The sequence below is a fragment of the Podarcis filfolensis genome (genome assembly GCF_964270895.1).
Source record: "Podarcis filfolensis genome assembly, chromosome: 4".
Classification (NCBI taxonomy): domain Eukaryota; kingdom Metazoa; phylum Chordata; class Lepidosauria; order Squamata; family Lacertidae; genus Podarcis; species Podarcis filfolensis.
The window spans coordinates 39635216-39707304 of record NC_139607.1 but is presented as its reverse complement, the minus strand read 5'-3'; the positions used below and the strand labels follow the sequence as shown (position 1 = coordinate 39707304).

At 41.3% G+C, this 72089-nt stretch overlaps 1 protein-coding gene and 1 long non-coding RNA gene across 3 annotated transcripts; one reads left to right on the top strand and one right to left on the bottom strand.

Moving 5' to 3' along the window:
- Nucleotides 1-25309: 25309 nt before the first annotated feature.
- LOC310762035 lies at nt 25310-34602 on the top strand. Its single transcript, XR_014547816.1, has 3 exons — nt 25310-27063; nt 27145-34333; nt 34536-34602. It is a non-coding gene; the product is annotated as an uncharacterized lncRNA (long non-coding RNA).
- GRPR (gastrin releasing peptide receptor) lies at nt 29926-54909 on the bottom strand. 2 transcript variants are annotated; one of them, XR_014547770.1, is made up of 4 exons: nt 53537-54909; nt 38439-38790; nt 31043-35280; nt 29926-31010 (listed from the first exon to the last, which is right to left on the bottom strand). XR_014547770.1 is itself a non-coding variant. In XM_083612410.1 (3 exons), exons 1-3 carry the CDS (start codon nt 53953-53955, stop codon nt 34894-34896), a joined length of 1158 nt encoding a protein of 385 aa, XP_083468536.1. In that variant the 5' UTR covers nt 53956-54909; the 3' UTR covers nt 29926-34893. The 2 variants fall into 2 exon arrangements, 1 of the variants encoding a protein (XP_083468536.1); XM_083612410.1 differs by having other exon boundaries at nt 29926-35280.
- Nucleotides 54910-72089: the final 17180 nt, after the last annotated feature.

Sequence of the window (72089 nt, the reverse complement as noted above, 5' to 3'; positions counted from 1 at the left end):
TTCATATTTGTGTGCTACATAAATTTAGTCTCATCTCATCCCAAGGCCTCAACTGTTCAACTGCGATAACACTTTTTAAACCCCCAAAAGTGACTCATATCTTTCATGTTTTCCATAAAGTCGAGTGTTGAGTCCACTCAAAAGTCTGCACATGATGAAAGAATATCTGAGAGCATGTTGGCATCACACAGCATCACCCTCTCCCCTGAAGTGCAATTGGGAAGGTAGTACTTCATTGTATGAGAGAGCCATTTTTAAAAAAATTAAAAAATCATGTTCAGAAAAGTTGAGGGAAGAAGACTGGAGAGTGTGAAGGTTGTCAAGTCTGTGCACATTCTACCACATCCTCTGCACCTTCTGCATCAATCATTATTTTACTATTGTCTCTCAGGTTGGGCAAACGTTAACCGAAATGATCAGCCAAGTGGGAAATTGGATTCTGAGTGTTAATAGGAAAGAGGAAGCTGCGTATCTGTTTCCTGACATACGTAAGCCCTTTAATATACCTAAGGAGTCTAAGAATGCATTGAAGTGTTTCGTTTTTGTGTCCTGGCTGAATACATTTGAACAACAAAAGTGGAAATTATTTCCTTCCTTTGTGAGCTAATGCATTACAGGAAGTGTTTGCCCTGAGAGGTCAGGAACTGCTCACAAACTTACACAGAGATGACAGACAAAGGATGGAGGCAGGAAGAGAAATATTGTCTCCATTTTTTCATAGATGCAACACTTTGTGTAGAGCAGGGATGGTGAACCTATGGTTCTCCAGATGTTGTTGGATTCCAGCTGCCACCAGTCCCAGCCAGCATGGCCCATGGTCAGTGGTGATGGGCTCAGGAATCTAACAACATTTATAAGGCTTCTTGTCTCTGAAGCAGGACTAAGATATAAAATGCCACCGATTAGCACCATATAGATGCAATCCAGCAGCGCAAACAAGTAACCATTTGCCACCCAAAGCCGAAGGCCTGCTTCATACATTTCCATTCAAAGCTTTACAACCATGGGATCAAGTAGCAACTTATATGAATGAGCTATAATATATCAAAAGCTACAGGTAGAACTTTTGCAGTGCTTTTCATTGGCATCAGTTCATTCACCAGCTGCAGGCCCTGAAGTGTTGAGTAATGTGGAGATATGTGCTCATGTGAACCAGATCTTACAGTAGAATTTTTAACTGTTAGCCTCAGACTTTGGAAATATGATTTCTTATAAATATATCTATCTGACAAGTGGAGTCTGGTGTACAATTTCACTGTTTCAGAAAGAGTAGAAAGCAGGGACATAGCATGGGAATGTTTCCGGGGTGATGGCCCTGGGCACATTTTTCTGGGGAGTGCTGGCAGGGCAGTGTGAGGATGTTACCACATCACTGCACCCCCCTCAGGCTCCCAAAACTAGCCACACGATGCTTTAGATATTGGCCATCCTTTTTGATGCTTCATTTCTACATGTCACTTTGAGCACACTTTTAGAAGTGGTTAGTTAAATGCTAAAAACAGGCAGACTGACAACAGTTACTCAGAAGTAAGCCCCACTGAGTTTAATCAGAATTACTCCCAGGGGTAGAATCAAAAGACCCCGACCCAAAAGGTCACATTAGCAGATATAATCCAAATTGAAACGGAAATCTTCCAAAGCTGTGGCTGAACCAATGGCCAGAATCAAGTTCCACTGAGATCAGTTCCAATTTATTTAGACATAGAATATTAGAGAAATATAGCAAACATCAGATTTACAGCGCAACCCTATACAGTGGTACCTCGGGTTAAGAACTTAATTTGTTCTGGACGTCCGTTCTTAACCTGAAACTGTTCTTAACCTGAGGTACCACTTTAGCTAATGGGGCCTCCCGCTGCCACCACACCACTGCTGCACGATTTCTGTTCTCATCCTGAAGTAAAATTCTTAACCCGAGGTACTACTTCCGAATTAGCGGAGTCTGTAACCTGAAGCATTTGTAATCCGAAGCGTTTGTAACCTGAGGTACCACTGTAGATGTTTTCTCTCAAGTCCCATTGTATTGAAGAGTTTAGTGTCTTTGGGACCAGGCAAAACCCTTTTTGTTCTCTCAGGCTTTTAGAACCTGCGACTTTTAAATGTTTTTAAGTCCTCTGTTTTTGCAGCCTTTATATTTGTTTTTATTCCTTGGCATTTTAAAGCTATCTCTCCTGCTTGTTGTGGTTTTAGCTTCCTTATTTTCTGCTTGGATTTTTGTGTTTTAATATTTTTCTCCTTTGGTGCAGAGTGCATTTCCTGCTGGGTATCTGAACAAGTTGAGTGAATAAAGTAATGAATAAAACACACATTTGAACACATATGATTGCATTTCCCTGCACATTTACTTGGGAGTAGGTTCTAGTTAATTCAGTGGGATTTGCCTTGAGGAAAGATGTACAGGATCAGGCTACGTAACACAGCAAGCAAAACAGTCTGTTTAGTTGGAGCTTTGTAATAAATCAACAAAAGCAATTGGAATAATTTTCCTTCTACTAACTAATCTTATCATTAAACGCTGCCTTTTCATGGGTTGTTTAATCCAGGCAAACAATTCCTTAGTTTATGTGTTTGATAAAAACTATTTTATCAACCTAGTTCATTATTAAACAGGATTTGGGGAACATGTCCTGAATTGCAGGATCACCTCACAGTTGGACCATCTAAACTCCACCCTTCTGTGTGTGTGTGTGAAGTATAAACTAATGTTTAATAATTTAAACCTATACAAATTAGCACTAATGAATACAGTGCAAACAATGTATTTTCATTGGATCATGGTGTGTGGTCAGCAAGTGGCTCATTGTGTTTTCAACATATGTCCTAATAAAGTGCCCATACACATATGAAGATTGAACACATTAGGTAGCTGTGCTTGCAGGTTAGGTTTATGTTTGTGTAATTCTTCCCATGTGGCATATGTAATCCTTTGCTTCTTTTTACCCTATTGCTAAATGTTGACTTGTCTCTCTACAAACTTAAGGGCTCCTTCCATTCATGGAAGGAACCAGGATCTAGTGGAAGTTTCCCACTGGAGGAGGAAGCTATCAAGGTGCTTCCAGGTGCATGTTTATTGTGGGATCAGTGCTTCTTAAGCATTAAAGCTTCTTGAAGCTGACATCAATGACATCCAAATGCCAGCCCACATTCCCCCCTCTAAAGATATAGAAGCCTTCTTTTTTCTTGGTCTCCCAATATCTGCTGCAGTCTCAGGTACTCTTACTTGACACATAATTCTCAAACTGTAATCAGGTGTTCTATTTCATCATACAATCATCACCTGAGAGAAGACAGTGTGGCCGAGACACTAGCTCCATCAGGGAGTGGAAGGGATATGTTCTGCAGTGGGAAGCCTTTTCTACTGATGTAGGCTCCTCATCCACTGTAGAGGCCTGATGTCCAGGGTTATAGGTGCCTACACAGGTACAAAAGCTTCTTCACTGCCGAAGTTATCCTTCGAAATCATGGAGGACAAGCAGGTGCAGATCTAATACACTTGTATTCACCCTGCCATCATGGGTTGATGTGACTCTGGAGTAGAATGCCTGAATAAGGCTATATTAACTTGGTAAGACATGAGTAATCAGATATGGCTGAACATTGTGTGTGTGTGTGTGTGTGTGTGTGTGTTGTAGATGGTGTGTTCCCTTTCTTGATCAGCTTGTAATTACATCACCTTTGGCAAGTGATTGGCAGAGAGAGGGGAGGGGGAAAAGAGTTCCGAACTTTAGTCTGCTGACCTTGGATAACATGTGATAACATTGTACTGACATTGGACACAGAATTGTGTTGATTGCAAAACTGTGATGCAGGAGTGTGATAAAGGTACCACTCACAGATTGATCTGGCCGGAATCATGAAGGGTAAGAACAAGAGTTATCTAAAAGATTTGTATTGCTTTAATCCACAGTCTATTAAGGGGTTCATTAAAATGTTTCATAGATAAACGTTCCTTCCTAATCTTTTGGCTTGTAGGCTTTCCAAATGGGGCATTCACTGCTTTGTAGTCTAGTCCTAGACCTGCTTACCTGCAGGTGAGTCTCATTAATTTCAATGGGATTTGTCTCTCCCATGAACATACATTGGACCACAGTCTTGGTCTGATGCTTATCAGTGCATGCAACGAAGGACCAAACACAATGCCTTAAGGACTTTTGAAAATAATTAAGAATGGGAAAAGAATGTACCTTAGCATCTCTTTTAAAAAGTGTAAAGTCTCGCTGAATATAGATAAGAGATCATCGTACTAACTCACCAAACAGTTTGCATTAAAAAAAAAATCATGGGAAAAGAGAAGAGAATGATTGTTTATCAAGATATCTTCCTGCCACTACCTTTTCCCAAAGTCCTAGGGCAGGTGATAAAATATACCCTTGCTTACAGAGAAGCAGTAAGAGAAGTTAAAGTGAAGAAACTCCCTTTTGGATAGAAGAGGAGGAGGAGGAGGAGGAGGAGGTAGCAATGATTGGAGGCTCTAGCGGAATATCTTTTGGTGCTATGGATTCTGGGACTAATAGATACGGTCGCCTGTGGGGAAAAAGGCAATTTTAACTTCTCTTACTGCTTCCTTGTGCTCAGTAGTGTAGTACCTGGTGAGCTTTTGTGGAGGGAGTTTTCGCAGGCATATCGAACTATGCTTCCTTGAATGCTCCTTGAGGATTCCTTGAGCAGGATCAGAGAGAACACAGTCTGGTTTTCAGACTGCTTTATGCAGGGTCACGTTCACCCTTTGGGGCAGATATGGATTTGCGTCCACTCTCAAAAGATACATCCATCTCTGCCCCTAACGTAAATTTCTTCACATTGGGCAGGAAAATGGCTAGGCGTTGACAATAGTCTATGGATCAGGGTGAGCTGAACCCTGCATAAAGTGGTCTGGAAACCAGACTCTGCTCACCCTGATGCTGGGACTGCTCAGTTGGGAGAGCATGAGACTCTTAATCTCTGGGTCGTGAGTTCAAGCCCCACATTGAGCAGAAGACTCCTTCATTGCAGGGGGTTGGACTAGATGATCTCTGTGGTCTCTTCCAACTCGACAGTTCTATGAACCTGCTCATAAGCATTCAAAGAAGCATGTTTGGATATGCCTGGGTTCCTTTGGAAGGAAGAAAAGACTACAAATACAATGAATAAATAAATGCTAATATGCTTTCCAATAGTACTGGGCATTGTAATGTGCTTTATATATTCTTACAGCACAATTGTTTACATGTTTACTAAGAAGTAAGTCCTATTGTGTTCAGTGGGGCATTCTCCCAGGCAACTTTGCATAAGATTGCAGCAATTTTATCTTGCAAATGAAAAACAAGGGTTTTTGCCTACTCAGGCTCTAAGTAGGAGGAAGGTTAAAAGCTAAAATAAAGAACTACATAAAGTAAACTAAAATTGGTTGCATGACAGGAGTTATTGTCTTCAATTGTTAACCTTTGGAAGTTAATATTTATTTATTTTATAAAAAATATTTGTATACCACGATTCTCTCTCTCTCTCTCTCTCTCTCTCTCTCTCTCTCTCACACACACACACACACCAGAGCAGTGTACATCAATTATACATACACCATAAAAGCCACATAAGAATTTAAAATAGATCACAAACTATTATAAAAAAGTGTTTATCTTAATAATAATATTGTCTGCATAAACTTGTGTGACCCCTGTGGCTGTCAACTTGAATTTGAATCAGAGCACCAAACTAATGATGTCAGCATGCCAAACATCTGGGAAAACTGTAAATTTACTGCAGAAATACGAATAACACCACAAGTACAGTACAGACCACCATTATTTCCAGGGCAGCCATTATATAGCTGTCAGCAAGCATGATTTCAGGCTCCATCTAATGCTATTTATCAATTTTATGATTTGGTAAAGGAAAATAATAGTACTTGCATTCATTGTAAGAAAGATACAAACAAAACAAATCGATAGCAACAGGATATTAACAGACAACAAGAAAAATGAATACAAATTTCAATAAATATGTACATGCAAGATTTATTTGGAACAACAAATGTTAAGGGTGCATAGCACAACACTCCTGGACCTATTTGTCAGTAGTTTAGCAGGTTTGTTACCCGGGGGCACGGCCCTCATGTCTGCAATTTCCAAACCAATTTCCCACAAAACACTAGGTGAGATTAAGTGGTTCCTTTTGCGTGCCCAGGCACTATTATCAAATAAGGGAGATATATAATTTGGACAAAAAAATTGGTTTCCAGGTGGAAAAATCAAAATTGGAAACAGAATTGTTAGAACCTAAAACTAAGAACCTGTCAAGAATGTATAACTTGCTGTTGAAATGGAATACACAGGATGAAACGGTTAAATCTGTTATGATTAAATGGGCACAGGATGTTGGACACAACATTATGTTTGCTGACTGGGAACAGTTATGGACCACAGGTATGAAGTTTACGGCATGTAATGCCTTAAGAGAGAATATTATGAAAATGATTTACAGGTGGTACATGACTCCAGTGAAGCTTGCAAAAATTTATCACCTGCCCGATAATAAATGTTGGAAATGTAAAGAATGTGAAGATACCTTTTTTCAGCTTTGGTGGACATGCCCAAAGATTAAGACCTTCTGGGAGATGATTTATAATGTATTTAAGGTATTTAAATATACCTTCCAGAAGAAACCAGAGGCCTTTCTCTTGGGCGTGGTCGGCCAGTTGGTGTTAAAGGAAGATAGAACTTTCTTTATGTATGCTACGACAGCAGCAAGAATACTCATCGCAAAGTACTGGAAAACACAAGATCTACCCACCCGGGAAGAATGGCAGATGAAGGTGATGGACTACATGGAACTGGCTGAGATGACTGGCAGAATCCGAGACCAAGGAGAAGAGTCGGTGGAAGAAGAGTGGAAGAAATTTAAAGTCTATCTACAGAAATATTGTAAAATTAAGGAATGTTAGAAAGATGTTGGAATTAAACTATGTGGTTTTAGCAGAAAAGATATAAAGGATTAAGTAAAGAGGAATTGATAACAGGTGAAAATGTAAAGTTACAATATATTAAGATAAAATATTAAGATAAAAGCAAAAAGGGTAAGGATTTGCTGAAACAACTACTGAACTAGAATACAAAAAAGGGAGGTGAGAGGAGGTCAGGGAAATAAGTAAATGAAAGATAAGAGATGGAAAGACTGATTTGTTTTTAACTGTTTTTATTTTTCTGTGTTTTGTAATTTTTGTTCTTTTTCTTATTTTTTCTTTTCTTTTTTCTATTTTTGTAATTTCTTTGAAACTTTAATAAATATTATTCAAAAAAAAAAAGAAAACTGCTCTATACATTGGTACCTTGGGTTAAGAACTTAATTCGTTCTGGAGGTCCGTTCTTAACCTGAAACTGTTCTTAACCTGAAGCACCACTTTAGCTAAGGGGGCCTCCCGCTGCTGCCACGCCGCCAGAGCACAATTTCTGCTCTCATCCTGAAGCAAAGTTCTTAACCCGAGGTACTATTTCTGGGTTAACAGAGTCTGTAACCTGAAACGTCTGTAACCTGAAGTGTCTGTAACCCGAGGTACCACTGAACTATGTCCATCCCAGTCAGTAATGTCTACTGTAACTGACAGTGGCTCTTGTTTGTTTTTTTTACAGGGAACAGTCCTACCTGGAGATGCTGGGAGTTCAGGCTGGGCCCAAGAACAGCCACACAACATGTTATCCTTATGCCTTTTTTCATTCCATTCCAGAAACAAAGGTGCAATCATATTAAGTGTAAAAGGAATTACGTCTTGCCAACAGAACCTATGGAAGATAGTGCTTTGCCTATCATAGAACAGTAGCAGCTGGCAAAGCAGCATGGGATGAGTTGTGTTGCTAACCTGGCCTCCCAACACTGCATGATGCAGCAGGGAGTAAGCTCATACTCTTGTTGCTGCACTGTACCAAGCCCTTGCCCCCTCACCATCTCAGCAACCTGCAGCAACACACAGCACTGGGAAGCTGCAGCACAGTCCTGCCCCACCAGCCACTACAGCAAGATAAAATACTGTTTGTGGTGCCACAGATCAGTGGCTTCCTGGAACAGGGATGCCCATCACTTTGCAAATGAGAAAATAGTCAATAACACCACCTATAATATGTAACAGATCTATTCTATAAATTAAGAGTCTGGTATAATGTTTAACTTTTTCCTAGAAGAAAATCTCTAGGCATTTTGTAAGAGCAGTTTCAATGAAATGATGACCAAGGAAGAGACTCAAGAGACATACTTAATGGCAGGACAGGAAATGGCGGGGGGATAGCAAAAGTATTGTAACTTTTGTACATTTTAAAATTTCGAATTTTCATTGATTTTATTGTTTTATCTTTCCGTAAACTGCTTTGAGAGGGTGTGTGTTTGTTTGTTTTTGTGGGTTTATTTTTATTTTTTTACAATCAAGCTGTGTTTAAATTTTATGAAATAAGTAAAATAATAGTTTGGGGATGAGAGAGGTACCAGTGAGTGAGATGGCTTTTATGTAAATGTCCTCATGGGTTATTGAGTCTGAAAAGTCTTCTGTAGCATCTTGGTTCCTTTATGATCCCTTCCAGTCACCTTGACTTAGACCTCACAATGGTACAATATTAAATATAAAACTGTTCAGGCAGCCTCTTTTGAAAACTGTACAGAGAGCAATCATGGCTATCAACTGAAACTTAAATGACAAAAATGCATAAGAACTAGAAGCTGGGCAGGCCTCAGGCTGCTACTGTTCTATGAGAGCCAAAGTACCAGGCCGGGTCTTCCTGTTATATACCTGCTGGGATTGACAAGGCATATGACCCTCACCTGAATGAATTATTCAAATTAGGCCCCAGGGTTTTTCTTATAATCCCCTTCAATTTTAATTTTAAATCAATTTTAATCTAGCATGTAACTTCTCAAAACTTTCTTATTTGTTAATTCAAGCAACTACTGCTCTCACTTCATTACAAACAGTATTTCTACCTGCAACACACTTCAGCAAACCTGCTCCTCTTCCTTTCACAGATATTTTGTTTCCATTTGCAACTGTAGCTGCCTCTGATGAGTTATCATTTAACTCTTGGGGCGGGGGAATTAGCATCAGATGTCATGTGCATGGAAGTTGCCAGATCAATTAACCAACTAGAAGGATTACTGTTAATAGCATCAGTTTTCCTATAACTTGGTATTGCCGGATAGATCTGATGAACTGCAAAAGCATTTTTAGTTTGCTTTCTGTTGCCATCCTGGAACTTTTCTTTATTAGTGCCATTTTGTTTTGTACGATTCCTTGCAAATGAAGTAAAACAACTTTTCTGCTTGTTTATGTTGATAATATGATTTTGGTTACTAAGAACAAACAAGATTGTACCAAAACAAGATTGCCTGCTGGGGAGCGGGCAGGCTGGTGAGCCCCCTAGATTTAGATGCCCTAGGCTTCTGGCTACTTAGCCTATACTTTAATCCAGCACTTTTCCTGGGTCGTGCTTGATGTGCGTGCCTGCATCATTTTGCTCTACCAGAGAAATGGCTTCCTCTGGCATTGAGGGAGTCTGCTGGCAAATTGCGCTTCTTCTCTTTTCACTTCTTGCACACGTTTTAGGCCTGCATTCAGTCAAACAGCAGACAATAATCACCAGGGCTGGCCCTACTATTAGGCAGAGAGGGGCCATCTCACCCACTCCTCAAGCAGCCTTGCAGTAACAACCTTATTGAAGCTGAGAGTCACCCTTCACCCTCAGCCATTTTGGCAGGGGATTAGCCTCTTCTTTCTTCCTCTCCCTATTCAAGTTAATGGAGAGAGCATTCTCAACATTAGCTTGAAGGTGTGGAGGTCTGCATGCATGTACCCGAGTTCATTTTAAAGATTATTATTCTAGCAGCGCCCACCTGCTTCCTGAAAGGTACAGTACTTGTGACTTAAGACACTCTGGCTTTTTATTACATTTTGTGGTAGCACGCAGCACAAAATCTCACTACAAACAAGGGAGACACAGGGCTCTACTCCATACAGCATTCCCTGTGAATTGCAATTGCTTCTGTGAAAAATATTGGCGCAGTGATGTCTAGCAAACAAACATGTGGATTCTATCTTGATAACAGACCTGGTTAGATATTGGATGTATTCATTCGGCTTCTCAATTTGCCTCTTTCCAATTAATCTAGAATCTTCCAAAATTCTGGAATAATTTCAAGCATTAGTGAGTAATACATGAGTAATAGCACTGGATAGACTGAGTGAGGCAAATGTTAGATTTGGGGAACTCTGCAACATCGCTCTGCAACAACTCTGCCACCGCTGACACGCAGCACATCTGCTACTCCTGTTCCGAGATGCCAGCTTTCAAAATGACACAGGGGCTTTATTTATTGAGATGTTTTGCAGTTTGGTTGATCTTGTGGCCTCCAATACAGGTTGAGCTAAACAGGCACAATTTAGGTGCTCATAAAATGTAAATGTATTTAAAAATTGATGCCTGCTTCATGCAGCAGCTGGGTCTGCATGTGCCTCTTTAATGAAAGAAGGCAGACACTTGGAGCTGCACATGTTCCATGGGATAATAACATTGTCTTCAGCATTGTTCCATCACTTCGTGGTTGTTGTTGAGATCAGGGCTAACAGGGAAGATTAGACCAAGGTAAGAAGAGTGGATTCTTCACCTTGAATAGCTTGACTCAAGGTTTCTCCTCCATTCACATCTTCTCTTTTATACAGTGGAACCTTGGGTTACAGATGCTTCATGTTACAGATGCTTCAGGTTACAGACTCCGCTAACCCATAAATAGTACCTCGGGTTAAGAACTTTGCTTCAGGATGAGAATAGAAATCACACAGTGGTGGCATGGTGGCAGCAGGAGGCCCCATTACCTAAAGTGGTACTTCAGGTTAAGAGCAGTTTCAGGTTAAGAACAGACCTCCAGAATGAATTAAGTTCTTAACCCGAGGTACCACTGTATTACTGAAAATTGTATTTCTCTAGCTATACTGATTCATATTTTAATTTAACTGATGGATTTAATTCATGTATGGAGAGCAACTTTGGGAAATGTACCTTGCAGGTGCTATTGCGAGAGGAGGAGTAACTGAGTACTGGGACCTTTAGAAATTTTAATAAAACTGAGCAGTATCCAATGAAGTACATCTGCTAGGGCACAAGTTTCTGCTTGTTCAGTGGAACTTCCCCTTCCTCTCCTCTCTCTGTGCCCCCTCTCCAAATCTGCTCCAGAGCATTGGGAGAAAACCCAGGCAGAAAGAAGAGGGAGGGGAAGTTTTGCTGCACAGCCAAAAGTCCTTGTACCAATGGAAGCACTTTTTTTGGACATAGCCCATTACACATTTAAACACCAAGTACCATACTTGGTGGTCCTTTAGGAACATATGAATTTAGGAAGCTGTCTTATACTAAGTCAGCCCTCCAGGATTTCAGACAGGACTCTCTCCCAACCCTACCTGGATCTGCCGGGGATTGAACCTGGGACATCCTGCTTGCAAGACAAATCACTGAGCTATGGCTATCAGTGAAAGATGCTACCTGCAGACAAGGTGATGGTCTTTGCATATTTGGGGGACTGGGGAATGCAGGAAACTGCTCATGTGAAAGTTAGAATAGAAAAAGAAACAACATAATGCCTATTGGAATCCTTACAACAATATTATAAAATAGATTATTGTTATTATTACCCCAAGATGGGCAGGGAACTGAGTTGAGAGGGTTTGCCTAGGATCACGGCAGAGGGAAGTTTCAGGGTCTTTTATCTCAGCATTGTAGCCACTATGCTATGCTGTCTCTTTGGTGTGTGCTAAATTTTAGTCCTTGGCCATAGTACCAAGAGGTATCCGCTGCATTTACCTCTTAGATACTGAAAGCCTGCATCTAAGCAGCAGCTATGAATAATTTGCTAAGGCTCAGTGAAGAGCTGCTTAGAGCTCACTGCACCCTACATGTAGCAGGCTCCAGATGGAGGCAGGGGGTAAGGTAAATGTCACACAGCTAGGAAGTACACAAGCCATTAATTTTACAAATTACATAAGCAACCCAACTGAGATATCTTTTGCTCGGTACTGGGCTTCTCTAAGCAGATTTCAAAATATCCAAAAACAAATATCTCTACATGCTTGGAATGATTTGTCCCAGGCAGCTGATCATGGCTAGTAGCCACCTATAGCCCTCTCACCCATGAATTTGTCTATCCTCTTTGAAAACCATCCAAGTTAGTGGCTGTCACTGCCTTCTGCGGGAGTGAGTGCCATAGTTTAACTGTGCACTGCATAGATAAGTCTTTTCTTTTATCTCTCCTGAATCTTCCAACATTCAGCTCCATGTGTTATAAGAGAGGGGGAAAAACTTTTCTCTGTCCGATTTCTCCATGCCATGCATAATTTTATAAACTTCTATCATGTCCCCTGGGACGCGGGTGGCGCTGTGGGTTAAACCACAGAGCCTAGGACTTGCTGATCAGAAGGTCGGCAGTTCGAATCCCTGCGACGGGGTGAGCTCCCGTTGCTCGGTCCCTGCTCCTGCCAACCTAGCAGTTCGAAAGCACGTCAAAGTGCAAGTAGATAAATAGGTACCCCTCCGGCGGGAAGGTAAACGGTGTTTCCGTGCACTGCTCTGGTTCGCCAGAAGCGGCTTAGTCATGCTGACCACATGACCTGGAAGCTGTATGCCAGCTCCCTCGGCCAATAAAGCGAGATGAGCACCGCAACCGCAGAGTCGGCCACGACTGGACCTAATGGTCAGGGGTCCCTTTACCTTTACCTATTATGTCCCCTCTTACCTTTTCTCTTAACTAAAAAGTTCCAAATGCTGCAACTCTTCGTCATAGGGAAGTCACTTCATTCCCTTGATAATTTTGATAGTCCTTTTCTGAACCTTTAACAACTCTACAATATCCTTTTCGAGGTGAGCTGATGTGACCAGAACCACACACAGTATTCCAAGTGCAGTTGAGCCATAGATACATATATACCAGTATTGTGATATCTGCAGTTTTATTTACAATTGGGAGGAATTGTTACTCCTAGATAATGAAAATGTTTGTGATATAGAGTAAAACCTTTCGCCCTGGTAGAATATTCATACTCTCCTAGATTTAGTACAATTAATTTGTGAGACAGCCACATTACCACACCTGTCTATATTATTAACTAAAGCAGGAATTGCTGTCAGGGGATCATTTGTTAATATCACAATGTCATCGGCAAATAAATTTTCTTCATGTTCCTGTTGATTTATTATGACACCCAGTGTTTTTGTATCCTTGCAAATGATTTCAGCTAAAAGTTCTAGCAAAACAATAAATAATAATACATAACAAACCAGGAGTTCATCGGAGTCTTCCCACCAACTGAACAAAGTGATGATAGATCAGATCATTTCAAATTATTTTAAAGTTGTATTGAGCTACAGCTATAATAGAATGGAGAGAGTAAAACATAGGGAACATGCAAAAGAATGAACAGTTACACGAATTCTCATGCATCTAAGGCCTGGTCATTCTTGCTTATCTCCTCTGCTTCCTTAGTTAGACTCCAGCTAGTGTACATAGCAAAGAAGTTCTTGAGTTCAGCCTCAATTCTGAGTCCATTAGCACTCTATAGTATGTTGGGGTACACATTTTAGGAAGATGGGTGGACATATGTCAATTGCAAGATCCAAGTATTGCTACAAGGTTCTACACTTCCCAGGGTTCTTTGAGGGAAGCCATGGCTTGGTATGATACTGTTTTATCTGTATTGAGCAGATGTGGCCTGAGAATACACTGCTGCTTTTTGTTTCTGAATTTTCACCAAGCAATTAAGTTTTTTAAAGGGAAAGACACTTGGGCTTGGGTTTCCTTCTCCCACAATGGAACATGGAATAGTAGAGGTAATGTAGTCCTACCTTCTGCCAGTGCAAGGAAGATTTTGCTTAATAACATCCTGATTGGCAGTTCAGTATCAGGCAATGTACAGAAAACAGCCCAGAGAAGAAGAAGCACAGACAAAGTATGAATTTTCTTATTCAGGTCTCTCCAAACATTATGAGTGCTTAGCTGTATTTCTCAAATACTTCTCAGGTTTTTTCCCACATGGAGTTAGCACTATAAATTAAAAGATCTGTTAATGAAAGTTTTGTTCTTGATGTGGTCACATCTGGGTTTCATTCTGTGTCAATATGTCTGGCAGAAAATCAAGGCTAACTCTTCAACAGGAAGGTCCAGAAACACCAGCAACAACCCGAGAAAGAACAGCAGTCTCCACAGACCATGGCTGTGCTCCCAGGAGCTACTTTAGGTGGACCCAAAACCCAGCAGAATTTTTGACATTCTCCCTCTTTTGAGAAGTGGATCCCCATATCATAGCAGAAACTGCTTATGAAAATCTCCAGTAAAGGAGTGGTGTGCAGCATGCAGTGAGGCTGTTTGAGAAAGAACTTGTCACAATAAAGAACGTGTGGAAGTTGTCGCAAAGTAGAACTTTGTGTCCAGACATATACAGTGGTACCTCGGGTTAAGTACTTAATTTGTTCCGGAGGTCCATACTTAACTTGAAACTGTTCTTAACCTGAAGCACCACTTTAGCTAATGGGGGTCTCCTGCTGCTGCTGCACCACCGGAGCACGATTTCTGTTCTCAACCTGAAGCAAAGTTCTTAACCTGAAGCACTATTTCTTGGTTAGCAGAGTATGTAACCTGAAGCATATGTAACCTGAAGTGTATGTAACCTGAGGTACCACTGTATATAAGTTCCATTTTGAACCACAAGGTCAGAGTATAAGTGAGAATCAGGTTAAGGACATATGTGCTGCAGCAAATCCAATGGCAAAGAACCCAGTATATTGCAGGATTTCTCTGGGCTCAGATCACAGGGAGAGTCAGAGCACAGGAACAAGAGCCTTATTGTTGTGCACAGGGGTTTTCAGCTCTGACAAATATGAAAGGTCAGAAAAGAGAAAGGCTTCTTTGTGTTGATGAGGAAATGAAAGTTTGTTTGTCTCAAATTAGACCTAATATAAATGAGGTTATATACTTAAGGTACATATGTAAGAGGCTTGTTTAGAATTATGTTCTGGGAATGATTCAAGTTTTTATATGGTTGCATTGTTTTATACTTTCTGGATATCTCATGATCATATTATAAAGTTCTATATTATAAATCAAGCATTGCTAGGAGTTGGTTTTTTTCTGTTTTCCAATGTATTTCTTATCAATAAAAAATTCAGTGCGGCATGAGCAAATTTTAATTTTGAAAGCGTGGGAGAAAACCGTTTTGAGAACTGCTGGTCTAGTCTGATGGAAAAAAGTCACTTCCATTCAGTCAGGACTCTGGACAGGTCACAGCCAAGGGGAGCTGTTGTCTCAGCAGAATGAGGCCTTTTGAGGCATTGTGAAGGCTGGTTGGGCTGGACCTGTTGTTAATCCAACCCCATTTGAGGAGCTGTTTCTTAAAAGGTCATTGCCCACTTCTGCAGAGACTGACTCCAGTGGCCTGGAGGTTGTAAGAACTGCACCAGACAACATCAATTCCACAGAATGAGAAACCAAAAGCAAGTGATACACAGTGCCTTTGATTGTAGCATCTAGAATAACACATGCAAGAAGCACTGTGTGATTTGCATGATCCAGGCAAAGTTAATTGATTATAATGGGAGAGTTGAACATGTTACAAACTTTCTCTCATTGAAATCCATATGACTTGGTTGGACCGAATGCAGTAGCTGGGACCCAGAAAATCTCTTACATGAGTGGAAACTCCACCCTCCCAGCTTCTGATATTTTGCCTATGCCTGCTGAAGTCCCCTGCGCTACATATCATACCATTCCAAACTGAGGAGACTTTTTGTGGTGGGATTTTAAAAAAGTTGGCTGCACTTTGGATGTAACCCACTTGAATCTTTACATTCTGAAGCTGTCTACAACAATATGTCACTCGCTAGGGGAAGGTGATATAAGGTGATAAAAGAATGGACTACTGTTTGTTTTCCTTCCTGTGAATGTAAACAACGACACAGGACCTGGTGCTATTATTCAGCCATTAGCCAGCTATGCTTATGAACCTATGCCTGCAAAGGGACAGAAGCTGATAATGAGCTAGCAGAGACAATGGATAGGCAATCAAATACTCAGACGTATCATAGAATATTAGAAACCAGATGCAACAGTGATAATTGCTGGGATACAGTTTATCCTTGGCTATAAAGTCTACAGAAAAAACCATATAGGTAGTAGCTGGAGATGGTGTTGCTGATATGTCAAAGAAGGCACTTAGTGCAATAACGGATTTGAACTCGCATTTTCAGAGAGAGCATCTTGAGGAGCTATGTCAGACAAGTGGCAAAGGGCAACATTTTGAAGCTTAACTGATAAATTACAAATTTGCAGGATGCAGAGGCCAGATGGCAGCCACCCAATATATTTTAAGAAATATGAATTTTAACAGTAATGTGCATATTACTAAAATCAGCCTTTTTCCTGGAGAATTGGAGGGTAGCCAGTTTTTAGAAGGGCACCAGAATCTTTTACATGTCAGTCTGGCTTCTTTTCCTGGAAACCTGATAGAAAGTAGGGCAATTTAATGAAATAATTTTAATCAACTAATCATCTTAGTCAATCAATTGATATGCTGGTTGAATATTCATGTTTGCATGAACAACACAATATTTTTGAAGCAAAAAGTATATTTCTTGCAGGTAGAATCTCATAAGAAGCATGGCCTGCTGGGAGAAAGAGAGAGAAACATGGGATTGAGTATTTACAAGGCATTTGAATAGTTTTAAAATAATATCTGATTTTTTTAAAAAGCTGCTGTTCAATTAGTCATAGCAACTTTTTAGTTCATTAAAAGTTGAAAAGCTTATTAAAATATTAAAATGGCAGAAATGCTTCAGAGTTAGTAGAAAATAGAAAGTTCCCTTAAACCAAGGCAGACCATCCATCTAGCTCAGTATTAGACAGTAACTCTCCAGACTTTCAGATGAAATTATTTCCTAGTCCTACTGGCAGATGCTCTACTGATAAACAACTGTCCTCACATCATAGTTAATACCTGACATACAATGGCATTGAGTATCAGTAGCTGATACACAGTGGTATTGAAAAAGGTTGTCTTCACGGAACACTGTACACCCTCATATATGCCAAAGACATTCTGGGTGCCTTTCACATAATCCCTGCACATTGCAAAGGAATCTGGGACATATTGGAGGATGCACACTTAGCTTGCACAGGGCTATCTAGACCCTAGTTGCTTGCAGGTGTTTTAAGGGAATGCAGAACAGAATGGCTTGGGGAAGAAACAGCAGCAGCAGCAACAACAACAACAACCCACCCTTCAACCTAAGGTCCCAGGGCAGCTTATAACATTAAAACATTAAAATGGGGAAGTGGACCTGAATAGGTTGTTCATTTTGTACCAAGCACAGCCTTTTCTGTTTGAGAGACCCTGTATAATCTTGCTGGGCTTTTTTTGTCTGCTTCAAACTATAAAAACATGATGGAAGCCAAGCTTGCAGCAAAGCATGATACATGATTACCGTTTTGACTTGGAGAAACAAAACTTGTGTAGGTCTGATCTGAGGGATGCCACCTTAGTGCTGTTATTTTGGATTATATGACCTTAAGTCCCAGCTAGACCTACATTTCTAGTGCGACGCACCTTCCCACAACCGCCATGAATACATAACATTGTCCAGATTCATGTGCTGTAGCAGTTGGCAGAAGTATAAACAGTGATGACTGATGAGGCTTCAAGAACTTGCAGGTGTTTAAAGGCACAGGTCCAGCTCTGACATACTCCTTAGGCATGGTGTGACTGGGCTGGAAAATCTAAACTGGAATGCGTTATGCCAAAGGCTGCCAAGAAATTTGCCACACTGTATGGTCCTGGGCTAAGGAGTGAGGAGGAGTCAGAGGACATGGGTAAAAAGCAGGAGAGATTAAGGATCTATAATAAGAATGCAGGTCGTATGACGTCGGGGAAGAGGGAACAAATGTAGGAAATAAACCACTTGAGGGTGTGTTGGCAGAAACTTATGTAGATGAGAATCATGAAGATGGAAACCCTTCACTGTTTACTTCATGGTTATAAGAGATCTAAGAATAGCACTAATGAAAATTTTCCTTGTTTGCTAGATAATTAAATTGATAAGAGCCAACATCCTAGAGGTTTTTTTTAAGGGTTGTATTAATTAATGCTTTTCATCTCATTATGCCCTAGTTTCTGTAGAGCATATTGCATCTTATTTTGCATCCTTATAAGCCCTCCTGGTTTATAAAACAGCGAGCGGTGTAGATTTACCCTACTTTATGGTTTAATGAAGCATCTCATCAGGATTAATCGAACACTGCCAAAATAATTCAATGAGCACATACTATGCACTTTTGGGAGAAAATGTCAAGGACATTTGTAAGGGCTGTTGCTTGAGAGATTCAGAGCAACATCAGCGAAGGACTCTCCAAAGGCATGAAGGGCAGATGGGCAATCTGCAACCTGTGTGTAATTCAAATATGTGCAATCAGTTAACTCCAGTACATTTGGCAAGATTAATTTATGCAGACATGATATAAGGCAGCACCCTCCGCTGGTGACAGAGCTGAATTTATTTGTCATCTCAGGAGCCCACTATGGAGATGTGACCATTCTGGTTTTATCATAGTCATTTATTTAAACCGGTGGACATGGCAAATGATTTGATTTGATTCACTGCAAGGACTTGTGCTGACTGTCATGACATATTAACCTCTGGGGTGGGGTGGGATGGGGAGATTGCCACAGTTGGCTACCACTAGGGGTGATGGATAAAACTGATTTAGTTCGCATTTAAAGGCACACTTACCAAACTCGCACTCTGCAAAGAAATGTGCAAAATGAAACACAGCCATCCTTCAAAATTTGCACTTCTCCACATTTTACAATGCAGTTCTACAGCCAAGCAATGTGTATAAAAGTGTGTATACTAGGATAAAGTGTGCATAAATGCATATACATTTGTGAAAGTAACAGACAAAAACACATGAGGGGAAATTATTTGCAAAGATGTGAACATTAGACAAAAGTGCCCTAAAAGGTGTATATCAGGAGAAATGCTGATGAGCTTTCATGAGGACTTAAAAAAAATAAAATAATCAATGTAGAAATGTGGGGAACTGATGTTAAGATTGTAAAGAGAGAGAGAAACTCAGAAACTGTCAGATCCACCCATCCCTTATAATTAACAGTGCAATCATATACATGGCAATTCCAAAATATGTCTTATTGAGTTCAGGGGGGCTTCTTACTAGATTTGGAAGGAGTCCCAAGAGCCACACTCAGGCTAGATGACAGGTAAAGTGAGGCTATCTGGGCTACGAGTAGCAGTGCAAGGGGTCCAGGCAGAGCTGGCCCACCCATGAGGCAAGGTGAGGTGACTAACTCAGGTGGCAGGCTGCACAGGGGCAGCAGATACAGCCACCTGCTTCATGTCTCAGAAGCTCTCCCCTGTTGGTGAATAGGAGGTGCTGTTGGTCTCCCCCCTAGGATCAGGACAAGGAATTCAGAGCTGCAGAGAAGCAACAAAGTTGTCCGAATGGGTAGGCATACCCACCCACCAAGCTTTTAAAGGTGGGGCAAAGTGAGCTTACTTGAAAGACTATTGTGCCTTGCAAGGTGGCTGGATATGCAGGTCCTCACTGCATTGGGAATGATGAATCTGTTCCCAGTGATGGGAGCACTGCCAGGTCCTGGATGACCATGTTGTGCCCTCACCTTCTGACTCCAGTTTCTCCACCCCAGCAGGTGGTGGACACCTTCCTCAGTTTCCATTGCTGTGCTTCTCTCCCCAGGAGGGAAGGGGTCCTGCTTCCCCATGCAAAGAAGCCATATCCTGGGAGAAGGAAGTGACTGCCTCCTCCAGCCTCTGTTACCTGGTCTTAGACCCCTGCTACCACTCTTCAGTCTCCCCTCCTCTTTCATCTCTGCCTTCTACTCCACTCCTAAGCTCAGCAACACTTCAGAACACATGACACCTTCAACATTATGGGAATGGAGTAGCTGTCACCCAAACATTCCAGTAGCTTGCAGGACTGAGTGTGTATTTCCACATATATAACCCTGGTATATGTCCGATAAGAAGAGAAATGGCAGGAAAGAACAGGGGGAACAAATAACTGTTGCCTGATATTGTTGTCAGGGATTGTCTCTAGAAAGGCCTAGCTGGTCTGGGATGCATGCCAATTTGATTTGGTTGCCTAGAGGTCACCCACAGTGGCATGGTAAACAGGAGATCACTCCTTCATCAGAGACACTGTGGGAATTAACAACAATGCCCAGTCTCCAAAGTGCCTAGGACCAAATGGACCATTTAAGGAGTGGAATTACCATTAGCAGACATCTATAATTATGAGTCATAGCAGACACAAGCCAACAGCTGAATGAACAGTTCTGGATCGTAGCACTCTGAGCTATAAACCTCTACAGTTCTGCATAATCCTTCCACAATGACTTGGTGTTGTGTTGAAAGGGAGTGAAAGTGTTCGTCCATTGAGCGTGAAGGCAGTGCTTCCTGAAGCCTCTTTCAGTCAGCCTCGGTGTCTCCAAGAAGCAAATTGCTGGCGCAAGTTGATGTATGCCCGGAAACTCCTGTCTACTGCTTCCTGAGTGCTGATTGTTTCTGGTTTATTGTTGGACTTTGCGCTGACTGTGAAGTGAACAGCTCCTGCTGATGAAATCATTGCTTAGGACTTAGGTGATTTCAACCGAAACCTCTTGCCAGTTTAGAACAAAACTGAAGCACATTCCAGACAAAGCTGTTGATGGGGAGTTGGGCAACTCACAAAGGGGTGAAAGTTGGGCTTATTTTTGGACAAGATTGAACTTCCTTTGAAAGAAGCAGGTTTGCAGTTTAGGAGTGTTCCTAGAATTGGTGTTGTTTCTTAAGCAGTGACTGTGACTAAGAAGTGGGAGGTCCTCACCCACTCCTACCTCAGTGCAACTGCCTTTCTAAGTTGCATAAGACTTAACTTGCTGTTGCTGAGTTCTGTCAACTTGGGTGCAACTTTCCATTTCCCTGAAGAAATCACACTTGGCTCATCTGATAACTGTCAGCCTACTCTTTCTGTACTCTGTGCAGAGGTTTGTTTTCTGGTTTTTTAATCACACAGATGCTTTCCAGTGATCATGCCATAAATTAAGCAAGGATTTGCGGGTTTCCCAGACGGAGTGTTCATTTATTTGCAACGTTGGCCATAATTTTATCATTTTTCTAAGTGCAATATACAAGAAGTGTGTTCTCTCGTATCTTGAAATTAGTTCCTGTGGGGTGGGAGACCACTTTCTACTGATTAAGTGCTCTGTCCTTTTGAAATAAAAATTTCTGCTGAATACATAAAACAGCCAAGCACATTTAAGTGTGCTGCTCCCATTATAATTAATTACATAATTAAATATAATGAGAGTTGAACATGGAAATCTCCCGAAAACAACTCAATAAGGCTAATCCTTAAATCTATTTCTTTATTAAATGGACAATTATTTTGCAAGGGAAACAAATGTCTTTGTTGAAATAGCAGATATGTTTACAAGTGGAGTCAGCAGGAGCAGACTGCATAAATAAGCAATTACAATGTTTTTATCCCATGAAAACAAGAGCCCACAAATTACTTCACCTTTCCCCCCTCTGTTCCTCAGGCAATAATATTTTTTTCCTCGTAATTGCTTAACAAAATGTATTCCTGTTCCATACAATTAGAGCAGTAAGAGAATACAAAGTGGATTATTTGCTGATTGCTGAGGTTTAAAAGTCAAATCAGTGCTCTGCCTGCAAGGAAATGCTTTGCACAACCAGACATTTTTGCCATTCTCACCAGAATGAGAATGAAGGTACCTGAGCTTGCTGCAAAGAATGGAGGTTAAAAAGAGAGAAAGAGGGGGAGATAAATCCAGTAGATTTTATTTCTGAAACATGAAACAAATAAAATAAGAAACTGGGAAATAAAATGATCAGATCTTACAAATAAGAACCCCAAATGTGCAGACCCACAAAGAACAAAGTTGTGGGTTATTTTGCACATGTTTTCTTTTGTTATATCATTTTAATCATACATTAAAGACAACATTTTTAAGCAGATCAGCCACACTCTTAGTAGTAACACCTACATGGGAGTAAATCCCCATTGAACTTCTGGAACTTACTTCTGCGCAGACATGTACAATGACTAAATATTGATTAGGCTGGCACAGACTATTTTTTAGGAAATAATTTATGATAATGTATCATTTTCCAAGCATCATAACAACACATGGAGGTAGGAATCACATGCACCAGAACTTCATGTGGAGTGACTAACCTGTAGCCCTCCAGATGGTGTTGAACAACTCCCATCAGTTCCAGCCAGCACAGCCAGTTGGCAAGGATGATGTGGGATGGTGCCCAACAACATCTGGAAGGCTGCAGGTCCACTGACCTTGATCTATACCATGCTCCAGAATATTTCACAATGCGAAGGGAGTTTCTGCAGCAGTTCTTCAGGAGACAAGTCAAACCGGAAAGGGCTTCCCCTGAAGACATAAAGTCTGAAAACACCAAGATGTATGACTGACACCAAAACAAAGCGTAAAAGTGGTTTAAAAAGTAAAGATGGAATCTTTAGAGTTGAAATAAATGAGTTAGAGTTTTTTAAATATAATTTTTCTGCTTTGAATGTTCCTTTTTTGATATGAAATGGTATGATTTAGGGGTCAGATCATGGATTAAATGTGGATTACTTAAGGGTACTCTCCCCTTGGTCTTCTGCAATTTGGAGAATTATCCACAATGCTCCCATCATTGGAGAGATAATAATGCACTGTTCATGGACAAGTTCCATTGGTGTGTGTGTGTGTGTGTGTGTGTGTGTGTGTGTGTAGGAGCCAAACTATAGCACAAAGATGCTGTTCCTCCACCTCCATCCATACATTAAACAAGAAGACGAATTTGACACAGTCTAGAGAAGGATGCAGAAGATAGTAAAGATGCTGCGATATTCAGCTAGCAAAGCTGGAGCCAACATAAATACTACAGCTTCATTCTTCTTAAATTCAAAAAGAGGGATCATCTGATGAAGCCGGGCTGCTGCTGTGAATGGAAAAGATGATCTCAGCCTCATCAACGAATGTCTGCATGTATGATTCACTTCCAGGCAAGTCTCTGCCTTTGCCAGAAGGGCATGGACCACGGCACTGAGGTAATTAAAGCCTAAGTAAATAGCCCAAACCTGCCACAGTAGTGCAAGGTTATGACCAGATACAGAGGAGAGCCGCAGTAACTAATTGTGTACTTAACAAAATTAATTGAAACAGAAACAATTATTAGGCTGGTACAATGAAAGCAGCTTGCTCTTATTCTGAGAAAAACTTTGTAATTTCATTACCCTGCTCTTTTACTTTCTATTTACTTGACTTGCGTCTGGAATCTGCTAGGTACGTTCACTACAGTTTCAAGTTTTCAAATTGTGGTTTTATTTATTTGTTTATTAAAACATTTCTATCCCATATAACATCACTGCCTTCACTTCACTACAGTCAACAGACCAGAAATAAATGTACTACACAGTACACCACAATCTTAAATACAGGATAAATACAGAAAAGTGTAATAATAGTAACAGCTGGTCAGCTATATACAAAATAACAAATAACCTCAAGGTAATCCGCTGGAAATATTCCTTCTAGTCTTCTTATTCTCAGCAATAGGTATGTGACCTCTTTCAATGACACTCACGGGATTTTAACATAAACCATACTGTTGAAAAACCAAAACTTTAAAGAGAAAATCTCCAACAGCTTAATGAAAATCAGTGTTGGGGGTGGAGCAGACATAGCTGTCAGTTTCCAAAGGATTTTTGACACATCTGTACCTGGCAGGTAAATACATTTCAGTTGCCCTTTGAAAACTGACAGGCAAACGTGTTTCAGTTTGCCTTTGAAAACCGGCTGCTATATCAACTATATCCCAGTACTGCTTTTCATTATGCCGCTTGCCTTGTGCTCTTTTCCTGCCATTATTTAGACCAGTAGGAAGGAAGATATACTCTGATGTGCTCTGGGTGAGGCTGCCTTTGGACAATGTATGGAAACTTCAGCATGTCCAAGATGCCATGGCCAAATTGCTGACCAGAGCCAGTTCCAGGAGGAACAGAAGCACCTTGTTACAACAATTCCATTGGCTACTTGGCTACTTCTGGGCATAATTCACAGTGTCCTTATACAGTTTGGGTCTAGACTGTTTGAAGGACTGTATCTCCCTGTATGAGCCTGGCTAGTCTGAGATCTGGGGTGGTCTTTCTCTCAGTCCCACCACCATTACAGGCACGTTTGGTGATAGCACAAGAAAGGGCTTCCTCAGCGGCTGTTCCCAGGTTATGAAACTCGTTTCCATGGGAAGCTAGACTGGCACTCTCTTTCTCTGCTTTCCTTTGACCAACAGGCAAAGACTTGTTTGTTCCAATAGGCCTTTGGACACTAACTGGCTGTTATGGCAGGCTCCTTTGAGCGAGGCATTGTTCTGCTTTTAAATGATTTTATGTGTATTCAATGCTATTTTTAATAGTTTCTTGTTTGATTTATTTTTAATATTTATATTTATTTATATTTATTGTGTTTTAGTTATATCTGGTTTAATTTATATTGTGAGGCACCTTAGGTCCTTCATTGGTAGGAAGGCAGGTTACTTTAAAAGGTTAATAAACTTTTCTCAGAAGACAGTTCCAGGAGGGGAGAGTACTGTTGGGCTGAGGTCTTCCTTGAGGGTGTCCCACAGGCAACTGCCTTGCTACTGTGACAACAGGATGATGGACCAGGTGGCCCTGATCCTGCAGAGCTCTTCTTATGTTCCATAGCATTGGACTCCATTGGAAAAGTCATTATCTAAGATTCTTGTCTTGTCTTGTTTTTACTAAGCCAGACCACTATTAGTTCTGTCCATATTATTATGCTTGATCAGTTGCTGAAAGCCAAGTGGCTGCTTGACAACTGAATGCAAACAGATTGCATATAAATGATTGCAATGCATTGCATACTTGGTCTAACAACCGGTAACATGGTTATTTGACCTATTATGACTTCCTTTGCTGCAAGATGCTGTTCATTTACATAAATAGATGAGCAGATGGTAGATAGTCTATATGCATTTACAACACTTGTTGCTCCCCAGCACGTGCATTCCCTTCACAAGTTCCATCTTTTAAGCTTGGGAAACCTGTTCTGGAGCCAAAAATCCAAACTGAAGGCATCTTTGATTTAATGTTTGCATTTCCGCCCCCTCCCTGCCCTCCACTTGAGCCACTCACACAAATTGGTTCCTGGAATGATTTCATAGAAGCTGTTTGTCTTTTAATTCCCCCCCCCAAAAAAAAAAATCAACAGCTTACAGGGCATTCAGAATAACAAATACTTGTTTGCTTTCTATGCAGAATACAATATTTCCATCATAATGCCTCTAATAGTAGACAGATAAAAAATACTTGCTGATGAGCATGTATCATAATAATCAATTTATCCTTCAAGAAATATAGACACAGTTTCTGCACCCAGAGTTTATACATAAGCACAACTGCAGTAGATGCTCTTGAGTGTTAATGATATCTCTGAGCGGTCAGCTTTAGAACAAAATGATATATAAACCCATTGTAAAACTGTTATACTTCAACAGAAAAGAAAAAGCACAATTGTTTAGAATGACAACAAGATTACCACCCATACATATTCAGGCCAAAATGTAGAACATAATGCAGTGTGTGAACCACCACAGTGGTTTGCTTAATGGTCCATCTGGGAAAGATCAATGATTCTGCACAGCGTTCTGACTCTACAATAGCTAACTGGATGCCTCAGTCAAGTTCAGCTGGTGGGTCGAGATTGTAATAGCATCCTCTGTCAATCCTTAGAATCTGGAAGTTGGAGAAGTATTGCCTATGAAGGTGAACATACTGGAAACCCACTGAGTCAGCATCCCCGAATCTACACTATCCAAACTCTAACAAACTCAAACAGTGAGTGCTGACTGATTGAAGCCAGAAGAAGAAGAAGAGGAGAAGGAAGAAGGAAGAAGTAGTCTTCAGTATCCTTGGGTGAATCCTGCAGAAGTACAAAAACTTCGCTTTAAAAGGATGCAACTCACTGATCTCCAAAACAGCCAAACAAGGATTAAGCATTCTTAGTGGCCTCCAGGACACAGAATGCTGAGTGCTGGTTGGGAATGAAACTCAGGAGGCCTCGGTGGGTGGGTTGGCGTTATCGAGTCTTTTACAGTTTATAGTATACCAGAGGAAAGCATGGCTAGGTTTGGATTATGCAGGCCAGGTGCAGGCTAAGGTTCACTGGCAATATCTTTAAATGGAGCTTGAGCAACACTTACTGTTCCATAGAATGTTAACTGTTCAACTCATGAAGTAATGAAATCCCCCCTTAGTCTGGAGGCTGAAGTCAAGCAACATTGACAGCCTACTTTTCACAATATAGAAAGAAGGGTCATGATTTTTATTTTTGTATGTCATTAGCATATGCCCTGCCAAATCAAGAATGAAAAATAAGAGAATCTTGTTTTATAGAACTAGGTTGCTGGTCAGAACTGGAGATATTTCAATCAACCAAATTATTATGCCAGCTATAAATTTCCGTTTTGGGGGGAAATGAGTTGCTAAACTAAATATTGTGGAATTCAAAACCAGCAGTACTTTCTGATCCATAAACTTTGATTATGGAAATAAACTCTCTGCATTATGGAAGTCTAATGGTAGTTTCTCTTGGTTTCTTTTTTTAAGGACAAATACTAGATTTTAACACAACACAGTTTGTTTTCCCCCAGCCATGCCCACCTGTCACTTACCTGATGTCACCTGTTTCCTAAAACCTAGGTAAAAGCCATTGCTGCAAAGGAGCCATCAGACTCCTTAGTGTGTGCTCCTGACTGTTCCTTGGCAGTGGGCCTTGTATTCGAGGCTGTTTAAATTAAGCACCCAATGCAAAGCCCACTATGATTAGTTCTACCTGAGCGTTCTCAGTTGGAGCGTCCAAGAGGAACCGATCATTGCCGTAAACAGCAGGCCTTGCACTTGGCTCTGAACTTAAACAGAGCTGAAGGCAAGTTTCATTGGAAAGAAACAAATGGAAGTGTGAAGCTTAGCATTCATATTAAGTCAGCTGATTGACAGGTGGGTGGAACTACCCACCTTTCAGAAGGGGTCCACGGATAGGTGGCCACGTTTTGATCTGGCACACCAAAGAAAAGTGGAGCCCCATCCATGTAGGAACAGCTGTACTGTAAAGTAAATCCTAATGCTTGTGATGGAATTTTCCATGATCTACCTGCTTCTACCTGCATGTCCAGTCTCAGAGAAAAGCTTTTGGGGACTATATATTTACATCCTGGTACTTTAGGTGCAGGGTGCTGCAAGACACCACTTGATCCCTAGTTCTGTTAACAGCTATATTGCAGTAGTCATCAGCAGATTTGGGGCACATAGTTATCACTATGCTGATGGTGTGGAGCTCTATTTCTCTGTTAAATCTGGTTCAGAAGATGCTGTGCCTGAATGCAGTGAGGGTCCATAAATGGAAAATGAACTTTGCTACGAGAGAGGCACTGTGGGTGAGTGGCTCCCAAGTCCAGGTACTAGGGATTTTGTTCTACAGTTATTTTGGGGTTGCATTCCTCCTGAAGGAGCAGGTCCACCATAGGGGTGCTGTTGAGCCATCTTTGTCCATGGAGACCCAGCTGCCAATTTTCCCCTCCCCATCTTCATTTGAAAGAAACGTCCAAGGAACGTTTGCCCAGTCTGAGAAAAACAGAGAAACCAATGCACCTCACTTGAATACTCCAGACCAATTTGCAGCCCCCTGAAGCGGCAGGCAGTAAAACAAAGGAGAAAAATCTGCCCAGAGATTTCTCACACAGCTCCAGAATTTTTAGATTGCAAATGCCATGGATGTTGTAGTCTGGGTGGGGGGGCGGGGGGGCGGCTCTGGGTTGCAGAAAGCTGTCATGTGCCATGGGAAAATCCAGTAGGAATCTGATATTTCGTTATCTTGTTTCATTTCAATAATAAATGTGTAGGAGAGATAATTTTTGTTGGATGGAAGCTGGGATGCAGAAACCAGGAAAAGTGATAAAAGATTCTTATTTCTCTTGGTGGAAACTTACTGGTTAAGATTCACGTCTTTTATTTATTTAGCTATTCCACTTCTAAAGTGTTCCATTGCAAAGACCAGGTAAGAAGAACATCACAATCAGTTCACATTTCCCTCAGGAACATTGCTTGGTGCTGTTGCCTTTTAGGTCTCGAGTTACATCTGCTTTATTCTATCTGTAATAGTTGTTTTATTGCTCTTCTCTGTCTGTGTCTCCCCTAATCTGAATTTTATGGGTTTATTTGTTTGCTAGCATATGGGAAAGAAAAACATTTGATTGGATTGTTGCTGCATTTTTCTCTTGCCCGTTCTCCAAGGAACATGCGGTGCCACACATAGTTTTCTGGGCTGCATACCCACATGCCATTTTATTCCCCCAACAACCTTGTCAAATAGGCTAGGCTGCAGTGTGATTGACCCCAGGCCACTCCATCAGCTTTCTAGCTAAGTGTGACCCATGACCATCCAGAGGGCAGAATTTCTGCTTTTGATTTCTGACAGCAGAAAACTTCCTTTTAAAATGGAAACTGCACACACACCTTGCTGGATGAAGCTGCTGTAAACCTTCTTCTCATCTGCAAGGTACCTTCACAGTTTCCCCCTCTTATTTATGGCAAAATGTTTTGGTCCAACTCATTTCTTCGACAAGTAGTGATCCAATGCTTATGTGAGAGAAGCAGAAAACTTGAACAATGATCTCTTTGGAGACTTGTTCCCATGTACGTTTTATCCACTCCCCTGCAGGTAGAGGAGGGATTTTATTTATTTTTAAAAAATTATACCCTGCTTTTCACCATCTGGATCACAAAGTGGCTTACAAAATAAAAACATACGGTATATAAGATTTAAAACAGAAAGACCGGAGGATTGAAACACCAGAAGATTAAAATACCAGAGCAGCATTCATGGTGCAAAGACTTCATGGAACAAAACAGTATTATTATTTTTTAGGAAGTTCAAACTGTCCTAATTTCCAAGGTCCTGTTTTTCAAGGTCAAGCCCAGAACTCAGGTGGAGTATTGAGGAATCAAGCTAAGTAGTGGTTCAGAGACCAGTTGCAAGAGGAAGGTGCCAAAAGGCAGAGACTGTGCGACCAATTAGCAGGCCGAAAACCAGAGTCTGGGAACAAGGGTGCTCAAAGACAGGGCCTTCAGTACCCTGGACAGGTCCTAAGGAAGAGACACCTTGTTCCAAAAGTGTTGGTTGCAGAATGAGTTCTTAGATGGCCCCTCAGTCACACTGCCTCTCCCAGCTCTACTTCATTGCTGGTAAATAAAGAACCCTCTGACCTGAAGGTTGGCACTGTGTTGCCTCTCTGCTAACTCTAATAAGACATGCTGCCTGCAGTCAAGCACAGTGGCATGTGAGGCTCATAGCGGAATGTATGCTGGCTTCTTGGTGGGGTGCAGCTCAGAGACTGCAGTCACTGGGGAGTCCTGGTTCAGAAGTTCCCTGGTTGTTGGACGCAGACTCAGTGGAGTCAGGGTCCAGATCTAGCAGTTCTTTCATCCAGCCATCTTTGTGGAGGCCCAAGTGCCAATTTTTCTTTACCATAACTTTGAGAAATAGGCCAAAATAATTATCTTCATGCTGTAGTTGGACAGCTGAGGCTAAAAGATAGTGGCTAGTTTTAAGGTAGTTAAATATGTTCTTAGCAGAGGTGATAAACCCCAAACATTTTTGGTCAACCTGCTAGCTGCTACCTACCAGTTAACCCCTCTCCTTGCTTTGAGCAAATGTCAGATTCCGAAATTGTAGAATTGACAGGATAAACCATGAACTTATCATAACCATAACCCAATAATATTAGAACATTGCAATTCTATTAGTGGCATTAGCCAGACACATTGTTGTAGAATAAATGTGTTGAGCTTTTAATATCTAACACCGCATATTATTACTACATAGTACATATCTCAATATACAAAAAAAGCATTGTGTGTTTCACTTTGCAGTTGTTCCTTATTCTTAAACATGCCTAAAGCTCTATATGACACAGTTTGACATCCATGAATACATCACCTGAACATTTAAGAAACATTGGGAAAGTGCTGTGCTTTACCCCACCCCCCAATATGGCAAAATGCACACTGTTGTAAACATAGTTAAACTTACATTTATTTAATGGTATCACTTTTCACATTTAGATTGTATACAACATACGGCTTATTTCAGAAGGGGGCCACACAACCCCAGTAAACACAACTCTCCTCACATTTTTTTCACAACATGAATTAATACTGTACTGAAAATACTTAGAGATTCTTGACCATTCTAATCAAGGCCTGCCTTCACCACCACCCCTCTGCTGCTGTTGTTGAAAATATAAAAATCCTTCGCTTTGCTCATTTAATAGATGTGCAGCATAATCCAAGCATGTCTTATATAAAATGGAGGGGATTCCTCCCCCAGCCTTCATGAATCCCCCTGCAATGAAGAGCCCTCTTAATTCTCCTTGAGTTTACATTTACTTTTACATATCTGTTTACATTGGGCGGGGGGACAAGATTTAGATGCTGTTTGTGTTTTCATCTGGACTCTGAGATTTAGGGTTTGCCATCCTCTTTTATGCAAAACATAACCCATATGGCTTAATTAGGCCTATTAAGGAGATTCAAGGCTTTCGGACTCTTGTGTGTAAACTAGGGTGGGAAGAAGGAGAGGCACACATGGGAGGAGAAAAAGGTAGTTTCCAGGGCTTTGGGAGTCATTTTGACTAAGAGCAGCAGGAGTGGAATTCAGGGAAGGGCAGGGCAGGCCCAGACTATTTAGTTATTTTAAAGGGTGGGAGCTATTATTATATTGGAGTCTCAAATCCATATGGAGGGATGATCATACTTAAAATAAATTTGTGAATGTTTAAAATGGTAACTGTTGTTGCTAGACTATAGTAGAACAGTGAGTCAGGAACTCTGTTTCCCATCAGGCTGTCCTGCTTGGAACTCTTCCCCTTTCCCAGCAAACCTGCCTGGATGGAAGAAGGCTATGTCTCTCTCGGGGAAGTCTGTTGCTCTCTTCTTGGTCTCTCCAGTTAAATCTTTAAAAGTCTGAACTGTGGGAAGTTTGAAGGTAGACTTGCTACTTTTTGTAAAGGCTAAATTGTGGTTGAATGGAAGCCCAATCAGCCCGTTGGGGGTAGCTACTCTACTTAACTGGCAATATAGGCACTGCTTAATGATCACATCAGACATAGGACAGGACTTGCCCATAGGGATTCTGGGTTTCTCTATAGGCAGACAGTATCCCATGTTTTACCAAAAAATTTGTGTCTTATCAGGATGTTCTCCTGCAGAAGGGTCCAAGAGAAGCTTTGTTTGTTTGTTTTTAAAAAAGTAAAAGTAAATAATCTTCCCAGTTCCCAGTTCACTAGCTGCCACCGGTTGGCAGGGGATATTCAGGCCAATTCTCCAGTGAAACATAGTTCAGGACAAAGTAGGTGCCAAGAATTCAGTGCAAGCTGCTGTTATTGATATTATTCTGATCTGGGCATTGAGATGTGGTGCACAATGCCAAATGCTGAAAGACCTGCAAAATGGAAACATAAAGAATGTCAACGAGCTGTTGCAAAATACTAAGCTGACAAGTAAGTTTGCCAAGCAGTCTTTACTGCCTGCTCTTGTGGTCACTATTGGCTCGATTGCCAATCCCATACAGGAATTGGAGTTACACTGCCAGGAAAAGGATATGACAAAACCTGAAAGCAGAATGGGGGAAAACCAACAATCATCGAAAAGGGATTGAGTTAGCTTGTAAAAAAAGCTTTCCAGAATTAGAATCTCCTGCACAGCTAAGAATAGGAAGACGTGTCAGCGTGTCACCTGTAAAATGTGTTGAGAATGTATAGAGGAAGCAAAGAAGTACTTTACGAATTAGCACTGTGTTGACTTCACTGGGATCTGACAGAAATGGTCATTTTAAAAGAATTGTGAATCACCTCAATTTGGAAGCACATCAGCAGGCAATAGAGCTGCACTGGGAGAAAAGCAGTGATAAACATCCATGGTGGAAAATACGGAAGACACAACATGCAGAAAATATCAAATTCACAGTCACTTTGGCATGTGGGGAGCCTATTTCTGCATATCTGGTCCTTGATCACTATTGCTACCAACCGCTTAGAGTGCCTTATGAATGATGAAAGACCTGATCGTGAAACTACCAGCATTTAATCACTGTAGAGATCTTGTTTATTACAGAGAAGTGTTGGCAAGTATCAATGCCACAGAACTAAAATGAAAATTTGATGAATGTTTGGCATTCAGTATTCCCATTGATGTCAGCAAACAGAAGACAACAAATGTATTAGTTGTAGAACTGCAATGACAAACGGAAATTGGAGAAATCTTTTCCTACTGATGCATCTGCCAGAGCAGAATAGGGCTAAAGGTTTGCTTGAAGCCCTGAAATAATGTAGTTTCTGGTGAACTACATGAAAGAAGCCCGGAAATAATGTAGTTCTGATGTCAAGAAACGGATGGAAATGACTGGAGAATCAGCAAACACAATGAAGAACTCTGGTCTTGGGAAACATTTAAGAGATCAGCACATTAGAGAAAGTTTGACTTTTTGGTGCTGTGCTCACTGATCAGACCTTGCTGCATCATCACCACTGTTCCAGAGCTGAAGATCTGGAAGGCTAGACTATTAGCTTGGAACACCTACTTCCACACATCAAAGAATAAAACAAATCTACTGGGTTCTGTCTTTCTCGCATCAAAACAATTTTTGCAAAATCACTATGTATGGTTTATACAGCACCATGACCACCTCATTAATAATAGTGTTGCTCAACCAGACTAGTTGCCAAAAGGTCTGGGTAGATCTTAAGAAGACTGAAGATAGAAAAGAAAAATCAGAAGCCCACGGTCTACTGAAAACATGGAATGCTTAAGCAAATTTGGCTAACAAAACGGGAATAGCTTAGATGTGCACCAGGTTCTACAATATTATCTGTAATGTGATAAGAGCATCTTTCCTGGCATACTTACTTGTAGAGATTCAGCAATCAGAAAGCTACAGTTAACAAAGGAAGGTCCTTTCCCTGGAGATGTGAATCCAAATCCAAATTTAACTTCGCCGGTCATGGTGAAAGTGAAAGAATTGAAGATTTGTTAACAGTCAAAATGCATGTGCAATTTGTTTGGAAAGTGTGCAAGCAGCTGAACAATTTTTTTAGCAGAGCATCTTCATAAAGAACAGGACCCTAAGCTGTCTGCTATCCAAGGTCTGCTATAAACATAGTTACTCACACAGCTTGTGAAGACAGGATTGATATTGTATGCTAGAATCTTTCTTGCATAGAAGAAGGAAGGGAACCATGGGAAGTAATTTCTAAAGTGCCCTCATATCCCACATTGGAGTGATTTAGGATGTTCAGTGTCTCTGTATCTTCGCTAGCTGTTTCCTATAAATTATAGCATGGTGCAATAATGTCTGGCAGCAATTGCAATTCTCTCACCACACAGTGCAAACTAAAAATAATTGTGTCCCTGCATAATGACACACAAACACAGGTAGTTAATGCATGGCCAAACCCAGCTCTGAATGGGCTTGGTACAGCCTGTTGTGATCCCCAACCGGCTGTTGTCCACTTTTTTTCAATCAAAGTCAGGAGACAATGTCAGCCTGCTCAGGAGATTTATGCTGAATGGATTATAAAAAAAAAAAAGAGTTCTGGACATTTTAGTTTCGTTTTAAATGCCAAGTTTCTTTAAATTACAACAATTTACTATTAGAATATATGTTCCAAGACGTTTGCCTATTTAAATCAATGTGTGTTTAATTATTTCAAGTGAAGATGAAAAATGCACTGTTGCATGATTTTTAAGTGCCCTTTTGCGTTCATTCCCCTGCCCTCTGCCACAGTGAAAATTCCTTTTAAAAAATCCCTGGATGACATCACTTTGGGTTAAATAGGTTTTACTCTAAACTAAGCATGCTTAGAAATGCTGCCTTACTTTAATGCAAAAAGCAAAACCATAAAGGTGTTTTCTTAAGCATGAGTGAAGGTGGGCAGGTAAGATAGAACCAGGGAGTCCCTTACATCATTTTGTTATTTCGTTTTTGTTGCAGGCTTGCTCATTTAAAATGATGTAAGTAAGAAGTTAGCATCCTACCAGCCAAAATGGGGGGAAAGCCTTCAGGCCAATCTCTGAAAATGGTCATGCTCTCTCTGCATATGTGCTAACCTGTTGCGCAAGTGCAAATGTACTACACTGATCTGACTCGGCTACTAGGACTGTCCCATCTATGCAGGTATTTCACAGAAAGGGGATGAGAATGCCTTATCAGTGGGTGTTATGGGTCCAGAGGAGTGGAGTGTGGGACAGTGAAGATGGAGAGCTGGCTCTACTCTGAACCCTGTGGCTGTTTCCGTACAGTCTGAAGGACAAAACGGGGGACTGGCTCATTCTAGCAATAAATAACGATAATGATAATAACCCTGACTTTCTTCCAGAACCTGCATGTACCAAAAAAGTTTCCTCCCTCCGCAGTCTTCTGTACAAGGCTAACAAAGGAACAGGCTGATAATCTGATGAGGACTTGGATGCCTTCAACATTCATCTCTGAACAGTAGAAACCGAAAGAAACCCACATATTATAATGCAAGACCCTAAAAATGACAGTGCAGGTGTGGGCAGCCCTTCTGCTCTGCATTAAACCTTGCTCGCATGCTGTCAGTTTGTTCTCTGGTCACTGTCCGCCTCTCTGTGCAATTATGTACATTTGTTACTTACAGGAGCAAACAAACAAAACAAAACAAGCAGCAATGGCTACACAGATCTTGTGACCGTTTTCAGTCTCTGTGGTGCAGCCTATACATTCTCCTCGTGGCAGGGGTGGTTGCCATTGATGAAGCTGAACACGACCATCGATTGGTTGGAGCTCTTGAGGGACGCCATCCGCATGGTGCTTCTGCTCTGGGACTTCATGAGCTTGCGGGCTTTGCAACATGAAAGCTGGTGGTTAAATTGTTTCCTGAAACTTTTGCTGAGCAGGTAGAGTGCAAAGGGGTTAATGCAAGAGTTGGCAAATGCCAGGATCCGAGCACAGAGAGAAGTGATAAAGTGCAGAATGGATGTGTCCACCTCGGAATAATGGTACGATCGATATAAGTAGATGATGTGATTGGGCAGCCAACAGAAAGCGAAGATGCAGACGAAAACCAGCACTGTCTTGGCTAGGCGTTTTCGCGATTCCATCTGAAAAGAACAACATGGTCAACAACATTCAATAGAAGATGTGGAAACTATTTCAGTTTAACAGAGGACAGGGTAATTTTGTTCTGCACTGAGTTTAGCAATCTCTGAAATATAGTCATGCTTCTCCTACCCCTTCTAAAACTCCATTTTATTTTGAAATAAATCCATTTGAAATATTAATAAAAATAATAAAAATAATTTATTATTTGTACCCCGCCCATCTGGCTGGGTTTCCCCAGCCACTCTGGGCTGCTTTCAACAGAGCATTAAAAACAGAATAAAACTTCAAACATTAAAAACGTCCCTAAATAGGGCTGCCTTCAGATGTCTTCTAAAAGTCAGATAGTTGTTTATTTCTTTGACATCTGATGGGAGGGCGTTCCACAGAGCGGGCACCACAATTTGTTTACAGTCCAGTCCTATCCATGTTTGCTTGACCCCGAGTTGAACGGGACTTACTTCCATGTAAGAATGCAAAGGATTGCAGCCCCATGGGCCTAGTTAAATGCATTATGACACCTTGCATACATACAGTGAAGTACAGCAGTAAAGATTTGCCATTATGGAACACCATACTTCATACCAAGAGCAAAGGAACATATTGCCCTATGGTTCTATCCATGTTTGTCCCATCATTGGTAACTTGATCTTTGTACAAATGTAAGGAGAGGGGAGCCTTGCTGCAGGGAGCAGAACTCCCATGTCATGGTTATGTGGGGAAAGTATCCTGTGGACAAGAAATGCATAAACATACTTTTCAGTGGTGTTTCCAGTTCAGTTAAATACAGAAAATGGGCACATCTAAGTCCTACCAAGACATCACAGCTTCCCATGCTCCCCAAAGCCACAAAAACTGAAGTATGCAAAGAGAACAAAGTGGAGATGTGAGGGAAAATCCTGTTCTTTGTTTTTGACAGTGCCAAAAATGAGAATCTTGGAAAGCAGAGTAAATGGCAATGCTGCCCCCACAATTCCTGCTCTTTGCTAGTGAGTTGGGGCAGCAGAACAAAGGATGTGCAGGAGCTGAAGTAGTCAATATGTGTGGACAAGGGAGGTACTTGGATCCTAATGTCCCTTCAAAACTGGGGCAGACACTCTTTTATATTCTGGTCCCAAGCCACAGATAGATACATGCAGAATACTGCTGCCTATGCCTCATTGCCAGCAGATGGACAGCACTATCAACGTTGACAGTGTTCCAGTTCAGAGCATAATTCCACCTCTAGATGACCCCTAACCGGACAGCCATTTGGTTCCTCTTTACATGGCCTGGTTATAAATATTTTCAGATCTGGCCTGGGCATTTGCCTGGGCATCAGCCAGACCTTCTCAGTCTTGCTAGCCACCCAGAGTGGCTGCGGCAACCCAGTCTTATGGGTGGGGTATTATTATTAGTAGTAGTAGTAGTATTACCTGACACCTTACCTCCCTGAACATCTTCTACCACCCTAACCTCCTTTCCCGTTCTTTTGCCTGCCCATCTATACCCTTGTTCCAGCCCCACACAAGATGCTTTTCTCAGCTCAGACCCAGCCTGCAATTATTTCTGCTTCTGGCCACACACTCCTGTGGATTTATTCAGTAGTGGCATGTGGCATAGGCTGGAGTCACTCTCACAGCACCAGCACTGCAGCTTCTTACCTAGATGGGACTGAGGCTGGGTGGGTGTGAGGTTGCACTAGTAGGACCACCAGATTGGTGTTGTGGCCACAGAACTCTGAGCTCACTGCTGCCATTGCCCAACTCAGCCTCATCTGGGTAAGCAATGGTAAAACCAATTTCAGGAGGGCAGCTCCATCCCAGCACTTGTACCAACGCCGGATCTAGCCCAGCAGTTTCATTCAATCCCAGCAATTCTATTCAGTGGGCCAGGATTTTCATTTCAACTTTCTGTATCTCGACACTGACAGCCATGGAGAAATCTAGAGAGCAGTGACTATATCTCACAAAATAATCAGTCAACAAGCTTAGCCTCTCAGAAAAGCAGCTATTCCACCTTGAAAGAGGGAGTCCAGCAACAGTACCGCCATTGTCATCTATCACTGTCACTTCAGATCTTTTATTCCTCTCAGTTGCATAGACTGAAAGGTATGGAGTTGACAACAGGTGATTGACACAGGCCTGCTGAGAAACATTTTTTTTTCAAAGATCAAACTAACAATTAAGTTCTGTGATAGACTTTTCTGTGAAGGCAAATCATATATACTTTATGGAGTGGAATCTTAACTTAATACTTGTTGCTCCTGCCACCTGCATGGACATTATGAAGGCAGAAGGTAATGCAATAAACAAGCAATACTTGTTTCTGAAAGAGACAAAAGGCACTGTCTGTCTGAAACTCAAAGGGGAAACCACTGTTTTACAGACTTAATCTTGGCTCCTGTTTCCCTTAGCTGGTGAGAAATATTGCTTCTCCTTTTTACTCTCCATATATTCAATGGTTATTGTCAGAGGTGCAGAAGGAAGAATAGAATCAAGCATGAGCAAGAAATACAAGAAGAATGCTTCGTATAATTTAGAAAACATAAAGAGCATTAGCTGTTTTTGGAAAACACCCATAAGTTATTCAGTGTGATGCTTTTATTTCACCCCAATTTTTTCTAGTTAATGCACAATTTAAAATGCAATCCTATGCATGTTTACTCAGAGGTAAGGGCCAACTGTAGTCAATGGGGCTCACTCCCCAGTGAGTATATAGCAGGGGTGGGGATCCTGTGACCCTTCCAATGTTTGATGTTTGCAAAGGGCACTAGGATTTGTTATCCATATCCTTCTTGGAGGCATGAGCCAATCAGGTGGACTGGATGGACATAAAGGTGCTGGTTATTGAGTCCTTCCCCAGAAATGTTATGTACCTAATCCTCACATCACTTTTCCACATGAATGTATTTATGGAATTGCTTTATAGAAACAGTCTTTGAACTCCAAATACTTAAAGTCATTAGAGCTGTAAAAAAAAACAAACCAAGGACAAACGGGAAGGAACTGAGATTCCCACTCATGAAATATACACAAAAGACAAGCTGCAATGTACCGCAATTTATCCATACCTCTTTGCTCAATGGATCCCTTGAAACACCTTTCTCTTTATTTATAATGAAATGTCATTCCCAGTTTGGCTTTGGGTAGTAATTATTTGCAAACAAAATAAGACATACCTGTTTTCTGACATGGACATTTCCTTCCACCGGTAGGTTGTAAGCACTCCGTATCAGGTTTTTGGCAATGAAATAATAGTATACTGAAATAACAGACAGGGGAATTATGTAAAAGATGAGAAAGGAAGCCATGGATTGAATTTTTGGATGCAGCTCATTGGTCAGTGGGTAGGGTGTACAACTGATGAATGTTTTGTTAGTGCCTTTGTCATAGAAAGGTCGCAAGTCTGAAAACACAGCTTCAGGAATGGCAAGCAGCATAGATAAAATCCAGATCATGATAGCTTTCAAACAAATCTTCATCAGGGCGTGGGAAGCTTGAAGGTCCATTGGTCTCACTATAGCTCTATACCTAAGGACAAGAGAAATAATTATGTTACCAACCATAAGGATGAACCTACTGGCTCAAACATACCTTATTCACATGAGAAAATATGTTTGGTCATAAAAACTGGGTTATACTCTTCCCTTCCCCCCATTCCCAGTAATAATAAGAATTTTATTATTTATACCCCACCCATCTAGCTGGGTTTCCCCAGCCACTCTGGGCAGCTTCCAACACACATAGAAACAGTGGATCTGAATCTGTGATGGTGAGGATTACCAAAGACTTGCCTGACATGGCTGATGGCTATTTTGAAAAACGTTAAACTCTTTTAGGAAAAATAGTTCAGCCTGCAAAATGATTGCCCATGACATTGATTCCTTTTCATTAATGTGGGCATTAATATGTATATAAATAGCATTCATAAGGGACTCCTTTTGATGAGAACAGAAAGGAGGACAGCACATAACATTCAGATTGACAGGAGCTGAAAGTGCCAGTCCATCTTGTGTTTGGTTTGGCTACATTTCCTCGAGGGATTTCTCCCTGTGCCCAGTGTTGCTGATTCTGTACCTCTTTGTACAAATCTACCATAATTGGACAAAAGTCCCTCCTCTGCTGTCTTGCACTTTGCATCAGGGAGAAAAGCCTCCTTCGGTGCAGTGGAAGTTTCCTTCCTGATGCAAAGAGCAGCTTCAGGTGGGAGTGTAATTTTAATCTAGACCACAGTGGGATGGGGTGTTAAACTTCCCTTCCTTACCTCCTTACCTCACCCCTGTACAGCTGCTACTGACATTTTTTTTAAAAAAGGAAGGAACATGCATTTTAATTGCATTCAAACAATGAAAATCATATCTAATTTAGCCCTTGTAATTGTGGTGTCTTTTTTTTTCTTTTTTTGCCTTAGTTCGCTTTCCCAAAGTTAATGACTGTATCATTCAAGAAGGCCAGAACTCCTGCTGAGAAAAGTCAAAATCCCCATACCTTCATGTTGAATTAATATCCAATGTTTTCTGGAGGAGATGCTTCAGTGTTTGATACCACTTATGATGCACAAGATTTCACTGGGGGAATGGAAATCTGACTGATCTAGTTATTCAGGTGGAAGGGACAAGCATTATTGACATAAGAGGAAAATATCTCAAGAGTTATCACATGGAAGATGGAGCAAGCTTGTTTTCTCCTGCTCTGGAGGGTAGGACTCGGACCAATGGATTCAAGTTACAAGAAAGTAGGTTTCAGAAAGAACTTTCTGACGGTAAGAGCTGTTCGACAATGCAATGGACACCGTTGGAAGGTGGTGAACTCTCCTTCCTCGGAGGTTTTTAAGCAGAGGTTGGATGGCCATCTGCCATGGATGCTTTAGTTGAAATTCCTGCATTGCAGGGGATTGGACTAGATGACCCTTGGAGTCCCTTCCAACTCTACAGTTCTATAATTCTATGTAAATTTCCCTGACTCTTTTGTATCATTGGCTGCCGCTTGCAGGCGGTAGGCAAAGAAACACACAACACAGTTATGTCACATCACAGGATATCATTCTGAGCAGAAACCTAATGTTCTCCCGCAGTCTGTAGCTTTAGCCTATGAATGAAAAACAACAGAATCTTTGAACTGATTAATCTCCACTGTGACTAGCAGACAGTGGTGGTTGGTGAGGCAGTTTGTTAGTTGGAACTGCTGGGTTTTGCTGTGGAATTGTTAAGGTAAGAAAACTTCCTTTCCCTCCAAGTGCTTGGAGGGAAGGCCTTCCTCATTCAGCAGCACTGTGAGAATGAAGTTTCTGACTATTGACCAAGCTGACTGAAGCTGATGTGTGTCCAACAACATCTGCAGAACTTCAGGATCTCCATCTCTGGACTAGGGAACCAGTTCATCAGCTGCTACCACCAGACAATTCACTCACCTTTAATGGGCAGAATGATAGCTCACATTCCATGTGCTTTTGGAATTTATTCTCTTCCCTTACAGTATTATACCCTCCCAACCCAGGATGCAGCTCAATAAGACACTGAACAAGTGGTATTTTCCAGTTGTTAATTAACGATGTATGGCTCCACAAGATGCCATTTTTAGGGACTGCTACCATAAACACCTGGATATATCCACTCAGTTCATTGGGCTCCTTTACTATTTTATGATAAAACATGGTACTTAATTCCCCACCCCTAGTGCATTCATATTTTTGTTAAAATGAACTAATTTATGTAAACAATTATCTGTGATGTCAAATTGCATGTGTGGAACAGATCTCATTTGTGTTTGCTCTGGAAGGCTGTTACTATTTGATCAAGATAAGCACATTCTTAAGAAAATTAATGTGAGTGGGAGAGTCAAGCACTCATTCAATGTCTCCCATGGGGCATAAAAGTGTTTAACTTTGGCTCGATCATACTCACTGCTGCTTAATCCAGATTTTTAATTTTAATTCAGTGGGGAGACTTCTGTTGTTTGTACACTTCCCAACTGAGCCAAAAAGGTTAAAAAGCAATTATGTTATTGCTTGATGTGTAATTACTGAATAGCTGCTTTTAAAAAATAAAATAGTTGTGCTTTCTGCCTTGCTCTCTCTCCCATTTTAGTAGATTATTTGCTATGTGTGTGCATTTCGTATGGAAGCCCAGAATTAACAAACGTGTTCATTGACCAGCAGAAAGGAATATGATGGTCTACACATAGGCACCTTCAATAGCAACATTTGGCCCAGGACTGGTCTGTTAAGTTGAAGGGACCTGTGTACCGCAGTTGTTGGTAAGGCAGGGGTGCTTACTTGACCTCCCATCACTGCTGTCCCTGTGGTGTACTGGGAGGGCAAAGAGAAAGAGCAAGGCAGCAGCGAGATTGGTGTGGTGCAAACACACCAGGAGAAACCCTGGATTGGCTCTGCCAATGTGTTTCCACCACACCAACCTCACTACCACTTCACTTGCCCTCCTGGTACTCCATGGTCAGGTAAGCAGCAGCACCCCACCCATTGCTACTGTCTGTGTACAAGATGAATAGTGGGAGCCCTAGTGGATCATCAAGTATCAATCATAAGCATCAAGTTTTTCTGCCTATTTCCATACTCCTCAGCAATGGAGCAAAGCAACTCAGCTCATCAATACTAACCACGAATTGTCTGAAAGACCACAGTGTATGGGTGGTTAGATTTTAACAACCTTTAATCAGTTCTCCTGAATTAGATAAGTTTTTGTGTGTGTGTTCAGTGCTTTTGTACTAGTCAGACAATTGGTTCAATTACTTAAAAAGTCTTTCTCCAGAACTCCAGCTGAGATGCAGGTGGACAGTATGGGAATGACCCTTATAAGAAATCTTCAGAAAGCTCTGCAATAGCTACTGTTTAGCTCAGAGGAAACATGAGCAAAAAAGGCTGCTTTGGTAATATAATCTTACCCAGTTCCTGAGTCAATTCTGTCCTGCACCTCTTTCAGTTAATAGCACATCCTAAATGCATTTTAATAGCTGCTCTTTGCTGCGGTGGTTTCAGAAATCTAGTCAGATATCTGGGAGTTAACATCAACTGAGTGAAAAGTTTGGACGTGGTCTGTTCCCAGCCAAACATACAAATAACCAAATAAAACAATAATACATCCCAGGTTTTAGTCTGATTTTGGGATAATAGAATTTTGGAGACATGCTGAATTTTTACAACGCATCTTAAAAAGATCCAGCAGTTCATCTTCAGTTAGCCACTACCTACAAGTATGATTGTTTGTCTTGGCACTGATTTTGAAACTGAGGGTGGATTTGCATGGGTGGACAGTAATATAAGCTAGTCTGAATCCACCTCCAACCACTTTCTTCCTACAAGGAAAATTATGGTTGCAATCACCTCAGGGTGAAAGCAACAGTGGTTGCCAAAATCAGCTTGTAGAGAAGAGAAAAATGCCCAGGTGAGTCACTCTGGAAGTTAATGGCTTAAGTGAGTACGTTCCTAGTTACCTGGACCAAGACAAAGAAGTTGCTATAGTAACTGATTTAGTTCACAGTGACATAAAACGTAGCTGGTCAAGAATGATGATGGGCAAATACGGAGCTGGAGAAACTTATAGTAGATAGAGAAGTGTAATTGCTGGAATCCTTGCAGAGGCTAACAAAGAACATTATGAGAAACCTGCAACCAAGCTCTGTACTTACAGATAAGCAGCCCAAACTCATCTGAAATGTTTCATGTGATGTGCTGTACAACCGTTGAAGCTACACTTCTGGTTCTGTTCCCTAGTTCCAGGTGCATGTTTTTATTATTTACCATCAGAATTTATGGCAGCTGAAATCCCTGATATAGATGCATCGAGATGGTAACTAATTGGTGGGATTTACTTGGGAAACCATATTTGGGTACTGAAGAACCCTATTTTCCCCTGGCATCCTGCTAAATAAAGCAAATTCCAACACTAGCATTCATGGGGCTTCATTTTTATATAAATAATAATAATCTAAAACTTAAGACAGATTCTTTGAGTTATGAATCTCAGAGGACTCACAACCCTTAGAATATCCCAAAGAACATTGGGAATCGTGAGAAGCTACTAGTGAATATGATATATCTTGAAACATATATCATGAAACATTCTCCCCATGGAGAAATAGAATATCTGAAGAAAAATGCAGCAAATATCAAGCCGGGAACCAGGCTGCCTCTGTCCAATGTGTGAGACCCTGCTCTCTTCCAGTGTTTCATGTGTGCAGACACACATCCCTAAAGAGACAGAGAGATGGACAGAAATATGCCACTCCACATAGTGGTACTGCCAAGAGCATGAGCCTCATTTAGCAAGGCTGCTCTTCTCTTTTAGCATATTTAGCAGAGTGATTAATCCAATCTCAGTCCCAAGCAATGTGAGCTAATAAGTGCAGCAAATGTTCTGCACGGAACCCACAAACAAGTGGCCTCTCAAAACTCACAGTCCAACATTATCAGCAATTAATATCCAGGACTCAACGTCCTGCTCTTTTTAAAAGTTCAGGCACAGGTTCCCTTGGAGATGGCTTGAGTTGGCCTCAATTAAAAAAAATATGTAATCTATTCAGTAAATCCATTAATATTATTCTTGTAGGACCTTAGCAGAAGCGGGGTGTTCATCTGCCCGTGTGCTTTTGTGTGTGTGTATGTTATTTAAAGAGAGAAAGCTTGTACTACTAGAAATTCTACAGATTGGAAGTTGCTACCATGATAAATGCTTTTTTCCAGGTTACTGTTTACCTGGAAAGGCAAGAACACAGTGGAAGACTGATGCAGGTATGCAGTTATAAACATTATGATCCAAATGTTTCCTAGAACAGGAGAATGGGCTACAAACATTTGCATTACTGGAGAGAAATGTCATCTTGAGCGATGTCGCATATAAAAATATATCCCTGTGAACGGAAAAGAACTACTTGTGACTTCGTCAAGTTCCTTATTTATTTGATCGTACAGACCCTTCTCATCCAGTACAGCCACCGCTATCAGCTGATAATACAGGATAACCTTATGGTGAGTTTGGTCCAGATTTCCTCGTGCTTTGAAAAGTACAAAAGGTTGGAAGAATGGATGCCCTCTTTCAGAATATTTTAAAAAATATTATAGTATGAGGAATTCGTGAGCAGGATTTGAGATATGAGCAACAGAAGTAATTAGGTTATAATATTGTAGTTGTAGGGAAGTGGGTGGTGCTGTGGGTTAAACCACAGAGCCTAGGACTTGCCGATCAGAAGGTCACGGTTCGAATCCCCACGACGAGGTGAGCTCCCATTGCTCGGTCCCAGCTCCTGCCAACCTAGCAGTTTGAAAGCACGTCAAAGTGCAAGTAGATAAATAGGTACCGCTCCGGCGGGAAGGTAAACGGCATTTCCGTGCACTGCTCTGGTTCACCAGAAGTGGCTTAGTCATGCTGGCCACATGACCTGGAAGCTGTACGCTGGCTCCCTCAGCCAATAAGGCGAGATGAGCGCCGCAACCCCAGAGTCGGTCACGACTGGACCTAATGGTCAGGGGTCCCTTTACCTTTACCAATTGTAGTTGTGATTTAATAGATAGAAGATAGGGTGCAGCAAAAGGAAGGGGAGAACTATTCCATGGAAAACGGGCAAGAAGTTGAGAAAAATAAGAGAAAACAATGGGACAGAGCAATGGGGAAATTTCTGGAGCAATAATGGGATATCAGCTTCACCCAAGTCTCATGCTCTACCAACTGAGCTATATGCAGTAATTTAAGCAAGTGATGTTCTTTCAGTGTTTCTAATTTGAATTCTGTGGACATCTTTGAATTCCCTTCGCCCTTCAAAAGGTCTGCTGATATAGCCATTCTGCCGATGACCATCCAATCACGAGTGCCCACAAACATGGTGCAGGATGTGGACACTGAATATCAAAAACAGTATCTTGCAGAGATGCTTGCCTGAAGCCTGCCACCAGGGATGCAAAAGAATTTTGTTTGGCCTGCATTTTTAAGCAAGCTGACTTAATTCACACCTCCTAGAGGTGATATACAGAACTAGCCTGCAGGTTTTACACTTCTCCGAATTTTGAAATGCAGCACTTGGCTCAAGGAAATGTACCCAAATGTGTAAGGCATGTGCATTTTGGGATAAAATGCTTTAGAAATGCATACATGAGGGGGGGGGAATCCACACTGAAATAGGTATTTAGTGATAAAATGCAAAATATTTATTTAAATTCATATTTAAATCTGAATTTTTGTATGGATCCCCCTATGCAAGACCGTTTTTAGTATACAAATATCAGTATAGTATAAAACAATACATAACACGTAACAAAGAAACAAAAGATAAGTGTCTATCATATTGTAGTATTGTAATATTTTGTAATAATTTTAATTTTTTCCAATGTTTAGTCCTGGGGGCTTTACACACAGGGAAGTCTGTGTGTAGAGGGTTACAAATGGATTTTTAAGAATTATATATTTAAGTGTGCAACAATGTAAAAATGAGATGGTAGCACCTTACGAAGAAACACATGCCAGGTAGAGACATCCTTAGGTGTAACTGCCACATGTCAGCTGCTCATGTTTTGTAGATCCTTATTTTCACCACTCCTCATATTTCTAGCTCTTTTTGGCCAGAAATCATTAATTTCTTTAATTATAGGGTTATTATTTCATAAGCGGCTCAGGGAGCACAATGTTCAACAATCTGATGTGTTTCCATTCACTCTGTCAGTGGGCTGCTGCAGTATGCCCTGTGCTATTTAAAGCCTTTTCAGAGGGATTATTTTCCTTAATGACTTAACTGCTAGTGATTTATTTTGATATGTCATTTTCTTACGCAGAACATAGACAGATGTGCTGAAAAGGAAATTCGGCCTATGTTCCCAGTTGGAGCTGGAGAGAATACAAAGCACAGAAAACTGCCCACTGCTGCCAGGATTGATCTAAACAAGAATCAGAGTTCATAACGAGGTACAATTATATAAAAATGAGAGCTGCAGATTCATTGAGGCATTTATGCAGGGAACTGTGTGAAACAGCATTTAGGCTTGCCTTTATCTTCCTCTGCCCTGTGATTGGTCCTTCTGTTCCCAGGAACTACCGATCAGCGAGGACCAGGGGTGCCAACTTGAATAATCGATCACAAGATCAATAGCAATGCCAATCAACTTGGTGGTGAGGGGGTTTGCTCCCTCAAATATGTTATTAGGGGTAAGGCAAAGGGACTTTGGTCCCTAGGAGTTGGCTCCTATGGTGAGGACCATATGGTCTGGTAGTTTGAAGGTAGAGTTCAGATCCTTTCTTCCATGCCGCTAACTCAGGAGGTAATCCTAACCTCCAGTGAGCTGTGGTCTGATGGCGCAACACAGCTAGTGTCAAATTCACAGCCCAGGTTTCATAGAATTGTAGAGTTGGAAGGGATACTGAGGATCATGTAACCCAGAGATGGCCAAACTTGGCCCTCCAGCTGTTTTGGGACTACAATTCCCATCATCTCTGACCACTGATCCTGTTAGCTAGGGATGATGGGAGTCGTAGTCCCAAAACAGCTCTCAGGCCAAGTTTGGCCATCACTGATTCTAACCCCACCCCCTGCAATGCAGGAAAATGCAGCTGTTCCATATGGGTATTGAACTGCAACCTTGATGTTATCAGCACCATGCTCTAACCAGCTGAGCTGTCCAGCAAAGCAAAAAGGCCCAACGGGGACTGCTGCTGTCACATAATGGCAGCAGGGTCCACACAGAATCCAGCAGATTCTGCACCACCTTACTCCCTTTTCGAGGGACTGTACTGGCTGCTGCCATCAGAACTGCTGCCAGAGACTGCTTCTACCTGGCCAATATTTGGGCATTTGGTGTGTTCTTGTGTAGTGGAGCTGTTTTGCCAGCGGTCAAGCTCTCCTGCTGATGGGGGCTAAGCAGAAGAATACACAGTGGAATCCTTCACCTATAGTAGGTATAATCTACATCACAAAGTTATTCTCAAGATCTCGCATAGACAAACTCGGCCCTCCAGATGTTTTGGGACTACAGTTCCCATCATCCCTGACCACAGGTCCTGTTAGCTAGGGATGATGTTTTGTAGTCCTAAAACATCTGGATGGTCGAGTTTAGTTATGCCTGCTCAAGATGCTCAAGAGCAGATGTAGAGAAGTGGCTAAAGAATCTGAGGTTTTGGGGTAAATGTAATAATATAATAATGTAGTAGTAGGCATGTTCTATGACAACCCCAGTCTTAAATTATGTCCTTTTGCACAGCCTCCTGAGCAAGCCAGTGTTGAAATAGCCAACACAGAAGCCCCTTATTGCTGTCCCACCACCTGCTGAAACACAGGGAGCATTGGTGAGTGATAGGACCTTCTCAGTGGTGGCACCGCATCTTTGGAAAGGCCTTTCCTCCAAGATGTCTCTGATGTTGACGTTGTTTACCTTTTGATGATGGTTAAAGACACATCTCCTTTGCTCTGGTCTTTAATATACTTCTTTAGCTATCACTTGCTGTTTATCTGTATCTTGTTCAGTTTTAGCTGTTGTTATATATTCCTTATGTAATATTGTTGTTTATGCACAAGGCATTATTAATTTGCACTTTTCTACTGTTGGGTTTTATTTTGCATTTAAAGCTTTGTTCTTCTGTATGTGTATCCTGCCTCGGGACCATTTGATGAAGAGGGGAATTATAAATCAAATTTATAATAATATTGATGCTAATGCCACCACTCATCATCATCATCTTTCTCCAGCTGGTATATTTTATGAGGAACGGGACAATGTGTTGCAATTCCATTCAGTACTTATCTGGTGCAGTGAAGCTCCAGCTCATAATCAGGATTGATAGGCACCTACAAACAACACCCGGTGCCCATATAATTGTACCTGTTTCTCATTCTTAAATATTTTTTTTCTTTCCTAGCTAGCTGCAACCGCTGCAGCCCTTTGGCTGACCTCACCAAACGCCCTTTGCTTTGGTCGTGGATAAACGTGCTGCTCCTAACAGCTCTGAGCTTGCTGCACTTGAACCATCTGCTCTCACTCAGCAGCGCTGTCTGTTTGCACTGCATGGTGGAGATGGGCAGGGGAGCTGAAGAAATGCGCACTGTAAACAGGGATGTAATGAAGTCTTCTGCTGTATTGACAGAGTGGCAAGCAACCCAGGATGTTTAAGATTCTGTGGATTCATCATATCTAGCTATATACACACACGAGGCACAGAGTACGATAGGCCCTATTCAGAAGCAATCTCCAGGAAACAACTTTCTAGGAGAGCAGTCCAGCTGCCTTTCTAATTACAGTGGTACCTCTGGTTACGTGCTTAATTCGTTCCAGAGGTCCGTTCTTAACCTGAAACTGTTCTTAACCTGAAGCACCACTTTAGCTAATGGGGCCTCCTGCTGCAGCAGCACCGCCACGGCACGATTTCTGTTCTCATCCTGAAGCAAAGTTCTTAACGCGAGGTACTATTTCTAGGTTGAACTTGAAGCGTATGTAACCTGAAGTGTATGTAACCCGAGGTACCACTGGATTGTGTATGCACACATAGGAGAGACTGAGGTTTGGTGATTTGCATTGCTTCGTTTTATAGGAGGGCATTTGCCCAAGAAGTTTTGATGGCTTTTGGTATACAGTTAATATTACTCATACCCTCCAACATTTCTCCAGTGAAATTAGGGACATCCTACCCATACCTTCCAACATTCCTCTGATGAAAATAGGGGTGCCCAGTCTAGAAGAAGAAAAACCAGAATTCACCAGGAACACCTTCCTCATTCTCTTAAAATGCCAATGGCACTCACCTGGGAAATGCCGGAACTGAGTTCAGGTGAGTGCCATGTGAAAAAAATCCTGAGGGTTGGGGCAGCCTATTCCATATCCTCCAACATGTCTCTGATGAAAATAGGGGTGTCCTAAGAAAAAGTGGGACATTCCAGGATCAAATCAGAAACCAGGATGGCTTCTGTAAATCTGGGACTGTTCCTGGAAAATAGGGACACTTGGAGGGTCTGTTACTGCATTTATATATCACCTTATTTCCATTAAGCTCAGCGCAGTGTGCATGGTTTTTTTCTCCTTTTGCTTTCACCACAGCCCTGTGAGGTGGGTTAAGCAGAGAGAGTGCACCTGGTCCAAGGTCAACCAATGAGCTTCACTGCCAAGTTCTGGTCTGATAGGCCAACAGTTTGAACCCTGCCAATGCACTGCACTGCCTTGGTGGAGAGTGGAGGGTGATGTCATGCTTTGCCTACCTGCCAAGCTGATTCCCCCAGCTGAACGTATACATGTGGGTTGTAGTTTCCCACATGTGCTGTATACATGCAACACATGCACAGACCGGCAGATTAGCAATGGAGACCTTTAAAAAAACAAACAAAACCCTGGAGAATTAATAACTATTCTTGTAATTCAGAAGCAGGAAGCAATCAAATTGGTATCAGCTTGAAAAGGCAAACTCCTAGACATTTTTACAGCTTCACAATATTGATTCTCTGCTGTGTGTCCACTACAAAACAGGTGGCTCTTGCACCTGCTGAGAGGAGAGAGAGTGACTGAGTTCACGCACCGCTGCTCCCTCCTGATCAGGTAACCACCGTTTTTCATGTTGACACAGTGCAAAGCGTTTATCTGTCAGGACTCCGGGGGGGGGGGGTCTTGTGCAAAGCTGGGTGTTCAAAGCCTGGACAATGCTCTCTGGATGGGCTCTGTACCTCTTTCAGAAATTTTAATCAGCACCATTTGGGCTCTAGATATTTGCAAAATGTGTTCCTTCCCTCTCCCCACATCCCAATAAATTTTTGGCCTCACAGCACTTGAAACACTTCAGATACTGGAAGTATCTGTTAGAATACTGAAAGGGTTATCTGTCCCGAACCTTCTAACAGTCAGCATCATTGGATGCCCATGAGTTCTAGTGTTATGAAGGAGAAAAGGCTCCTCCAAGGTAAATGCTGCACATCCTTTACTGCAACTCCCTGCCCTGCTCCCAAGCCAGGCTTAGTAAAGGTAAAGGGACCCCTGACCATTAGGTCCAGTCATGACTGACTCTGGGGCTGCGGCGCTCATCTCGCTTTACTGGCCGAGGGAGCCGGTGTACAGCTTCCAGGTCATGTGGCCAGCATGACTAAGCCGCTTCTGGCGAACCAGAGCAGCGCACGGAAACGCCGTTTACCTTCCCGCCAGAGCGGTACCTATTTATCTACTTGCACTTTTTGTGGTGCTTTTGAACTGCTAGGTTGGCAAGAGCAGGAGCTCACCCCGTCGCGGGGATTCGAACCACTGACCTTCTGATCGGCAAGCCCTGGGCTCTGTGGTTTAACCCACAGCATCACCCACGGCCCTCAAGCCAGGCTTACAACACTGGTAAATATTGCTCTTGCAGATCCTGCTGCCGCTCCTCCCATGAACTCAGCATTCCTGCTCCAGTACATCACTGGGCTATGGGTGGTTTTGATAATACCTTTAGCCATTTTTGCTTCAGCTGTCGGTTGCACATCTACTCATCTTAATTTTGCTGACTTTCCTTTAGTTCTAACGGTCTATGTGGAATATTAATGGGGAGGGGCTGTCGTTCAGTGGTAGAGCATCTGCTTTGTGCGCAAGAAGTCCCAGGTTTCACCCCCAGCATCTCTCCCAGAGGCTGGGAGAAAACCTTCTCTGAAATCCTTGCGAGCCATTGCTGGTCACTGTAGACAATACTGAGCTAGGTAGTCTGAGGCTTTTGAGGTACGAGTGTGTGTTTGTTTGTTTTTAACAATGGTGTATAAATTTTATAGGGATGCGGGTGTCGCTGTGGGTTAAACCACAGAGCCTAGGGCTTGTCGGCGGTTCGAATCCCCGCGATGGGGTGAGCTCCCGTTGCTCGGTCCCTGCTCCTGCCAACCTAGCAGTTCGAAAGCGCGTCAACTGCAAGTAGATAAATAGCTTCTGGCGGGAAGGTAAACGGCATTTCCGTGTGCTGCTCTGGTTCGCCAGAAGCGGCTTAGTCATGCTGGCCACATGACCCGGAAGCTGTACACCGGCTCCCTCGGCCAATAAAGCGAGATGAGCGCCGCAACCCCAGAGTCGGTCACGACTGGACCTAATTGTCAGGGGTCCCTTTACCTTTACTTATAAATTTTATGAAATTGAATGAATGAATGAATGAATGAATGAGCCAATGGTCTGACTCAGTTAATACAGGATTTTACAGCTCCTCTCATCTTTCCCTTTACACATTTCTTTCCTGAACTGAAAAATTGAATCTTCTTAACTTTTTTTCCCTCATATGAAGTATATGCTTTGCTCATTTGCCTCTAGGATGATCCATGCACAAAAAGTGGTTTTAGCGCATGTCCTATCCTTTTGGATAATTCTTTGCATGCAGAATAAGGTGCCTGTAAGGGGGAGGAACCCCTTTATCCATCCCTCAGGTGGGGGTGGGGGTGCATGCACCGTTGCTGACAGTTCCCTGACAACACGGATCACCCACAGGAGAGGGGAGCTTTCTTTCCACCTCTGGCCTCGGACTCCCCACCTTCTGTCAAGGCTGTGCCAGGCAACCTTGCTGAACTTTCACCAGTTACAAACAAATATCCTAAGGGAATCTCTGCCTCCTGAAATACAAAATTCACAAGTTGTTTTTGAGATGCAAGAGCCATGACAGGATGTCTACAGCTCACGTGCTAAGATTAGGCAGAGCCCAGTTTTAAAAACAATAGAAAGACAGTAGCATTATTCTGTGAGTCTTTAGGAGGGAAGTGACTTCTGATGGCAGCCCTTCAAAATATCATAGCTGAAACCCTCTCACAGCCTCCTCCCCATGCTAACTCCTGTCAATGGAGCTGCTTAACAGAGTTTGCTGGAATACAATGCTGCCTGCTGGCCATGCTGAATGGAGCTGATGGGAGCTGGGGTCCAACAGTGGGAGGGTCACAGGCTGCCCGCCCCTGTCCTACAGATTTAATACACACAGCCAGACCACTGTACCACAAGCAAAGAACAGGCAGATACCCCCCCTCCAAACAGATAACTCGGGATGAGTAATTGAGCAAACAAACCAAGTCCCTTGCAACAGTAAAAGCAGATGAGACAGCAATAGAACCATAGACTCATAGACTTGTAGAGATGGAAGGGATCCTGAGGATCATCTAGTCCAACCCCCTGCAATGCAGGAATATGCAGCTGTCCCATATGGGGATGGAACCTGCAACCTGGCCATTATCAGCACCACGCTGTAACAAACTGAGCTGTGTTCCTGTGAAGATCCTATTCTAGGGGATTCAGTAATTTATAGTGCAATCCTATGCATGCCTATTCAGAAATACAGGTAAGTCCTATTCAGGAATAATTTCAACAATTATTGTTTCATTGAACATACCTTTATTATTGTTGTGTAGCAAAGGGCTCACTTATTTGCCGGGTGTGTATGTATGCAGAATACCAGGTTGGTTGTGGCGGTGAATGAGAGGGCAATTCATTTTCTTTGCTAGGGAAATGCTCAGTGAGGTTCATAACATAGTGTTGTTTCTGTTCATTCAGTAAAACTCACCCTGTTTGTAGAAGGACCTTGCTAGCTATAGAATTGTGCAGACCTGATTGTCTGCAAAGTTCTGTCATAGACAACAGGTCTGTGTAGGAAATCTCCAGTATAGATCACACGAGAGGATTTTACAGTCTTCAGAATCAATAAAGACGTTTGGCACATAAAGTCTGCTACATTTTATTTTGCAACATACATTCTGAATGCTTGTAGAAATAGGGTTTAACAATGTACTAAAGGTTTTAGCTGTTTCCTCTATGAACAGTTTTCTCATCAGGTTCCTAAAATGTAGAGGAAAGCACTTTGCAGAAAGATAGATAACTGCAACTCTATAACTTTCCACTCAACACCTGTTAACTGTAATGGATTCTAATTCAATTTATGTGGAAGGAAATAGCCCAAATGAAATGAAATAGCTGATGAAAAAACATGGATCTACTTATGGTATGAATAATGACATCCCAGATCCCTTGACCCATATTTGTTTTTAAGAGTCAATTTTTTCCCCACTGAATTTTTTTTAAAAGCACAAAATAAAAGTAGTTTAATTAGGGCTAAGCGTATTAAGAACACTGAAGGTGAAGGGCACAGCAAGTTTCCACATTGGGAAAGGTAGCTATTTTGTCATGTCTAACTTATATAGCTTTAGGTACAGATTTTAAGCAACCCATTATTATTATTTTATTGTAAACTTTTCAGAGGGAGGAGAAAGACATAACTTCAACCATACAGTACTCCAAAACCAAATTTGATCCACAAAGAGCCTTGGGTTTTTAACACACCGTACTATATGAACCTCAAGAAGACTTTTAGGCACAGCTGCTTACCTGTCAGCAGAGAGAGCCATGAGGGTGAAGACGGACACCCCCACCGAAGTCAGCTGTATGAAAGGGATAAGTTTACATCCAACCCGACCAAACAGCCATTCAGCAGATAGGTACCTGCTGGCATCCACAGGAACACAGGTGAGCAAAAGAAGCAAATCTCCAAAAGCCAAGCTTGAGATGAACAAGTTGGGGACGTTCCTCATGGACTTCACGGTGCAGAAGATTTTGATCAGCGTAACATTGCCGACGAGTCCTATCAAGATGATGATCCCATAAATGGTCGGAATTGCATACAGGAACCGATAGTAAAACAAGTCCTCATCCAGGAGGGACAGATTTGCATGTTGAGCAGAAGAGGTGTTGCAAAGAATGAAGCCATCCAACTCCACGTCTAGCATAATGCACTCCTCAGAAGACATGGTCAAGTTTTGGCGTACCAAAAAAATGCTTGCCTGATTATTATTTTTACCCCAAAAAGAAAAGAAAAAGAAAAAAGCTTCATAAATTCTTTCAAGTCGATTTCATCCCTTAGTGGCGATTGGCAGAAATGGAATATGTGACGTGACTGATCATAGAAGGAAACACGTGCACGAGAAGAAACCCAGCCCATTCAAAACAAGGAAGCATCAGCATAGCTTCTGTTTCAAAACTTTGCTCTCTCTCCTGTTCATGAGGCCTGGGAATAAGTACTTCCCCAATTTGCAAAGACTGAGCAGTGGTCTACACAAAGCCATCCATAGTCCATTACCAACACTCCTAGTGAGATTTCAGTGTTGAAAAGAAGGGGTTGCATTTTGCAAGAACTTTTGGTAGTTGCTGCTCTTTCCAGCCCTTTCAGATCCTGCACTTGCAGGCTGCGTTTGCAGCAAAGGTGAGGAGCAGCTCCTTTAAACACTCAAATCCTAGAGGCAGGATCTCTGGAACGTCAGCTCTCTCCCTGCTTCGCACCATAGCAAGCTTCCTTCTGTGAGTACAGTAGATATATAGGAAAGTGCAGTCTTTTTCTGGGGGATGTCAGCCACCTACTGGACAATTTCATCACTGCCCAATGAAATGTGTTTTGAAATATACTCTTGAATCCCTCTAACGTATTTTTGTTGGGTTTGTTCTTATGTAGGAGGCACAAATTTAAAGTCTCACACTGTTCCTTACTACATTTGGTTTCGAGGGAGAGAGACAAAAGGCATCTGATGTCTTACCCTACAATTCAAGAGAGCTAGAATTCTGTACAGTCTCAAGATACTTGAACAATTTGCTCTGTTTCATCCAAGATTCTGTTAGAATCAATTATACAAATTGTGTCTATTTGCCCTTAGACTGTAACCTTGTTCACACGTACCTAGGAGTCATCATTACTGGACACAATGGGATGTTCTGTCCAATAAACATATATGGGTTTGAGTTGTGTATCTATTTAATTTGAACAGTACTGGATTCTTGTGGATTCCCAGTTGCGTGGTAGGGGTGAGGGAGATTTTCTGCAGAAATGCCAAGTGTGTGTTCGGTATATGGGTGTATCTGAAATTCTCCTTATCTGAATTTCTTCCTGTGTTTCAGAGGTCTGAATTACCAGCACTTATTTCTACATAGAACAAACACATTAGGTATTCTCCAATGTTCTGGGATGCACAATCTGCTGTTGTTTTCCATAGGATCACAGGCAGCTACCTTATATTATATTATGTTAGATCCTTGGGTCCACCTAGCTTAAGAGCTCTCCAAGGTTTCACACAGGAAGTCTATCCCAGTCATACCTAGAGATGCCAGAGATTGAACCACGGACCTTTGGCACACAAAGCAGATGGATGCTCTGCTATGGCCCCTCCATTCACTGACTACTCTCACAACTAATGTTAATGTATGTATTAATAAATTACATTTGTACTCTGCCCTTCCTCCCAAAATGGAGCTCAGGGTGACAGACACCATACAATAATACAATAAATCAGGGTTACCCAAGGTGATGTTTTTGGACTACTTATCCCTGACTATTGACCAGGCTTTCTGGGACTGTTGGAAGTTGAAGACTAGCAAGATCTGGAGGGTACCACATTGGATACGCCTTCAAAAAGTCATACAGCATTTGAAGACCTCATTGAAAGCACAGTAAAGTCTTATACCAAACTAAACTTGAAGGCCCTCAACAAATAAATATTTTAATGTTCTGCCTGAACATAGCCAAGGTAGAGGACTGCCTGATTTCACCTGTGAGAGAGTTCCATAAATACCCCCCCCCTCACCAATAACCCCAATGCCTCATATCACCACTCTCTTTCCCACTCCTACTGACAAAACTGTGAGCAGCCTGTCTCTCTGCAATTGGAGAATCTGGGTTGGAAGGTTCTGTGGAAGGCACTTCTTCAGGTACTTGGTTCTAAGTAATTCAGGGCTTTGTTCCCTAGTACCAGCTCCTTGGATTGGGCCCACTAGCTCACAGGCATCCAGTGCCGTATTTTGAGGATCAAAGGTGACGCAGTCTCCTCTTGCAGCTCAGTGCAACAGCTGAGCAGTGGCATTCTGCACCAGCTGCCACTACGGGACCATTTTCAAGGGTAGCCCCATGTAGAGAGCATTACAATACTACCCGTGGGTAACAGAATGTTCTTTGCACAGGATGTTTTTATTCCTGCACAAGAGGATATCTGTGCCTTGGTAAGAGACTTCACCCAAAGAACCTTGATGTAATCATATGTGAAATCTAGGACTGTGAAAATTCATTTCCAAGCATTGAGAGAAAAAAGGAGCATTTCCAGGGTTTCCTTCAAATTCAAAATTATACGGCCAAGAAATGTTAATTGGTTGTTGGGTTTTTATTGTGGTCATACTTTAGGTTGATAGATCACTAGTTTGCAAGTGAGAATACACAGCCTCAGAGTCCAGGGTTACTGTCTCTCTGGTGAGAGTTTATATGTGGGCATTGGTGTGCTGTGACTGGACATGGAGTTACTCCAAATCCTATTCTACCTCATTGTGAGGTGAGTGGAAGTAGGGGGTCCTAGGAAGGCAGTAATCACCCCTTTTCCATTTAATCCTATGGTGGGTATTTCCCTCACAGTTCTGTGGTTGAAGTTGAGCTGTTGTTGTGAGACTGGGCTGGGGGAGCGGGGTCTAAAGGGGTGTGGGACAGAGCTTTCAAAACTGTGTGTCCTGGCATGTTAGTGTGTTGGCTCTCCACACTCCTCCCAGGGCTGGAAAGGGGTTAGTTTAACCTCTGGTTTGCTAGTAAAACTGAATTACTGTGTCACAAAATGGTGCAAAACTGAATTACTGTTTCGTGAAATGATGCATGTCTAAAAAGTGTGTCACCAACATGAAAAGCTCTGGTGTAGGGGAACAAGAAGGTGACAGATTGAAACTGCAGAGTTTTGAAAAATTAAAAGACAAAGTGCGAGATTGGCTTCATTACTATCAAATAAGAGAGGCCTATAATTTGGATAGAAAAATTGGCTTCCAGGTGGATAAATCGAAATTGGAAACAGAACTGTTAGAACCAAAAACTAAGATTTTGTCAAAGATGTATAACTTGCTGTTGAAATGGAACACGCAGGATGAAACGGTCAAATCAGCAATGATCAAATGGGCGCAGGATCTAGGTCATAATATTATGTTTGCTGATTGGGAGCAGTTGTGGACCACCGGTATGAAATTTACGGCATGTATTGCCTTAAAGGAGAACATTATGAAAATGATTTACAGGTGGTACATGACCCCAGTCAAGCTTGCTAAAATCTATCACCTGCCTGACAATAAATGTTGGAAATGTAAAGAAGCTGAGGGAACATTCTTTCACCTCTGGTGGACTTGCCCAAGAGTTAAGGCTTACTGGGAAATGATATATAATGAACTTAAGAAAGTACTTAAAAGTACCTTCCCCAAGAAACCAGAGGCCTTTCTCTTGGGCATAGTTGGCCAATGGGTGCCAAAGAAAGATAGAACATTCTTTATGTATGCAACAACAGCAGCAAGAATACTTTTAGCTAAATATTGGAAGACACAGGATCTACCCACCGTGGAGGAATGGCAGACGCAAGTGATAGACTACATGGAGATGGCTGAAATGACTGGCAGAATCCGTGACCAGGGAGAAGAATCGATGGAACAGGACTGGAAAAAGTTTAAGGACTATTTACAAAAATACTGTAAAATCTTTGAGTGTCAATAGGATGTGGGAAGTAAAAGTAACAGGGTTTGTGTGACTCTGGTCAAAGGTGTGTGAAAAGAAGAATCTAAGAAAAAAAAGGATAAGGGGTTATGAACAGAACAATATTATGTCATATTTTATAAGATGAGGTACGGATTAAAATAAATGGAAAATGGGGACATAATAATTAGAATATAACATTAAGTATGGTTGAAACAAGGTTTTGAATTTGCTGAATCTGATTGGAGTAAAGTGATGTGAGGAGGTCAAGACAGAGGGGCATGGAACTTTACAAATTTAAGAAAGAGTGTTTTTCTTTTTTCTGTTTTTCTATTTTTCTTCTTTCACTTTTTTCTTTTTTCTGTCACATATTGTTGTGTTTCTTGAGCTTTATGTATGGAAATGATACATTTTGAAATGATGAATTCTTTGTTTTCTAAAACTTTAATAAATATGTATTTAAAAAAAAAAAAGAAAAGCTCTGGTGTAGGATTGGGCATAAGTCCAGTACGACCCTTTGCCACTCATGCCCCACCCCTACCTCAGTTCTGGCTTGGAACCTTATACCAATAGAACCAATATGCTGGCATGGGGTTGCACTGGGTCTTCACAGTTCTCCAACATAACTCAAGTTCTCTCACCCTAATTCAGTTTCACCAGGATAGCCATCATATCCTATCACTCCTCAGTGAACGTATCTCAAGTGCAGGATTGAGCCTGTAATTCATGTAATGCAACTAAATTATTTAGGCATAACAGAAAACAGGAACTGCAGAATCATTAGAGTAAAAAAAAACCAAACCCATGAAAATGTCATTGGAGAAACATTAAGCTGTGATTAATAGATAGCTATATTAATCTTGTCATGTAGACTTAATCAAAAGCCAATGGCAGAAAAGTGATTTACAGCACAATCCAATGCATGTCTACTCAGAAGCACGTCAAAATGGGACTGGGACTTGATCTTGGTTAGGTGTGCATGGGATTGCAGCCTTAGTAGTTTAATCAGCCGAGCTTCCAAATGACAGTTTGGAACAAAAATAGCTTCATCAGCAGAACTGCACTGAAGACTGGCTGCCAGACGTAGCCTAGATGCAAAGGGACTATATGCTCTCAAACTATTTAAAAGTCTGCTCACATCCATCATTACCCTCCTGCTATCATAACCTCCAACTCTATTCATGCAGAGATGGTGATTATTTCTTAATGAAAGTTGCCTGTTCAATAGCAAGCTTGATGTGTAACATAGCATGCCCTATTTCTGTTCTTAATTACAATTTACAGAAGCATCAGTAGGATCCTCAAGAGGATTAAAGATCCGGAGGTGAATGGAAGCCGAACATTGTAATTGGTTTCCTGTGTTTAAAAGGGAAAAAATAATAACAAAGGATTAAGGATTCAATTAAGTATATAAACCACTGGGATAAAAATAAAATCTGTAACTGCCAGCCAGACCGTTACTGATATCCAACAAATGAAAATAAAAATAAGAAATAATGTATTACAAAACCATGGCTTTAGGAGGGACATTAGATGATCCCAGAGGGAAGACTTTACCCAAGTTGTTATCCAATGCTTACATTCATTTAGGCTGCAAAACTGCATGCACTTACTTAGTAGTAAGCCACACTGAAGTGAGTGGGGCTTACGTCTGAGTAGACATGTAAAAGATTGTGCTGCTACTGCCTCATGCTGAAAGATGAGTGTTTTAACAGAAGCATGATACTAGTAACTCAAAATGTAAACAAATATAGAGTTTTAGGTAGTTCTACTTTTATGATCAGAATTAGCCTTACTTGGAAGCAACTTATATTGCTTATTTCATTTTAAGGCATCTGAAAACCATTTAGTATTTCAAAAATTGCAGAGTGTACAGTCTAACACATGGGTAGGCAAACCAGCCCGTGGATGGTCCAGGAATCAGCATGTTTTTACATGAGTAGAATGTGTGCTTTTATTTAAAATGCATCTCTGGGTTATTTGTGGGGCATAGGAATTCGTTCATATATTTTTTCCAAAATATAGTCTGACCTCCCACAAGGTCTGAGGGACAGTGGACCGCCCCCCCCCCAATAGCCTTTTAGGACTTCACAAATAGTGCTAATTTCCTGGCAATATAGTTAGCTAATTGCTTCTTAATGCTGAGGAATGTTCTGGGCAGCCTCATTCTGCATCAAATCTCATTCCGCAGATTAACGAGGAAACAATATTGAATGGATTTAGGAATGAACACATGTGGAAGTGACATGGACCAGGAATAGACTGATCTGTCCATCCTCTAGTTGCACATGCTATTTATTTATAATAAGCATTTTTCTGCTACACTTCAATCATATCTCCTGGGCAGTTTTTAAAGCATTTAAAGTAGTTCCGATGCTGCTGGGGAGAAGGGATGTTGTTATTAGTTTGAAGGTAGCAGCGCAGTTCTAACCTCCTTTGGCAATCTTCGCAGAGCTCTGGCCCAGTGGTTGCCATCAGTTTGATTTGAGTTAATTTTATAATGAATGATTTTGGTATGTTGTACTATTTTATTGTTGTTAGCCGCCCTGAGCCCGGCTTCAGCTGGGGAGGGCGGGATATAAATAAATTTATTATTATTATTATTATTATTATTATTATTATTATTACTCAAAAGTAAGTCATATTAAATTCAATGGAGCTTAGGACTGCAGCATGATATTTATATTCACCTATGCAATCCGCAATATTGTATGATAACTTTCCTGGCATGAAGCTCTCACAGTGCATTTTATCTGTAGCCAATGTTTTTATCGACATACTGGTGTTAATTGTGTTTGAACTGGTCTAATACCTCTCTCTCAAAGTTTCCATTCATGACTGCATGTGGAATGTAATTTCTGAGTGGGTTTAGAGTATATTTGCTCTGGACAATCATCTGGATTACAGGCCCTGTTCGATCCTGTGAGTTTAAATATCTATTAATTGCCTACAGTTTGCAATTTTCTAATCTGCTGTGTGTGTTTGATGTGTGCAGTGTTTAAACTGATATCTGAGCTATACAAACTTTAAAAATAGCCTTCATGATGCACCTAGTCTGATATGTCAACATTAAAAAAGCATGGATCAGAAAGTGTGAAAAATGAGGATGTTTAAACTCCTAGCACAACAGTAGTAGTTAAAAAAAAAAGTCTGCCACTGAAACAATAGGAGAGAAGGGAAGCAATGGGTATGAACAGTATCCAATAGCAACAAAAAAGAGAGTCGTTTTAAAAGGATAATGTTTTGGGGGGCCAAGAAGTACTAATTTCACCCCTAGAGCTGGGGAAACTCTGAGGCTTGGATGCTTATAGGCTGGCTACCAACAGGCATGCCAACTTGAATAAAATATTTGTGGGGGCCAGGTAAGCCCAACCATGCATAATCGATCACATGGTGTGGCACACACACACCATTTGAATGGCAATGTCTATCAACTTTAGGGAGGCCGGGCCACCTCAAATATTTTATTGGGGGAGCCGAAGGGACCTCGGCACCTAGGAGTTGGCTCCTATGGCTACCAATAAGATATGCATGGTTGCCTATGCAGCTCCCCTTCCTGGCTGGTGACCCCACATCCATTAATTAATTATTATTATTATTATTATTATGGTTGTTATTTATTTGTACCCTGCCCATCTGACTGGGTTTCCCCAGCCACTCTGGGCAACTTCCAACAAAGATTAAAAATACATTAAAATGTCACACATTAGAAACTTCCCTAAACAGGGCTGCCTTCAGATGTCTTCTAAAAGTCTGGTAGTTGTTCTCTTTGACATTGGATGGGAGGGCGTTCCACAGGGCGGGTGCCACTACCAAGAAGGCCCTCTGCCTGCTTCCCTGTAACCTCACATCTCGCAATGAGGGAACCGTCATAAGGCCCTCGGCACTGGACCTCAGTGTCTGGGCAGAACGATGGGGGTGGAGATGCTCCTTCACGTATACTGGGCCAAGGCCGTTTAGGGCTTTAAAGGTCAGCACCAACACTTTAAATTGTGCTCAGAAACGTACTGGGAGCCAGTGTAGGTCTTTCAAGACCGGTGTTATATGGTCACGTCAGCCACTGCCAGTCACCAGTCTAGCTGCTGCATTCTGGATTAGTTGTAGTTTCCGGGTCACCTTCAAAGGTAGCCCCACATAAAGCGCGTTGCAGTATTCCAAGCGGGAGATAATTAGAGCATGCACTACTCTGGCGAGGCAGTCTGCGGGTAGGTAGGGTCTCAGCCTGAGTACCAGATGGAGCTGGTAGACAGCTGCCCTGGATACAAAGTTGACCTGCGCCTCCATGGACAGCTGTGAGTCCAAAATAACTCCCAGGCTGTGCATTTGGTCCTTCAGGGGCACAGTTACCCCATTCAGGACCAGGGAGTCCTCCACACCAGCCCACCCCCTGTCCCCCAAGAACAGTACTTCTGTCTTGTCAGGATTCAGCCTCAATCCATTAGCCGCCATCCATCCCCCAACCGCCTCCAGGCACTCACACAGGACCTTCACCACCTTCACTGGTTCCCATTTAAAAGAGAGGTAGAGAAACACTGCAATTGTGGCAACTTTCTGAAGAGCACATGCGTCTTTTTGCAGCTTTATTTTACTTTTATAAGGATATACACAAATATACTTGCCAGGAGCAGCAGACAAGAATGATGGAACTGGCCAGAGATCTGCCTTTGCATTGTCAAACATTTTCAATGGCTTTGACCAAATTTCTAAGAATTTCCTTCACCTTCTCCCCCTGAAGTTCTAAGAGTGGGCTGTACAATGAATGTGTTTGAGTTTGGAGTACACAGCTGCTTTCACAGTGCTTTGCCATTATCAAGAGCCCACTGGCAAATCTATAGCCCACTTTTATGCCCAAAGGATGCAGCCATTGAGTGATGGACTCATTCAGCTTGGATTGAATACAAGCAGCTGTGTTACTTTTTCCAAATCTACAGGTGCCGAGGGCTGCCTGGCACCTTAACAAATAGTAATTTTGACCTAATGCACTGTAAAAGACACCCTTCTGATTGATTGCTAGTCCAAGCATGACTGGTGAAGTGGATTTCTTTACAAATGGTCCTTCCAAGAGCTTTTATATATTCTCCCGCAGCAGAGAGAGCTCGTGTTGAAAAGTGGGCCTGTCATCTTCAAGCACACTGTATTAGAGTTTTAGAAATGCTAGATGTTCAACAAATGAATATGGCAGCATATCTCAAGCAATAATTGTGTCATTACATAGGTAACATTATAATTCTACTTCTCCTTAACTGACTCACAAGTAGTTATTTGTTGTGAAACTTCAGCCACTTGCAGTTATATAATTTCAGATGGAGAAGAGGAGAAGAAGAGTTTGGATTTGATATCCCGCTTTATCACTACCTGAAGGAGTCTCAAAGCGGCTAACATTCTCCTTTCCCTTCCTCCCCCACAACAGACACTCTGTGAGGTGAGTGGGGCTGAGAGACTTCAGAGAAGTGTGACTGGCCCAAGGTCACCCAGCAGCTGCATGTGGAGGAGCGGGGAAGTGAACCCAGTTCACCAGATTACGAGTCTACCAGTCTTAACCACTACACCACACTGGCTCTGGATGTGTTGTCCTTTAATGCTGCTGGTGCCAATCCATTCTTGGACAACACACAATGAGGATGATCAATGGGTTCCCCAATTTGTAAACTAAACACAGCTATCTTTCAAAGTTTGTGCTTCTTTGAATTTTGCAATGCAGTTCTCCAAACAAAAAAACACGAATGTGTAAAAAGCCATACATTCATGGAAACAAACACACAGAAATACATGATTTTAAGGGGGCGATGCTTGCAAAAATGCGCCTATTTGGCAAAAATGCATGCAAAATCACCATGATAGGAAATATGTGCATTAAACAAATTTTCGCAGGGAATAAAAAAGAAAACATGAGGATGTAGAAATATAGCCAGCTGGACTAAATACTGGAGAAATGAAAATTTAGTCCATGCCCAACATATTTTTGAAAGAACTCCTTCCTCGAGGGCACTATAAATATAGAAACAACACACATAGCAAATGGGATAGTGAGTATAACATGTGACACCTTCTCATAACACCTCATGGAACAAATTATCAAGTGTGTTTTTAAAATAAAAATATGACAAACATAAAATGTATAAACAAGAAAAAATGTATTCAACAAAAATGAATGACAAACCAAACACCTAAAAATGAAAATAAGAACTGCCCCCCCCAAAAAAGTCCTTCTAAATATGACACAAAATGTAAGTAAAGGTAAATGAGTTTTCCCTCTCTGGTTTGACTGCTGTTGGTGCTTTCTTCATTTTGTGTAAGGGCACCCCTGCTTCATATCTCACTGCATGGGAAATGGATTTGAGCCTTGTCTATTTATCCCAACCTTTGCCTGGCTATTATGATATACATCTTGTAATACTGCCATAAATTCATTACCAAAATTTTTGTTGAGTACCCCTTTTTGATTAAGTGGCAAAAATTCATTGATCATAGTCAAAAACATGATTACTTAAAGAGCATGAAGCTTGGATTCTCAATGATATATTTTGGTATTTTTTGACAACTTGTCCTTTAACTTTTTCGTGTGTGTGTGTGTGTGTGTGATCTGCTTAGAGTTTATTAATGCTCTAGCTTCTTTCTGTATATTCAACAATTTGGTTTTAAAAGCTTTGTGTGCTCATTGTGTATAATTAACAAGTCATTATAAACATATTCCAAACAGCAGCAAGAATACTTTTAGCTAAATTTTGGAAGACACAGGATCTACCCACCGTGGAGGAATGGCAGACGCAAGTGATAGACTACATGGAGATGGCTGAAATGACTGGCAGAATCCGTGACCAGGGAGAAGAATCGATGGAACAGGACTGGAAAAAGTTTAAGGACTATCTACAAAAATACTGCAAAATCTTTGAGTGTCAATAGGATGTGGGAAGTAAAAGTAACAGGGTTTGTGTGACTTTGGTCAAAGGTGTGTGAAAAGAAGAATCTAAGAAAAAAAAGGATAAGGGGTTTTGAACAGAACAATATTATGTCATATTTTATAAGATGAGGTACGGATTAAAAAAAAAATGGAAAATGGGGACATAATAATTAGAATATAACATTAAGTACGGTTGAAACAAGGTTTTGAATTTGCTGAATTTGATTGGAGTAAAGTGGAACACAAAAAAGGGGGATGTGAGGAGGTCAAGACAGAGGGGTATGGAACTTTATAAATTTAAGAAAGAGTGTTTTTTCTTTCTCTGCTTTTCTATTTTCCTTTTTCTCTTTTTTATTTTCTGTCATATATTTTTGTTTTTCTTGAGCTTTATGTATGGAAATGATGCATTTTGAAATGATGAAATTCTTTGTTTTGTAAAACCTTAATAAATATGTATTTAAAAAAAAAATAAACATATTCCAAACAGGGAGTTTTTTTTAATAAAAAGATGCCGTATACTTTTTATACTGTTACTTGCTATTTCTCCTGTTCATTTTTTCCTCCCATCTCAACCAGTGACAGCAGCATAATAAACATCAATGGTAGTTCTACCCAATACACAATGCATAGTCCTCACACTCCACAGTTACATAGGCTGCAATCCACAGGCCAATATCCTGGCATGGTTTTTACGGATTTCAGTGGAACTAATACTATTATTATTATTATTTACTGAATTTATATACCGCCCTATACCCAGAAGTCTTGGGGTGGTTCACAGAACAATCTTTTCTTAAGCAGAAAACCTTCGCATTGCAGACATAATGACTGAAAAGTTCAGATCTCATACTTTAAAAAAGCCATGACACTAGCTTTAATTTTTCAAGATTATTTTAAAATTGAACTTCTCATTTTGGCCTTCTGTTTTTGAGCCAACAGCATCCCTTTCATCATTCCTCCCCCCTTCTTTGCTTGTTTTTTTGTAGGGAGGGTAGAGTGGGAGGCAGAAGCTTTCTCTCCGAAAATGAAAGGTGAGGTTCAAAATTAGGACCTAGATTTGAATGCTAAGCACGATGAAGGGAGATGGTCTTCAACGTGATGGAAATTGGTCATTTACGCATTGGTAATACAAGTTAATTAAGCCATTCATCAAGACTGAGGGCCAAACAGGAGTCAGAAGCCATAAGGATAACGGCTCTATAAAGAACAAATGAAGTGAGAGAAACTAGATTGCTTTTGAAAGGAATGACAAAATTAGAGGATGAAACAAATACAGTCGATGAAAGACATCATAATGCTACGTAATAAGGGAGCTATGGGTTACCGAAGGAAATTATTTTGCTTAGATGTGAAGAAAAACAGCAGCACATGAAGCCTCATAAACAGGCAAAATGGAGGAGATATCGGAACACCTCTAAATTAGGCTGGGCAGAAGGTAGTTCTACTCTGCAGTGAATCAGCAAGGCTTTCTTGTTCCCAAAGGCAAGAACAACAAAATGAGTTTTCCCTACCTAAATGAGCCTGTTGAAATGAAGAAAGCTAACCAGGAGTGGATGTTTGTTTGAAAATACTTTAGCTATGTACTGTCAGGGACCGTGCTGAGGAGGGCTGCACTGAGGAAGAATAGTGGGAGCCTCCCCCTGTTCCTGACCAGGATCCTGAATCTTCCCGGGAGCAGTGGGACAGTATAGATTTGGAACAGTGGTTTGCAGAGGGACGTAGTTCAGAAGACAGAAGTTGGGAAGAACTGGGTGGTGAACAGCTAGGAGAAAAAGAACTGGGAAAGAGAGAGTTAACAGACTCACTTTCGCTAGAAAGTGTCCATCCACTCAGCCCAAGGTCAAGGAGAGCAGATAAGGTGGCAGCACAGAAAGCCCAGTGGTTGCGAGACCAGGTTGCAGGACACAGAAGTGACATGGGTGACTAGGGAGGAAGTGGGTGGAACCCTTAACTGGGAGCACCTTCATCTCTAGGAATGGGGAGAGGAAGTGAGTCCCTGAAGCCTGACACGTATTGTACATACCATACATTTAAAGCAATGCTCCCCCCCAAAAGAATCCTGGGAACTGTAGTTTAGTTATTTAGTTCTGATTCCTGGACTGCAGAGGATTGGACCAGGTGACCCTGTGGATCCCTTCCAACTCTACAATTCTAAGATTCTAATTCCCTTGACAATTTACAGTTCCCAGGATTCTTTGAGGGAGAGGAAATGCGCTTTTGCTGAATGGGCTGCCACTGAAAACAAACTCACAGGCTCAGAATATGCTCATGTGCATGTTGTCCTTTCATTCTAATGAGACGGTCTTTTGTACCTGGCCCTGGCTGGTAGATCTTGGAGTTAGAGTCAAAAAAGAAAAAAGTTTCAGCAGCTCTAAAGTCTGCCAACCCCTGATCTAAATGATGTGAATATCTGTACAGAAATCAGAGTGTAAATAGAGATGACTATAATTTATAACATGATTTAAACCGTAACCATTCTACATCATGTATAGGCCTGGATGCTAAGATAAGTTAAGGAAGTTCACAAAAATAAAGTTCTCTTTTCCCTCCTCCCCACGTAAGAGAGATGAGACACAGTTTCAGACCTGAGTGTTTGCATTAGTTAGCCCACCAAGTTAAAACAAATTGATTTTAGCAATGCTGAGGAAAAAGATTTTATTCCAAATATTTACGTAAAAGCAGAGGGTGACAATAGCACCTGATTTGCAAGCTTTTAAAGCTTTTGAATACTCAGCTTGCTGTGGTCTGTCATTCCAAACATAATAATTTGTCTTCTTTTGCATTCTTGCCTTCTCCTGTGTCCCTTTACTAAGTGCCTTTATTTTTACCAATTCTCTTCATAAATACATTTTTAAAAGAGATCCGTGATGATGATGATTTTTTACAGAGGGACATTCAACGTGCATTGGCAATCTGCATTTATGTACCTTCCTTCCTGCTATCATTATTTTCTTTTTTGTAAACATTATACTAATGTGGAGGATACAAACTCCAAATAATATGATTTGTTGTGAAAGTATTTGACAGCTTTTATTGCCTTCCATATCACTTCTATAACTTCTTTTATCTTTATGTTTGAAGTACATATTGGAATTAACGCAAATGTTGACAGCAGCTCATGGTTAGAATATGTATTTTGTAGTATACGCAAATATAAGGCTCAGTCTGTGGAGACTTAGTCTGCATAGTCCTAAATGAGGATAAAGGCAAGGATTATAGTTCTAGATTCCAACAGTGATACAGTGGTACAGCTTGTATCTCCATAGTGATTGGCCCTCACACCAACCAGCTATTGATGGTAAATAAATCAAAGCCAAAACAAGGAATCTAATGGGTTTATTAATCAGTCCAGTTTAAGTTATAAATTGGAACATCAGACCAAAGTCAAAATGACCTTGACACAGCAATTGTAGACTAGATCAGTTACATGGATTATGAGTCCTGTGGTCAAGGCTGGTGATGTAGGCTGGTCCTTCCTGGTCCACAGAAAAGTGAGGAGCCAAAAAGCCCATCATCAGCCTGAACTGCTTCCAAGTTGTTGAAAACCTGGTGTTGGACACTGAGTTGGCAGCAAACTCTGCTGCCAAAGTAATGAGATTTTCTTTCTCAGTATGCTGCCCTTTATTGATTGATTGATTTCATTTTTGTTGACTTGGCAGCAGTCCCTCTGTCTCACACAACAGCCATTATTGCTTTCCATTATTGCTTTCCATATTCCAGAGGCAGATCAATACCGTATATTTATATCAGTTTTTTGCAGGTTTTCTCATTGTGGCTTTTCCCAAAGAATCTTGAGAACTGTAGTTCAGTGATGCTGCTGAGATTTTTTAGAGACCTCTAATACCCTTCACAGAAGTGGAGTCCGTTGGGTTCCCTGTGGAGAGGAAATGACTGCAGGCCTTTAAATTATGGAGATATTTATTGATGTTCTATGTGTGAATCATGCTCATAAGTGGATTATAGATACTAAGTTAAGAGAGCTTTTTGAAGCACAAGCAGCAATTTAATCAGATATCCATTCTCGGGTTTGCCCAAAGGGTGTTCCTTTGTTTCCAGCACTTTGGGTAAGTAGTGTTTCTAAGAAACCTCCTCCTCATTACTGTATTATTATTTTTAAAGACTTGGCAATATCAAAGCACTTTTCAACCAGCGAAAATTGCATCAGATCTGCTCTACTGTTCCCTTGATTCCATGTACAACTGAATATGATATTCAAAGATGTTAGAAAATCACATTTCATATTTTTGTTGTTGTTTAGTCATTTAGTTGTGCCCGGCTCTTTGTGACCCCATGGACCAGAGCACGCCAGGCACTCCTGTCTTCCACTGCCTCCTGCAGTTTCGTCAAACTCATGCTGGTACCTTCGAGAACACTATCCAGCCATCTTGTCCTCTGTCGTCCCCTTCTCCTTGCACCCTCCATCTTTCCCAACATCAGGGTCTTTTCCAGGGAGTCTTCTCTTCTCATGAGGTGGCCAAAGTATTGGAGCCTCAGCTTCAGGATCTGTCCTTCCAGTGAGCACTCAGGGCTGATTTCCTTAAGAATGGAGAGGTTTGATCTTCTTGCAGTCCGTGGGACTCTCAAGAGTCTCCTCCAGCACCATAATTCAAAAGCATCGATTCTTTGGCGATCAGCCTTCTTTATGGTCCAGCTCTCACTTCCATAATTATATAATTAATTATTTCATATTAATATCACATTTAAAAGAGCCTATAGTGACAAAGTGGTACTTTCCTGATGTTGCTGAACTACAGCTCTCATCATCCCTGACAATTGACTGTGCTGGCTTGAACTGATGAGAGATGGAGTTCCACAACATCTGCAGGGCATCTTATTGGTCATCCTTCATACAGGGCAATCCATTCATATCATTTAGCCATACTTCAGGCAGTGATCTGTGCCCCACTCCCCAAAACAGCTTAACTATTTACCATAGATGGAAGTGACAATCACTGAAAATAATGAGCTACTTATGTTGAACTTATTCGTGTTTCCTTCTTTTCCCAAGGACATTAGAAAAGCATTTTAGCCTCACAGCAATCCTGTAAAGCAAGTGTACTCCTAGTGATGCAGCAATAACGCTGATAGCACATTTGCGAAGCTAAGCAGGGTCAGGTATGGTTTCAAATTGGTTGGGGAACCACCGTGTTGAGATTCCTGCATTGCAGGTGTTTGGACACTTGGGGTCCCTTCCAACTCTATGATTCTATGGTTCTAAGTTAAACAAAATGTAAGCAACTTGCCTAAGGCTATCAGTAAACTTTACGGCCAAACAAGGCTATAAACTCATCAACAAGGGAACTGTGTATAAGGGTGCTTCCAGACTGTTACTATTGGAAATTCAGGTTGTGCAATTAAAGCTGATAAATGCTCTTGTGCAAGAAATAACAACAAACCACAAAGCAGACTTTTCTTTATAAGTAAAGTGATGGGAAAATGCAATGGAAAGTGTGGTCTGTAAGCAGGCATCAATATCTGTTCCATCCCATATTCATAACAAGCAGTGCTGTTTCCATTCCGCTGCAGTTCAGATTATGACAAAAACTATATTATTCACCTCACTGCCCGCTAATTATGTTCTCATTCTGTTATTCCACACCTTTCATTTCAATGCAAAGGAAGTGCAATATAAATTGTGGGGAGCAATCAGTTATGCAATGTTATCTCTAATCTGCAGACTGGAAACAACAGCAAATACTGATCGCATTTGCTGGGTTGATTTCTATTCTAGACAAGAGATAAATAAATGAATGTTGGCAATTTCTGCTCACATTTCACTGAAATTCTCTGAAATAATAAAAGCAAAGCAAGCACTTTTTCTGACTCCTACAAAGAGGGGCAGAAACTGATAGTTCAGACACAAGAGGAATCAGGTTAGTCCCACAAAAAGGCATGTTAACTGACTATAAAAGCTATAAAAACACAACTATGCTATGATTTGTTTTTTCCTGAACAAAAACGGAATAGCATAAAACCAATTACTTTCCATTGACCAGCCGAGATGAGTATTTCTGCTACCTACTTCTAAATCTGAAGCGCCATGGGATCTATCACTTTGTAAAGTGATAGCTTCGAGAGGAGAAAAATCAAACTCTGGATCGATTCAGGCTGGAGTAAATTTGAGATCTGTAAATTTGGGGATGGGGAACATGAGGAACAAGTAGATAAGAATACCTAAAATCCATAAAGGTTGTGCAGACCATTGAAAATACACCACAACCAATCACTGCAATAGCAGCAGCAATCTGATTGCTTTACCTATTTTTCAAAGACTGCTTTTCTTAAAGCTAAAACTTTATTAGAGCTCCAGCTTTTCGAATGGATGTGTGTTTTTAATGCTTTTTCCAACTACCTCTGAAATGCGGATGTAAAATGGATAAAGGGATGGGACTTTTATAACATGTGATTGCCCTAGGGCGCAATAAATTGAATAAAAATAGAATTGTAAATGTTAAAGACAATATCAGATTTGAGGCTTCCCGCCCACCTTGAAATGGCAAGACATAATACACTTAGAGAAGCAAATCTGGTTTGGGTAATGGGAGCTTTTCCTTCTGAGCTTGCGATGTGTCAGCCCATAGAACAGCCCAGGTGGTGGGAATCAATAACTTATTGATGCGGTGCATTGTTTGAACTTTTCAAAGATATGATTGACTTTTACAGAAACAATAAAAAGCTTTCCAAGTAAATGTGACATAGCTATCCACTGTTGCTTGGGTAGAAAGAGCAGGGTTTGTGTGGAGTGAATCATTTCAAACATCCATCACGTAATGGTCCTTAAAAGATTGTAGTCCACATTTACAGTGCAATTCTACCCAGAAGTCCACTGTGTTCAGTGGGTCATATTTCTAGGCAAGCAGGTATAGGAGTGCAGCCTTAGATGGTTTGAAATTGCCACCATAAGTGAAGATAAGGATCCAAGTGAAAGCAAATATTAATATATATGCCATGATATTCTTGGCTTGACTTTAAATAGGAACCAAATAATGGTAAGATAAAGGCGGGAGACATTTAGCTCAGTTAGCAGAGGCTTAGGTTCGTCCAAGCACGTGCCTAAATTGTGTTCTCCATACTGGAATGCTGTACCCTTGTTTGCTGACAATATGTGGCATCCATCAAACCATCAAGTGTTGGGCAACTATGTGTGGCCCCCACTATTAATCTCCCTCTTCTGGATTTTTTCAAATTGAGAAGATTTGGCCTGCAATTATCCTCCATAGAAAACTACTGAAACCTGGAGGAGTTGCTAACCACAATCCCTGGCATCTCTAGGCAGGGTTGGGGGATGGGGGGCCTTCTGTTGGAAAATGTGGCAAACTGCTGCCTGTCACTGTACAAACAAGATGGAGCTATATGCACTGGTGGTCTGATTTGGTAGCTATATGCACTGGTGGTCTGATTTGGCAGCTTCCTATGTTCCTGTTCCCCTAGGATTCAAATACTAAATTGAACTAATGCAAACAATTTGTCTTCTCAACATGCATGCTTGCTTCATGAAGAATCATAGGTAG

What these genes read in the sequence shown, in the direction of transcription:
- GRPR (XM_083612410.1), bottom strand. Translation starts at nt 53,955, where the DNA reads ATGTCTTCTGAGGAGTGCATTATGCTAGACGTGGAGTTGGATGGCTTC. An exon ending in ATGGCTCTCTCTGCTGACAG is followed by an intron (nt 38,791 to 53,536) that starts GTAAGCAGCTGT and finishes TCTTGTCCTTAG; the next exon opens with GTATAGAGCTATAGTGAGAC. An exon ending in ATGTCCATGTCAGAAAACAG is followed by an intron (nt 35,281 to 38,438) that starts GTATGTCTTATT and finishes TGTTCTTTTCAG; the next exon opens with ATGGAATCGCGAAAACGCCT.